The sequence below is a fragment of the Electrona antarctica genome, assembly GCF_951216825.1.
Source record: "Electrona antarctica genome assembly, chromosome: 4".
NCBI lineage: Eukaryota > Metazoa > Chordata > Actinopteri > Myctophiformes > Myctophidae > Electrona > Electrona antarctica.
The window spans coordinates 30082428-30154516 of record NC_136809.1 but is presented as its reverse complement, the minus strand read 5'-3'; the positions used below and the strand labels follow the sequence as shown (position 1 = coordinate 30154516).

General features: G+C 41.7%; 4 protein-coding genes across 4 annotated transcripts in view; 3 read left to right on the top strand and 1 right to left on the bottom strand.

Moving 5' to 3' along the window:
* hap1 (huntingtin associated protein 1) overlaps positions 1–7944 on the top strand; it is a 19731-nt gene extending 11787 nt beyond the window's left edge. The window contains exons 8-14 of the mRNA XM_079499946.1: positions 530–604; positions 1121–1332; positions 2131–2343; positions 2858–3252; positions 4179–4373; positions 4701–4803; positions 5661–7944. Coding sequence (XP_079356072.1) covers positions 530–604; positions 1121–1332; positions 2131–2343; positions 2858–3252; positions 4179–4373; positions 4701–4803; positions 5661–6102 — 1635 coding nt within the window. The 3' untranslated portion in view covers positions 6103–7944. The remainder of the gene's footprint in view (positions 1–529; positions 605–1120; positions 1333–2130; positions 2344–2857; positions 3253–4178; positions 4374–4700; positions 4804–5660) is intronic.
* Positions 7945–12333: 4389 nt separating this feature from the next.
* LOC306921241 (keratin, type I cytoskeletal 42-like) lies at positions 12334–20488 on the top strand (the record flags this gene model as incomplete). The annotated part of the gene is made up of 9 exons (XM_079498352.1): positions 12334–12597; positions 13160–13288; positions 15725–15807; positions 16849–17005; positions 18169–18327; positions 18980–19105; positions 19600–19823; positions 19942–19979; positions 20276–20488. The coding sequence occupies 9 exons, from the start codon at positions 12334–12336 to the stop codon at positions 20380–20382; spliced, it is 1287 nt and encodes a 428-aa protein (XP_079354478.1). The 3' UTR covers positions 20383–20488.
* A 20207-nt stretch (positions 20489–40695) lies between these two features.
* Positions 40696–44363, top strand: LOC306921746 (keratin, type I cytoskeletal 13-like). Its single transcript, XM_079499025.1, has 7 exons — positions 40696–41291; positions 41875–41957; positions 42209–42365; positions 42565–42726; positions 42899–43024; positions 43315–43532; positions 44087–44363. The coding sequence occupies exons 1-7, from the start codon at positions 40785–40787 to the stop codon at positions 44202–44204; spliced, it is 1371 nt and encodes a 456-aa protein (XP_079355151.1). The 5' UTR covers positions 40696–40784; the 3' UTR covers positions 44205–44363.
* A 3272-nt stretch (positions 44364–47635) lies between these two features.
* LOC306921749 (keratin, type I cytoskeletal 50 kDa-like) lies at positions 47636–52130 on the bottom strand. Its single transcript, XM_079499030.1, has 8 exons — positions 51683–52130; positions 50780–50862; positions 50300–50456; positions 49047–49208; positions 48742–48867; positions 48134–48354; positions 47912–47922; positions 47636–47787 (listed from the first exon to the last, which is right to left on the bottom strand). Exons 1-8 carry the CDS (start codon positions 52043–52045, stop codon positions 47687–47689), a joined length of 1224 nt encoding a protein of 407 aa, XP_079355156.1. The 5' UTR covers positions 52046–52130; the 3' UTR covers positions 47636–47686.
* Between the last annotated feature and the right edge of the window lie 19959 nt (positions 52131–72089).

Below are 72089 nucleotides of genomic sequence, written 5' to 3'. Positions count from 1 at the left end.
GCTTATATTGATAGCTGATGCAAGATATCGATAGATGATGCTAGAGATGTGATGCTCTCCAACTACCTCTAGGGTGCATCACCGCTTTACACACAGGTCAAATGCTGTCAGCTTAAATATAAAAAATGTTTCTCACAGGTAAACACCACAATATATAGTACAGTATATTGTACTATACATATTACTATACAGTACATACAACATACACATATATACTATACCATACATATATATTCAGGTTTTCTTTGACTAAATACGCTAAATTATACTTCACTTTCTGTAAAAATGTGCTTTATCTTATCCATGCATGCCCGGAGCTTCCATTAATTTACAGACATAACGTGCTCTTGAGCACACGCCTAGGTGCCCTCAAGGACGTTACTGTACATAAATCAAACACGCCCTTCCTGAACTCTTGCATAACAGAACCCATTCAATATTTATCCATGTTTCTAAGCTGTTGCTTAGTTCCTTCCTCTCTACAAACGACAACGATAACACCAATCTGTCTTCCATTCTGTGCGTCTAGCTGGCCAATGAGAACGAGGAGGTGAACCAACACCTGACTGCTTCCAGGGAGTGTCAACTACAGCTCAAATCAGAGGTGAAGTCAGTTCAGAGATTACCATCTAAAAGTACACAAGTGTGATTTGCAGTCGTCTGTGATGGTTATTCGGGTTCAGAGTTTTCCCTATGGTTTTAAGTACCAGCCATGGTGTCGTTTCATCGCTGTCGGGTGGAAGCCTTGTAATGCATGTCCAGAAAAAGAAAAATCTAATGTAGTCACAAGTTCTTGTTAACACGTTTCATTGGTGTAATATGTATAAAACGCACATACACACTTAATTTTACTCTCCAACAATATCAGATCTCCAAGCTCACAATGCACTGTGATGTGGTGCATTGTGAGCTTGTAGATGTGCTATTTTTTCTACTTTTGTCTGACTCTGTAGTATGGCAAAGTGCATTAATAACAAATAAAAAAACATGAAAACTTGAAATATGGAGATTCAAGGTATCCACCCGACAGCAACATGTACTTCTATGATTCCTGTAATCTTTGCCGAATGTCTTTGTTCATAATACAGTTTGACTGATCTCTGTCTCCCTCTACCTGCAGCTAAAAGACTTGCAGGACAAGTACTCTCAGTGTGGGGACATGCTACGTGAGGCCAGAGAGGACATAAAGAACCTGAGGAATAAAAGCCTGCCTAACAGTACAGTGCAGCGCTACAGTGCTCTAGCTGCAGTGTTCCCCATGGACTCCCTGGCAGCAGAGATTGAAGGCACCTTCCGCAAGGGATTGGACAGCCCCGCCCCCATCGAGTACAAGTCAGTTTGTTAACTTGAACACGATTGTATATAAAAAGGATACATACTATGTAAGGGATAATATCTTCAGGGAGTTTAACCTAAGGTTAAACTCCCTGTGGGTGAATTATTTCCCGACTATGACCACCTAGCCAGATATTATCCCCCTTATTACATAACATAAATTAATAAATTGCCCAAAACATAACAAAAACAAGTATTCCATAATTTCACACTGGCTGCAGGTTGACTGATTGACCAATCAGAATCAAGCATTCAACCAATTAATAATATAGAATAATAGATATTCTATATATATTATATCTACTGTAGCTATCATATTTATCGGAAAACATATTACATATATTAAAATATATGTAAATATATAATATCACCATAAGGCCTTTTGTTGTTTTTAACTGTATAACTAATAACAATGGGCAGCCCTCGTCCATCGGTCTACAACTCACTTTGTTATATTTAACACCAAACATATAGATAAATAAAAACTTTACATAACTGTACAATAACATAATAACACGTCTTGCTTTAACACTTTGGATAATATGATACGAGAGCTTATTTATATATATATATATATATATATATATATATATATATATATATATATATATATATATATTAGAGGAATATTGTGGATTTTCTTTTTTCCAACTTCAACATAAAACATTAAACTCATTAGACATTATACACTGTTCTTTGAGGTGTGAAAATGTCGTTGGGTTGCATCTCATAAAATCTGACCATCAAAGGTTGATGTCATCATGGACTCATTTGCGGTCCCGTCCCTCCTGACAGGAACCACCCGTGGCGCGTGTTCGAGACAGTCAAGGTGGCGAACAGGCTGCGCTCTCAGTGTCACTCTCCAGCGCTGCCGGGGTCCAGTCCAGTGTCAACTCGTTCCAGTCGAAACAGCACCCCCCGCACCAGCTTCTACGGTTCGGATAACGCCAGCCTTAACCTGGAGGACCGACTCTACTCCAAACACAGCCACAGAGAAGACACCATTGAGTAAGTCTGCACATGCACATGCACATGCACATGCACATGCACAGACCCAGTCTCAACATTCTAGGTTCAAATCCTGTTCCATATCTTTCTTGTAAGACGCCTCTCCCTCTATCCGGGATTTCCTATGCGTTTTAACGGCACATGCCAATATAATTGTCCATTCAATTTTATATGAATGTAATAAAAGATTAGTGACTGTAGAGAGACAAATTGTGTCTTATTTGTATTTTGGGTATGGCTTCTTCTCTCTCCCTCTTTCCTGTCAGTATTATCAATAAAGGCAGAAAAGCCTAAAACAAATCTTTAAAAAAATAAAATAATGAAGAGATCACGAGGCAAGAGGTAAACATACTGTACTTTTTTTGAAAAACAATCAAAAAAAGTACAGTATGTTTACCTCTTGCCTCGTGATCTCCATTATTTTATTTTTTATTTTTATTTTTTTACGCGCTGTCAGGCCAAACGCCTGGACCACTTGGCTTGACTTCATCTCTTTCTCACTTCTCTCTCTCAGTGTGAGCGGTCCGAAGCGTCTGGGTCAGCCCGGTACGCCGGGAGGTCGCGACCTGGAGGCCGCTCTGCAGTGCCTGTCGGCGCGGCAGGAGAAGCACTCCTCCGAGAGGCCCTTCTTCGACGTGGAGCGCGAGCGGAAACTCTGGGCCCTGGCCAAGCACTGCGAGGACGAGGAGGGAGGGCAGAGAGATGGCAGCGGGGGCAGGGATGGGGAGGGAGAAGGCTCCAGCGGTTTCCTGACGCCTGGTAACGACAGCGTGGGCTCGGCGACCTCCTCGTCCACGGGAACCAACTACTCTGGAACCAACTACTCAAACGGCAGCAGCTCGTACGGCGGCTCCTCGAACTCTCGCTCCTACCTGCCTGACCGCCTACAGATCGTCAAACCCTTGGAAGGTGAGCTGCTGTACTTGTACGTTCAGGGATGTCACTGCTGGCAATACAGCTACTAGCAACAATGCATGAACAGTGTGGATATCAAAATAAGGTAAAAAATAAGAAAATAATAGTTATAGGGATAAAAAATAGAAATACAATTGGAATCAGTTGTTTTATGTTATGTGACTGATTAATTTTGTGGATAGCATAAAGATAAAGACCATACTGTATTCTATGGTTACAAAATGTAATTACAAATCATTTGCGTACAAAACATAAGCAAAAATGATGACACAGTTGAGGTTGTATAGGGACAAGGTCAGTGAAGCAGCTCAGACCCTCACTGGCAGATTTAAGAGACCATTTGTGGCATTTTGGAGTGAGATCTTACAAATACTTTATAGAATGCTAGATGTAAGGATACCATTGGATCCAAAACTCTGCATTTTGGGATTGTACCAGTTAACCCTGGTTATACCAAGGAATAAACAAATTCTTATAGATATGTCACTACTCCAAGCAAAGCGCACAATTGCTCTAACATGGAAAAACACTCGGAGACCACGAGCGAGCCAATGGCTCAGGGAAATGAGCAGCTGTTGTGCTATGGAAAGGATAACTTATATTTTGAAGAAAAAAAGTGAAATATATGATGGAAGTCTGGGGACCTTTCACCCAACTCTTAACGAATGTTGATGTGTTTGCTTCGTAATGATAATGGAAATGCCTCATAAACTGTAGTGATCTTATGGACTCTCTCGGACACTGATACATCTCACCTGTGAGGACCTATATACTAATTTATCTGCTTATATATTGTCTGCTAAATGTCAGCATTACCATGTTATGTATGAAAAAAACCAATAAACATATTGTTTAAAAAAAAGAGAGGAAAAAAAAGAGACCACATCTCTTCCCATCACTCATCATCTGTCTCTCTGTAGGCTCAGTAACTCTGCACCAGTGGCAGAAGCTTGCTAAGCCCGACCTGGGGGGCATCCTGCACCCCCGGCCAGGGGTCCTCACCAAAGACTTCAGGGAGTTGGAGACAGACGTGCAGCATGTCTACAGCCTCAATGACCTGGAGGAGGACGAACCTGACCTTGTGCAGTTCCCTGCAGCGCACAAACGCAGCATGGGTAAGACCACCAGGAAATTGACTTTTGAATTGGGACACGCATAATGTATTCATGCACGCACACATCCAACACCACACATGCACACGCGCGCATGCACGCGCAGTACATACAGTACATGCATATACACAATGTCTCACAATCTAACAGCTGTAACTGGTACACACCACTGGAAAACCTCACCACCTGTGTCAATTTCCCCAGCATTACCATTTTACATTATAATCCTCATTATCTCATCCGTCTTGTTTTTACCATACAGTAGGTAGCTAAGTGTGTGCGTGTGTGTTTGTGTGTGTGTTTTCTCCCCTCCATGACCCTGTCCATCAGTCAGTCCATCTGGTCCCAACCTCCCCCAGACCTCTCACACACACACTGTCACCACCTGCCAAGTCCTCCAACCATCCATCCTCATCCCCTCTCTCTCCTCCAGGTAAGGACAAATAAACACACACACACACACACACACACACACACACACACACACACACTGAGGATTTTATTTTGCTGAGACGATATTCTTCGTCATCTCGTTTTTATTGCATGTAGTTTGATGTACACAAGTGTGTGTGTCGATGTTACATACACTGTATGTGATTATAACCCTGAGCATTTGTTTTGCGATGTTATTTTCATATAGCACACTGCAGTACTGGCTGGGTAGTCCAGACTTCCTCTTCTCTAGGTCTCTCTTTCGCTCTTCTTACCAGCCTCTCTTATCTCTTTGGTAGGAAGCGATGGTCGAAGCTCTTCCACCAGCTCTGACAGAAGCCTTCTAGGCAAAGTAAGAGCTGTGGATACAAGTCTTCTAAAGGGTAGAGGCATGCAAGTAGATTTATTGAATTACAGAAGCACCAATGTTGCAATGCTGAAAATCTGATTGGAGTGTTTGCATAAGGTCAGAGCCTTATGTTAAAAAGACTAAATCCCTCCGTGTGGATCCACCCTTACCTTCCTTTACTTAAACCACATCCCACCTAACGCTATCGTCCACGCCACTCCAGTCTCTGCGATAGTACTAAACTTTTCTTTTGCCGACCATTGTTGAGCTCATACACCTCCCTGCTTGGATTAGAAACATTAACACATCTTGTTCTAACATCTTTGCCTTTTCTAGGTATGCAGCATGACCAACGCCCCACTAACATTGTTTATCCTCGCATGCAGCCACCATACTGACACGATCAGTGAACTGAACTAACCACAATGACTTAGTGGTTGCATGTCCTCATTTTTGTGGTCATTTTCAACTCCCTTTAAGCAGATCTTTCATTGCCTTTCCTCATTCAGCAGCCTTCCCGCTGTCAGCCTATCAGCTTGTGGGAACACTGAGCATGTGACCACCTCCTCTGGCTCCCAGCAGCACTTTGGTCTGCACTTTGACCCCCATCCAGGACGGCCCACCTCCACCTCCACCACATCCTCACTGGGACTCCTGGAGCTTCTGCGGGAACAGGGCATCTCCGCTTCTACCTGCCACCACCAGCAGCAGCAGCCACTACACCCTTCCACCTTCCACCACACAAAGCTAGCCCACCCTATGGTGACGGAAAAAGGCATATGGTCGATGCCCTCAAAGGACGAGGAAGACCAAAAGAGGACAACAAGCGTTTTCAGCTTCAATCTGGTGGAGAAGCTACAGCGCCTGGGCCTCCACCAAGTGGTGGCCTGGGGGACAGTGGGCACCAGTGGGGGGGAGAGAGAGGTGGTCAGCAACCACCCACCCCCATGACACATACCCCTCCCTCCCCAGTTTCCATGACTCACCGCAGTGACTTTGCGTCAAACCGTTAACCTAGCTAAGCTAGCAGCCATGTGTAATCCCCATTTTGAGCATTTACATTGAGAGGGTCCAAACCCTCCGTGGCATCATCAAGGGAACGGAAGAGATCATACCTAGAGCCATACTTTTCATTTTGTGTGTGTGGTGCTATGTGGTGTACAGTTCTTTTCTATGGAGTTGTTGTACACTAGATGGATTGCCATGGTGTGTGTGTGCGTGTGTGTGTGACTGTGAGTGTGTGTGTGTGTGTGTGTGTGTGTGTGTGTGAACCCCTCCATCTCAGGACTGTCACCTCACCATAAGTACCAGAAAGTCAGCAACACGTTATTATCTACTTTTTATAAGCGCAAAAGAAACATTGTGAGGAGTAAAAATGTTTTTTACACTGTATAAATTGGAAAAGTGTTCCTCTGTAAGTTTGTAAAAAAAAAAAGAGAACTCAACTCTAATCCCAGTATCATTGCTTTGTGTGTAACAAAGTTGTAATTTGAAGCAAAATCTATTAGACTACTGTAGTTGTGCTAAATTATTGTCATTTTACACACCAAAACAACTGCTGATGCTGTCACACTGAAAACATGCTTTGAAATGCACTGAAATTCAACCTGTTTTCCGCTTATGAGCTGCTACAGTGCGCTGCTACATTGTACATACTACATAGTACATACTGTAAATCTGTGTCCAGTCACATTTTGAATTTAGCCAAGGCTCTTATTATAATGAGTGAGCCAGTAGCAAGTCTGTGTTTTTGCTTAAGGACACTTTTTATGTACACATATACTGTATTGCACATAAGGTCCCACCAAGCACTTACACCTTGCCCAATGTGGCAGAGATCACACGACACTGAATACAGCAATACTGCCCTGCAAAGCCAAAAAACAGAAACCATGTGAATAGTTAACCTGAGTAGAATGTCTAGCAACATCAATACTCTGTCCCACTAATAGTACACAGTAGAATCCAGTGTTATTTCAACTCTTTAGTGTACAAATTTAACCAAATGGACCTGGAAGGGTCCGTAAATAAGGATTTTACTGTGTACAGTAATTTTGTCTCGAAAATGGGCACTAGATGCCATTTAGCAGCTTTTCTTTCTCAGACATTTAAACCCTTGTCATGGTGTTTGATATTTAAAACAAACGAGCATGTATGCTGCTGCTGTTTGACTTTGTAGGGCTGCATGAATTGACTGAGTAACCTTGAGGACACTGACCCTGGAAGCACTACTACAGTACATGTATACCCAGTACAGTACATCTACTGTATACTGTATTTTTCAGTCCTCGCAAACACGAACCTCACCAGAACAATTCAGGTAGTTATCTGGTACTTGCTGTATCAACAATATAGACTTGGATTTGCGATAGCAAACAATTATATACACAATTTTCCTCACTGAAATTAAATCACAATTGGGACGGGCATTCAAGGTCGATTCTCCCAGTTTATGAGTGGGATCGTCATGTAAATATGAGCAAATTGTTATTAAGAAATGAGAGGTCCTAATTATTTAAAACTGCATGCTTTGACACTATAGGTGCTTTGCTTTCTGGACAATCAACAGTAGGGCAAAAAAGGCATAGGATACTACGGAATAAAAAGGGAAAAGAGGTCATGAATGCGGATTTTTATGATTTGTATTGAGATGATGATCAACCAAACTGCTGTTTCTCAGATGTCAAAATGGACTCCTGTGTGCTGAATAGTAGATTCACAGTTGTATATTTGTGTGTGAATGTGTATATAAATTGTACCACCTGTGAATTAAAACTGTACCATGCATCTCCATCCAGTACACATTTTTATATTTAAGAATTAACATAGTGAACTATTACGTGTGTTGGGGGGGGGGGGGGGGGGGGGGGCGTTCATGTGTGCGTCTGTGGAGCGCACACCGTATCTATCGAAATGAGACTAGACTTTGTTGTTAAAATGTGCAATATTTATTTGGCAGCAAAACATGCAAGAGTTTGACAGCAGACAGAATGCATTCCATCTGAGATGTTGATCTCTTATCAGCTGTCACTCAGCGCTTCGCCGTCCAAAGTCCACCCAGCCCCTGTAGTCCTGATTAGCCATGCAGTCGGAGTTCATTATCTCTGCGAACACAACATGCCTACATAAACCAAACGGAAGAATTCAAAACACATTGAAAAGTGGCTCAAATGTCATTTTTATCACGATGCACTGTTGACTTCATGTGGAACCTATGTGAAGTTGCATGTGAACTTGACCGTCGGTCAACACACCATCTAATAAAATGAATAAATAAAAAGTCTAAAATGTTCACACCCGCATTCACAAAGAATGACTGCATACCTGAAATGCCGCTCATAATTTGTTTGGTCATGACCTCACGCTCGTCCTCCGATAGCTGTACCAGCCGGTGTGCGACAGGTGCCCGGACCTGGCGCGTCTCGGCGGCCCCGGGCCCCTCCCGTCTGAACGGATGCTGTCTGGAGAGGTGTTGTGGTAAAGGCCTGCTTTCTTCAACGCCTCCATTTAAAGAGGACGATGCTGGAAGTGCCTCTCCAGATTGAAGCAGTGCAGCCACAAGCGCAAGAAGAAGAATTACTTTCATTGCCATTATCTGTTTAAGAGGGAAAGTAAAATTATACTGTATCAATATGCCTTCAGTGTTAAAATTGTTGGCTGCTAATTATAATATTTTACAATTGAAAAAATGTGTAACCAAGCAAACAACTGAATTTTACAACCAAAACATGAATGTTCCACCAAAATGTTCTTAAATAACAAAAATAACAGACTTACTGTAGTGCCCTTTTGAAGGAAGTGTTCAATCTCTACAAGGTTGAGTCGGAGAAGTGAGATGGTTCTGGTGCATTTTGAGAGCATCGTCTCTTTTATACTTCCAACCTTGGTGTGAGTAATGCTTCCACAACTGATAACACTTTTCACTATACAGGCTTTGATTGATTGGGAAGTGTTTAGATGGAGAGGATGTGCGTAAAAGGAATGACGCAATACTCAATCTTTCCTCTGGATACATCAATATAGTACTCACTCACCTGTACATTTGTCATTTCTTCTGCACTGCATGACAATAAAAAAGAGTCGATGCGTTTACTGTAGAAATACAATAATGTTTTAGTGCTGTTTAGACATTGACATTAGATTTTCTTGTCAGTGTTCCAAACCCTTCTCTGTTTTAGGGCTGAGACAGATGCTTCTCTATGGCTCATTGTGTCAGTAAGATTATAGGTTTGTAGGAACCATTCTCCCCTAATTTTCTGGAAAGTAGCACTATACCTAAGCTGGGTAAAGGGTTAGAGAGCAAACTGCACCATAAGCTAATTGTTGCGTGAATATATTGTCGTTGTAGCCGTTATTTTCAGATTTGACTATACAGTGGCACATGGTTAAAATACCAGAGGGCCCAAACAAGCAACTTCTTCATACCTTGAAGAAGGCAGTTGTCTGCAGAAACATTGGTTTCCTTTATTCTCTGCTTCCTATAATAAAAAAAATCAGCACTTTAAGCTATTAGAGTGTGCGGCCACTTCTTTGTCTTTTTAAGACTAGACCTTTTAGATTATTCTGCCGTGGACTGGCACCACTACAAGGACTGGTGTGTGTAGTAGCATCCTTCTGCACAGAGTGTGTGAAGAACACACATTCACAGTTCCATTAATCTGTACTCAGTTTAATGTGAATACGTTTCATTAGATATAGACATGTGGGGATTATAGATTAGTCTGGTGTACGCACGCGCACACACACACACACACACACACACACAAACCCTCACAGACAGACATGCTCGAAGTAGGGAAGAAAAAAAAAACATTAGCGTGCTCATTAATCCTGTTTGTTCCTGAGAAAACGTTTCTTAAGCTTCTCCAAAGAAAACACAAAGTGACTGAAAGGGCAGGAACATACGTGCTATACCAGCGTGAAACTATGAGAACACAAAAGTGAGACGTGACAATCAGTAGTCTCTTAATGTCACACACACATCCCATAGAAATCCTAGTTTATGTTTTCACAGCCTGCTGGATGAGATCAATGTTTCTTTAAGTTCTTTTCTTTTGCATGTTACAACATGTTTGGCTGAATTTAGCTGCTAAGTAGCTGTGGGAGTTAACCATCACTTTGAAAATAACTTAAGCAAAGTCATGATGTTTGAGTACAGTAGCCTAGCATGCAAAGCTTAGAACATCTCACGTGTGAACAGATTAGGCTCCAGGTAAAACAGGCTGCATACTTTATATAATCTGTGTCGGACATCTGTCAATGATGTATCCAGTATCCACTGTATTTTGTGTGTGTGTGTGTGTGTGTGTGTGTGTGTGTGTGTGTGTGTGTGTGTGTGTGTGTGTGTGTGTGTGTGTGTGTGTGTGTGTGTGTGTGTGTGTGTGTGTGTGTGTGTGTGTGTGCGCCTGCGTTTGTGTGTGCATGTGTGCAATGTGCATGCCTCTGAGTGTTTGTGTTGGGTAAGAGAGACTAGTTTTACTTTGTGCATCTAGTGTGTGTGCGTGCGTGCGTGCGTGCGTGAAACCACATACATATTTTATAGGGATTTCATACACAGTATATGGTCACTAGTGCTTGCACCAAGTGTTAATTGCATTCAAGTCTATTTTTGATAACAGCCACAGGTAAATATGCTTATAGTTAATAAATAAATACAATAAAAACTGAAGAAAATGGCACACTCAACAACAGTAACCACCTAAGTATAGCCTACTTAATAGGCTAGTTGTGATAATAACAGTAGGCTATAGGCAAATGAATACATTTAAAACATTTTAAAAGCAACACTGAAGCATAAAACAAAAACCAAGGACAAAAGACAACATAATCGAAATGGTAGGCTACATGGTGTAACTAGAAAAAGTGCCCTTCTGGGCACTGGTCTCCACCAGGAGGATAGGACTGTGTGAGATGTTTGGCAAAATGTTTAGGATTAATATAAACATGTTTTTGAGGCATTTTGTTCCAAAAATGTGTTTTGCAAAAATCAACCTGTTGGTGGCGCTATAACAGGCCAATGTGAAAAGGGTGGGATATATTCCTCAGCCTAGTAAGAAAATGTGTGAAAGATTTCACGTAAATTGCATGCTGCGTTCATGATTTGAGGCTTTTGTTCAAAACGGGGCAATCTTGCAAACTGTGAAAGCTAATTATAGCCAATTAGGATGGAATATGAAATATCGGACAGATCCGACTTGAGCACATGACCATAGAGATAGTGTGTAACGATTTGTGAGATTTTTGGCCAGAATCTGGAGGAGTAATATCAAAAAATGTGTTGTACAAAAGTTGGCCTCCTGGTGGCGCTATAAAAGGCAGATGCGGAAAATGCAGGTCAACGGTTTGTCCTTGGCCTCTAGGGAGTGTGCATGCAACGTTTCACGCAGATCGGTGCAGTTTTAGGTAAAACATGTGAAAAGCTGCCTCATGGTGGCGCTATAACAGGCCGTTCTGGAAAATGTGGGGCAGAGGTTCATCGTTGGCATCCAGGGAGTGTGTGTGCAAAGTTTGGCATCGACCGGGTTAACGGTGCCGGAGATTAGCTGGTAACGGACGGACGGAAGGACACACGGACACACACACGGACGGAGTGCAAAACATACTCTCTCCCCATGCCTTCGGCCTGGTGGAGACAATAAGTGAAGTACATAGAATCTATGTACTTCACTTATTACACCATATTATTAGATAAGTTGATGACATTGAAATCTACATGAAATTGAATTAACTGAGTGGACAGTGAAAAAGGGAATTATAATTTCCAATGGAAAGTATACCGGATTGACTGGTTGAGTCACCATTATTAGGAAATGTGCCCATAGAATCAATCGGGGCACGGTGGCACGTCAATGTTGTAATTTACTGGGAAGTTGGTTGTCAAGAACTTCCACAGAAAAAGGGAGTTATAATTTACATATTTTATAGGGATTAACCTGTCAGATAGTTCTGAAGTCTTTTTAGTCACCGACGATAACTGACAAACCAAAAATATGTTTGGTATGAAAATAATGGTTTCTCCGGAGTTTCTCCGGAATCATACCAAACATATTTTTGGTGCGTGACGCGCCTACCCAACCGCTTTGTACTCTCTATAAAACGTCCGTTGACACACAGCTCGAGTAACCTGTCAACTCTCATCATCGTCTCCAGTCCAAGTGTTTACACTCTCGCACAGACACAGCCATGGCCGTCTCCATCACTCGTAGCTACAGTGCTCGCACCATCACTCGTAGCTACAGTGCTCGCAGCTGGAGCACCAGCAGCTTACCCGGTGGAGGTGGAGGAGGTGCCATGATGTCCCGTGCGCCCGGCAGCGTCTACGGGGGCGCGGTGGGACACATGTCCATGTTCTCCAGGGATCCATCCAACGATGTCGCCCTGCTGTGTGGTGATGAGAAATCACACATGCAGAATCTCAACGACCGCCTGGCCTCGTACCTGGAGAAGGTAGGCTAACAACAATTCGTTTAAAAACTTTGTTTTGATTTAAGGCAATACAATCAATCAATCAATCAATCAATCAATCAATCAACCAATCAATCAAAGCTTCACACTGTGTGATAGTAACTACATTTTGTTTTGTTTAGCCCACTGTTGGAGTGCATAAAATGTTATAATCTCTATGTTGGTCAATTCAACTTTTGAATCAGAATAACAAAAAGGCCGAAGTGATTTGTTTCAAATAGGCCAACAGAATTGATCATTTTAATGGCTTAATCTTAACGATTATGAGATAGTGATATATGTAAATATATTTTGATGAATTGAGTATACGATGACACCAATGAAAACAAGCCAAAAGATTTTTCTGGTTTCATCCTTTTATATCTTCCCGTCCTTACAAACTGTTAATAAAGTATTAAATCAATCAATCAACAAAGGTAACCTGTTGTTACACACCCAACCACCCCATGAGCCACTGTCTGTGGTTAATCGCTTGCCTTTCAAATAATTTAGAGGGATCATATTTGAAGGGATTTAACTTGTCACTCTGTCTTTGTGCATGCAGGTGCGCAATTTGGAGGCAGCCAATAGGAAACTGGAGCAGCAGATCAAAGAGCACTATGAGAAGAAAGCACCCATCCAAGGCAAGGACCTGACTGTCTTCTTCAGCACCATCTCAGATCTGCGTGCACAGGTAGCCTATAGTCAGTCAGTCAGTCAGTCAGTCAGTCTGTCTGTCTGATCAATTAGATATAGATTGATTTGTTATACAGTATTTTGAATAAAGGATAGGCCTACCAAAACATTTGTCATGTCACGTGACATTATGGAGAAAACAAATCACACCCGTGTGAAGTGAGGGGCGCTCTTATCATCGTACATCATCATAAAGTAACATGTCAATTTGCTCAGACACATATGACGTAAATCTTCCATTCATTGTCAATGGGAATTTAACAAAAATACTGATTTACTCATCTACATACGACGTAATCTCCATTCTTTGTCAATGGTATTTTATGTTTGTGTTAGGATAAAAATCGACACTATAGCTGAATATAGGAGGGGCTCAATAAAATAAAAAAATTATCTTGTCATTCTGAGCTTGCGAGCTTGGCAAACATTCTGCAAAAGATACAACTCACAATGTGGCACAGCACGTTGCGAGCTTGTAAATCACCTTTTTTAGACAAAGAGATGGTTGTATTTTTGTATTTTATAAAATTAAATTGTATTATAAAATTGCACAGTTTGTAGAATGGGTACATTTCAAAGAAAGTACAGGTCAATACAAAATCTGCTGAGGATAAAAGCAGAAAAAGCATTAAGTCTTCATTATCAGTACATCAGGGTCCTCCATTTTCAATTCATCAAGACATTTAAAGACATCCAAGTACACATCTATGCAAAATTGAAATAAAATCAGACCCGTCTGAACTGAGTGGACAGTGAAAAAGGGAGTTATAATTTCCAATGGAAAGTATACCGGATTGACAGGTTGAGTCACCATTATTAGGAAATGTGCCCATAGAATCAATCGGGGCACGCCGCACGGTGGCACAATAGTCAGTATAGTGCTGTCGCCTCACAGCTAGAAGGTCCTGGGTTCGATTCCCGCTCGGGACGCTGTGGGCACTGGCGGCATGTCTTCTACTCCCCCCTGTCAGGTGTAAAGGAGCAACTTGGACACTCATGCATGAAGGAAGCATGAGTTCAAGTCCGTTGCTCTCCCCAGGTTGGCGGAGGGTGCATGTGTAGAGCCCAGGATCACATTAGATAATTGACACAGGGGTGCAAACGCGAAAGGAATAGATCAGTGGTTCTCAATCAGTGGTTCTCAAAAATCTCTAGCATGATTATTTCAGTTAAATAGCATAACGGTTGTTAAGGGCTTGATTTAATTCACCTCAAATTAACAAATTAAATGAAGCTGTCAATATGTAGTCGTCCCCTTTCATGATGACAACAGGCCCAGGAAATAAATTAGAAAATTAGCAAATAATTAGAAAGAAGGAAAAAGGGTAGGGTAAAACACCTTTTTGTTGTTTTTCTTCTTTGCTAATGATTTGTTCGGCCCAAAATATTGTGTTCGTTGTCCGAGGCTTTAAAGGTCTTTAAATAAGTACTTTTTGAAATGTCTATGGGAAAAATGCATGGGGAATTATTTCCTGGGCCTGTCATCGTCATGAAAGGGGGCGGGACTGTGGCGCTATATCACCCCACCCAACACAACAGTGGTCCCCATAGGTTGATTCTTAGTCAGAGTGGTGGTCCTTCCCCCTGCTGTAGGAGGGACTAATAGACACCCCTGGGGGACTCAGTCAACAAATCATAGCCTGCTCCTCCAACATCCCATTACGTTGGGGAATGTGACAGGCTACATACAGTATAATGGGGAATGTGACAGGTTACATACAGTATAATGACATGACAGTAATCCACTGATGGATGCTCATATAATTACTGTGGCTTCAGACCCTACAGGCGTAACACCCAGAGACCATGGGCATCTATAGATAATTATATGAATTCATCTCATTCCACGTATACGGTATATTGCCTATGTACCTCCCCACTGAGCTTTGTTCTGGCTATTTGTCTAAAATACGGCTAGTCTAAAATGAGGTTATAACCTGGTCTTAAAGGCTTAGCCTAGACGTTGAAACAACGTAATTTCAACGTAGACCCTTAAAAACGGAAAGAAAAATCACTTTTAGACAAGTTAGAGCCTAAGTTAACCCAGTTTTAGACAGACGTCTATATCCGACTTTGGCTCACTGGGTCACTATAGTCGTCAGAGTCAGGCTGCGCTACTTAGAACTGGGTTACAGATGGGTTTCCTTGCCTAGTAATATTTGACTTGAGTTGAAACATATTAATACATGAAGGCAGATGGAGAGATGGACAGAGGGACCAACAGAATCAGATAGATATAATAATAATAATAATAATAATAATAATAATAATAATAATAATAATAATAATAATAATAATAATAATAATAATAACAATAATAATAATAATAATAATAATAAAACAACATTTGTGAATACAGTCTGCAATTCATTTATTTTTTAATTTTGAAAAGCTGTTCATGTATCATGTGGAGTATTTTTCTTCCCTTGCCCAGATCCTGAGGAGGGTTTTGGAGCAGCACTCCATCATCCTGCAGGTGGACAGTGCCAGTCTGGCTGCTGGTGACTTCAAGAATAAGTAGGGGGATCTTTTTTGCTCTATACCACAGTAATTATAGTATACCGGTATGTTTTAATGGTTTCTTTCACATTTTTCCATATGAGATAAATCATACACATACAGAGGAAGCAGTCAGGAAGTCAGCACAGTAGGAAAAGACAGGTGAAAACTGAAAGGGTGTCAAAAAGAACAATTGTGGATGTACGCTCATAATCTTTATTGGGAAAATTGAGTGGAAAATTGCAAAATAAGATCACGATTGTTTTTGTCTGTATAATTTGTATTACTTTGTTGATGTCAAGAATACCATAATTACTTTTTTATTCATTTTAAATGCATGTTGATCAAACATGAATCTAAACAGGTTTAAATGTTTAATTTGTTCCAATCGGTCAATCCATTCAGTAAAAGGGGCGCATTTGTTTGCTTTTGTACGTCACAGTGGGCATGCTTAACGCAAACATAAAAGGTCCATAGACTTGGCTGCCACATGACGTCACATACAAAAGCCAGATGTTGGAGGGGATAGCGCCCCTCAAAAAGAGGCAGAATCTGGGGAGCTATAGCGCCCCTCAAAAGGGGGCAGAATCTGTCTTGAAAGATTACATATGTTCTAAAACAAAGTACAATTGATTGATTTTTTTCTTTTCTTTTTACATTTATTATTATGGTATAGTGTTTTGGATTGTACATTTATATATATATATTTTTTCAACTTAAAATGTATACATTTTTCATGAACAAAAATAAATAAAGAAGACATACAGAAAACAATAAGACAAACAATTGAACATCACAGTATATGTTGCCAAACATCAACTCAGGAAATAAAATGGAAGATAAATGCTATAATTGCTGGGGATCACACACAGACAGGATAATAATAGAAAAGAAACAATAATACATACATACATATGCACGCACGCACCCACGCACGCACGCACCCACGCACACACCCACCCACGCACGCACGCACGCACGCACCCACGCACGCACGCATGGGGTGATTTTACTATAGTGCTAACTTTACCTACAGCAGTCCCTCTCTCTCTAATGTAGGTGTGAGATGGAGCTGAACATGCGTATGGCAGTGGAGGCAGACATTACCCGCCTGCGGAGTGCCCGGGACAGTCTGACTCTGACCAGCAGTGACCTGGAGACCCAGATCGAGGGTCTCAAAGTGGAGCTGATTGATATCAAGAGAAACCATGAACAGGTGAATCAATCTGCCTGTCTGCCTGCCTGCCTGCCTGCCTGCCTGCCTGCCTGTCTGTCTGTCTGTCTGTCTGTCTGTCTGTCTGTCTGTCTGTCTGTCTGTCTGTCTGTCTGTCTGTCTGTCTGTCTGTCTGTCTGTCTGTCTGTCTGTCTGTCTGTACGTACGTACGTAATTGCTTTATGTTTTTATATAATAATAACAATGCAGATTTTGTATTGTCCGTCCGTCTGTCCGTCTGTCTGTGAACAGCTAATCTCCGGCACCGTTAACCCAGACGATGCCAAATTTTGCATAAACACTTCCTGGATGCCAACGATGAACCAATGCAAAAGGTCCAGAACGGCCTGTTATAGCGCCACCAGGAGGCCGACTTTTGAAAAACATTACATTACTTCTCCAGATTCTGTCCAAAAATTCCGCAAATCGTTACACACTATATCTCTATAGTCATGTGTTCAAGATGGCTCTGTCCGATATTTTATAATCCATCCGAATTGGCATAACAAGTTTGCATGATTGGCCCATTTGAAACAAAAAGCCTCAAATCATGAACGCAGCATGCAATTTATGTGACATCTTTTACAGACTTTCCTACTAGGCTGAGGAATATATCCCACCCTTTTCACATTGGCCTGTTATAGCGCCACCAACAGTTGGATTTTTGCAAAACACATTTTTGGAACAAAATGCCTCAAATCATTCAATTGCCATCAATGGTGTAAGAACAAATGGTACCCTTTTCACATTGGCCTATTATAGCGCCACAGGAGGCAACCTGACCTGGCCTGGTGGAGACCTGTGCCCCGAGGGGCACTTTTTCTAGTTATAATTATAATAATAATTTGCTTCAACAGTATCAGACTGGTCCATCTACGCAAGAACCCTTAAGTCCCAGTTCAACTCCTGCTTTGTCAAACAGTGTGGCGCCATCTCTTGGTGTGGGTCGTTTATTTCACCTATAAGACATTATTATCAGTATTGAATAAGCGTTCTAATCATTTAAATTCAGCATGTACAGCAGTTTTCACAGAAAAAACTCACATAATGAAGCAATGCTATTTATTTTCCCCTGACCGAATTTCAAGGACCCAAAGTGACAAAAATATGTGACCCCTAATAGAACTCTATGACATCAAAAGTACCCCTCTCTTCCCTTGTTGCAGGAGATGCTTTCTCTGCGGTCAGAACACGGTTCTGTGAATGTGGACGTGGAGTGTGCTGTGGCTGTTGACCTGGCCCAGGTACTCTCTGAGATGAGACAGAAGTATGATACCATAGTCCAGAAGAACCATAGGGAACTCGAGCAATGGTTTCAGACCCAGGTGAGATGATGCTGGGCATCAATAATGGACCAATAATTCTATTGTTATGGTATCCATGTTTGTGTGTTTGCACTGTGTTTATGTGGAGGCATACTTGTGTCACTGTCTACTATGAGGAGCTGATGGCTGTACAAGACTAAATTAATTATGGCGCTCTCACATGCATACATCCTCCTTTCACATTCATTCAGCTATTTTCGGTGTGTGACATCCGCATGCAACTAAGTATAAATCCAGCTTTAGGATCATTCATGTTAAATATTAATATATATTTATGAGGAGGTGGGTGGTCCTTGAGGATTGTTCAGAATGGAGAACCACTGCTTCAACACATTGGTCCACAGATGCATCTCTACATGTCCTCTGACTGCTTTTCACAGCAAGGCACAGTGAGCAGTGGTAATGTCTCTCTATGAAGAACATGCATTAGGTGAATGATCTGAACAGTAACACAACAGAGTGGGTGTGGATGAAAGAAGGCAGCTATGCCATTTTTTTCCTTCTGTATTGTTCTCCAGTCCTTATAAATTGTGCATTGAGAGCTACGAGAGTGTGCAGCGACTCTTGTTTGGTTTGAGTTTCTCGGCCATCTGCCACTGGTGTGCATTTGCTCCTTGTGAACTTCTAACCTACACTAATGTGTGCGGGAAAGGTGGTGGTGACACAGAGCAGCATCTCCACCTGCAGCACAGAGGTGAAGACATCTCAGATGGAGCTCTCTGACATGAAGAAAAGCCACCAGAGTCTGCTGATAGAACTACAGGCCATGTTGTCCAAGGTACAGTACTTTACCCTGTGGAACCATTGTGGATGCTACCTGAAATACATACCGTAGCTCCTGCATCTATCTTGTATTATATTGTAGACTGGTTTCTATGTACTGTATGTCCCCTTTCAATCACGTTGCATCTACGGTGTATTATGCTTTTCCTCCACTTACACGGTCTCATCCACATTAAGGAAGGGAAAAACACAAAGGCAATCAGGGTATACCAACTGTCTTTGTAATTATACATTGTCTAATATATCTCTGCTGTCTGGAAGACGACCTTTCTATCGGCTAAATTATTATTGTAATCATCGGTATCTGTATTGGCCAAGAATTTCCATATTGGTGCATTCGTTTCGATTCGATTCGATTCGATTCGATTCGATTCGATTCGATTCGATTCGATTCGATTCGATTCTATACACCTTATTTGCTAATCACCTATTACTACACCTTCTGCTACTCCACAACTATTTTCCCTTCTTGCACTACCCACCCTGCAGAAATCGTACTTGGAGCAGAGCTTGGAGGATGTGTGTGGTTCTTACAGCTCTCAGCTCAGCCAGCTGCAGCTCTCCATCCACACCCTGGAGGCTGAGCTGCGTGAGCTGACTGTCAGCATCAAGCAGCAGGCCACAGACTACACGATCCTCCTGGACATCAAGATGAGACTGGAGCAGGAGATCGCAGAGTACCGCAGACTGCTGGATGGAGAGGGGCATACCAAGTGAGAACAGGGGGGAGGGAAGGCACCTGCGGGTCCCTGCATGCGGTTTGAAGTGATGTATTCATTTTTTTTGTTTCGTATTGATGACACACTGCTGTTGCTTTGTGTGTTTCTACAGAGCTGTGGAGATACAAGTGCAGGTGGTGGTGGTAGAAGGTAAGCATTTGACAATGGGAGAAATTATTCAGTTATGTTATAGAATGATGAATAGATGAATTGAGTGTTTATGTAACTGGCCTGCATGCACCCATCCATCCATCTGTACGTCTGTCTGACCAGTGTCCATCCATCTCCATCCATAGTATACTGCACATACACTGATTCGTGACCTGTGTCGGTTGTCTGATTCTAACCATCTTTCTATTCATTCAGTTTGCACTATACTTTCCCGTAAGACAGAAATTCCTAACCCTATAACCCTCTAAACAATGTTTGTCTTACTGTGTCTCCAGAGCATAAGCCCCACATTGAGCGGAGAGTGGTGACCATAGTGGAGAACATAGTGGATGGACAGGTTGTGTCCTCCACAGAGGACACAAAGGTGACACAGATTCAGTGAGCATGTATTCCAGTGATGACAGGAGTCATGGACTGCACCTTCTATCTAACCACCTGCAATACAACTTGGATCTATAAATCATGTAACTGTAAAATGCACCTTTGTAACTTAACCCAATAAAACTGGTAAAGCATCTGTGTAATTCTAGATTTCAACCACTTAAACCATATTTTATACTTTGGCTATTCTCGAATTCTCGATTTCAACCACTTAAACCATATTTTATACTTTGGCTATTCTCGAATTCTCGATTTTCAACTACTTAAACCATATTTTATACTTTGGCTATTCAAAAATAGCAGACATGGGGGCACGGTGGCACAGTTGGTAGTGCTGTCGCCTCAAGGTCCTGGGTTCGATTCCAGCTGGGGACGCTGTGGGTGCTGGCGGCGTGTTTCCTCCTCTGCGTCATCAGTGCCCATACCCGAGGCGGGGTTGGCGAAAGGGCCTTTATGTGTGGAGTTTGCATGTTCTCCCCGTGTCCCCTAGGGTAGGTACCCTCACAAAAGACATGCAGTAATCCTGGTCTCTAAACTGCCTCCCCCTTGCCGGCTGGCCGGTTATTCCAACCAGTTCCTTTCGCCTCCATCAGGCTCCATCAGGCCCCGCCTGATGGAGGTGAAAGGAACTGGTTGGAATAACGTGTTCCTTCCATGCGTCCAACTCCCCCCTGACAGGTGTAAAGGAGCAACTTGGACACTCAGGCATGAAGGAAGCATGAGTTCAAGTCCGTTGCTCTCCCCATGTCCCCCATATATGGGGACTAGGTTGGCGGAGGGTGTGTAGAGCCCAGGATCACGTTAGATAATTGACACAGGGGGGAAAAATGGGTTACAAAATCGTGGGATAAAAAAAAAAAAAAAAAAATTGCAGACATACAAGCTCATAACAAATCTTTGAATATTATTTTAAAGCAAACCTTTTTAGCTCAAATATTTGCTTCTGGGTGTCCCTGGAACAAAATATTTTGATATGTGGGTCGGTGGCCAAATACATATCATTTTGGGTGGTCCTTGACATGAAACGGTTTGAGCACCACTGACATAAAAAGTTCTTGAGCTTAGCCCAGATACCCTGGGTAAATATAGTAATCATTTCATTTCATTTCATTTCACATGACTTTTCAGAAAACTGTTTTAGAAGATATTTGTAGAATCAGCCTCAGGTCTTAATGGGTTAAAGGCAAGGCATCCGCCTTGACATTTGTGTTAGTTAGTTCTGGCTTCTCTTGCTAGCTTGTAACTAGCGAGAGAAGCAGGTTGAATAAATGATAACTATAGTGCTACTGTAACTGTGGGGCTAAAATCAATCTTGCAAACATATGACAATTCTATGTCACTATATGGAGTTTTGTAGCCTACCTAAAAATCAATCAATTTGACTTAGATTGGCCTATTATCAACATTATTAACTGAGTATATAGACTGAGTAATAGGAATACAAAACACATTGTGCAACTTATGGATATTTGTGCAATAATATCATACAGTTTTGTAATTCAGTCCCTGTACTAATTACGGTACTATCTTGTTTCAGATAACAGGTTTTAGGTTAACACATTGTTGGATTTCAATGTTCAAACTAACATCCATTGTTATGGCATTACAGGTACTGTATATACTTGTATTTGCACCAATGTTTTGCTGATGGGGTCTTACTGTACGTAGACTGGTGTTACATGTCTACATGATGTAGACTATATTTCCTACTGAACACGATATTCATCTTTTGCCATAGGTCATACTGGAATATGGTAATTAAATAGGCTATGATTCATAGTGCTGTGTGTGTGTGTGTGTGTGTGTGTGTGTGTGTGTGTGTGTGTGTGTGTGTGTGTGTGTGTGTGTGTGTGTGTGTGTGTGAGCGTGTAGTGAATGATTCTTCTTCTTTTTATGTACTGTATCTATTTTGAGGGGCCGCTAGCCCCTCCAACGTCTGTCTTTTGAGTATGTCATATGGCAGCCAAGTCTATGGATTTTAATGTTTGTTTAGAGCACTTTCAACAAACAAATTACCAGGCACCCCTCACACAAGTGTGATTTATTTTGTAAATATCTCATTAGGACTTGGTGTTCTGAAAACATTCCATCTTGTGTTGTGGTGAACCGTATGTGTGTATTACTATATTAAGACCAGCAGGGGTCACCTGTGTCTTACCATCACCCTCCCAACAGAGGTGCCTGGCTCCACTTTGAAAACAAGATGATCTAATATTTCCTGAGTGAAAACAGATTGCTGTTGCATAAGTGACATTAGGAAACTTGGCTTACTGACCACCACTGCGTTATGTAACCCAATACAGGACCACAAGCAAAGCACAGTAAGCACTGGCATTTACCATAAAGTTCAGGCTCACTATAGGCCTATTACCCAGCATCATTTGAATGCTCCGGTGTGACAATCTGTGCCATTCTTGCCTACTCTTCACAAATGCATCACTGCAGGGTGGAGTGAGTGTATCAAGTGACACACAGTGCAACTGCAAGCCAAGACATGGTGCTTTAAAAGAAGAAAAAATGTTTTACTTTCATAAAGCCACTCCTTTGGGGTTTTGCTGAATGAAACGGCTTATCGTTAGAGGGCGAGTTAAAAGTAATCAGTCACACCCAAGTAGTATGATTCTGCAGCTGTAGGCAGTTCTGCTCTGTTTATTTAACTCTCATGTCAAGTGTTACTTGGCTAGCCAAGTGGATTTATTAGGCTCTCCTCCCTGTTTTTTCCTCTCCACAATGTAGTCATTATTTTGCTGATATCAACCATATCTACTACAGTCCTCCTTGCTGCCAACCTGTTGGATGGGGAGAGTGCAGAGTCGCCAGCCACTTCTTGATTGCGTAAACGCACATGGAGGTTCACAATATCTCCCACAGATCCCCTCCCCATTGAACAGGTGTCCCACCCTACCAGTTGCTATAGTTCAACCCCACCAATTGTGTTAATTGAAGCGCCAGGTCAAGAAAAAGTGATCAACAGCATTGGCAGGAATCAGGAATCGAACAGGTATATATTTCAGCTCTATGGCTACCCCCACCTAACCTGATTCCGCCAGATGGGGCAGCAGAGAGTACACTGGTTAACCCCCACCTCCCACAGCTTTTGCACATTTTATGAAGATTAGGTGATAAATTATCTTTGGCTCATATTTGAGTTTTTTTTATTATTAAACAAAAACAACATGCTGTGACAGCGACGTTAGAGTAACTCTAACGTTGTTGCAGTAGGACTCATAAAATGTCCCTGGGACCCTGCATCTAAAAGACCATCCCTGGGTCCCGGCCATTACATTGAAAACTTACATCACTGGTTGTCAAATAATGCCATAGCTTCCCTGTGGATTTCTGAGGCCTTGTCGATTTGGAATTCCTTATAGATCAGTGCATTATTGGGATGGAGGATCTGGAGGATCTGCGATGACACACAAAAAATAATATAACAATATGTGAAAACTATTCATGGATTTACTTATTTTGAAACATTTGTTTCTGATCGTCCCAGGTGTAGTTTGCCAGCCCAGATTAGCCTTGGACAGACAGAGATGGACATGGACACACAAATGATCAGCTCGCCCTCAAGAAACCACATTGTGCAAATAGAGAAAGAGTGCAACTGGGTGGGGCACATGCCATGCACATGTACTGTTCATATTGATCCTCCACTGTTTCTGCTGTAGTGAATGAGTACAGGTATTTACAGTAGGAGCTCAATGTTTTTCTCAAGTACATTTTGATAATGTGCATGCTTAAACATAATGCAGGAACCCTATAGCAATGAACATTAAAATAACTTAGATGAACTCAAATGTCCTAAAAAACAGAGGACGTGTGATCAGTGTAAAATAGCATGTACAGTATGCCTCTGTAATATTCACAGACTTTCCGTCCGTCCGTCCGTCCGCCCGTCCGTCTGTGATCAGCTAATCTCCGGCACCGTTAACCCGGTCGATGCCAAATTTTGCACACACACTCCCCGGATGCCAACGATGAACCTCTGCCCCACATTTTCCAGAACGGCCTGTTATAGCGCCACCAGGAGGCCACTTTGTGCAAAACAAGTTTTTGGACAGTACACCTACAGATTTTGTCCAAACATCACGCAAATTGGTACACAGTCTCTCTAGAGCCATTCAACGAAACGGGTCTTTCAGATTTCTCAGACTCCATCCTGATTGGCTAAGATTGGCTTCCAAAGCAAGCAGGAGTGCTCAGTTTCAAACAAAATGCTGCAAATCATGAACACATCGTGTGATTTCCGTGAAATTGTGCACGCACATTCCCACTAGGCCGAGGAAGAAATGCCACATGAACATTTTCAACTCAAGTGTTTTTACCTCTAACTGCATGGATCTGTGGATAACTTTGTATGCCAACTCCCTAGAGGCCAAGGAAAAACCTTTGCCTGGAATTTTTCACATCTGCTCTTTATAGCGCCACCAGGAGGCCGACATATGTAAAACACATTTTCTAATATTACTCCTTCAGATTTTATCAAAATTTCACGCAAATCGGTACACATGCTCTCCATGGTCATGTGATCAAGACGGGTGTGTTTGATTTCTCATAATCCTTAATCATAATTGGCTACGATTGGCTTCTAAACTTTTCAGGAGTAGCCCGCTTTGTAGCCTACCCGTTTTGTACAAATCGCCACAACTACTCAACGCAGCGTCCGATTGTGGTGAAACTGTGCATGCATATTCACACTAGGCTTTGGAAGAAATGCCACTTGACAGTTTTCAAATCAGCCTCATGGTGGCGCTACAACAGGCCAAGCCACGTCACACACACACACACGCATGTACGCACGTGCACACGCACACGCACACACACGTTTATATTGCTCTTAAACATTTTGCCAAACATCACACTCACACTCCTATCCTCCTGGTGGAGACCTGTGCCCAGAAGGGCACTTTTTCTAGTTTTACATTAATATAGCCTGAAATGTAACATTTCATTTAAAGTAATACTCTTCTCAACTGGCATAATGATAGTGTATTTGCAAAAGTATAGTATAAGGAGAGACAAGAAATCAAGAAGAGGGAAGGATGAGGACATGCAATAAGGTCCCCAGGGTAGAATATGAACTGGGGATGTTGCGCATATGGCAACACCCTAACCGATTTGTCATCAGTTACCTCAGTGAATAGTAATTCCACTTGCATGGGGAAGGGTCAATATACTGTATGGAACGTCAGAACAGGTCAGCTCCATATATGGAGATCTAAGGGTTTGAGGTCAGATGATAGTTGCTGGCCAATATTGATGACATCAGGGATCTCCATATATGGGCTTAATAATGATGACAACCAGGGATCTCCATTCCTGATGATGTCACGTGATGTCACGTGCTCCATTCCTGTTGATGTCACGTGCTCCATCCCTGTTGATGTCACGTGCTCCATCCCTGTTGATGTCACGTGCTCCATCCCTGATGATGTCATGTGCTCCATCCCTGATGATGTCATGTGCTCCATACGTGCTCCATGCCTGATGATGTCACGTGCTCCATCCCTGATGATGTCACGTGCTCCATCCCTGATGATGTCACGTGCTCCATGCCTGATGATGTCACGTGCTCCATCCCTGATGATGTCACGTGCTCCATCCCTGATGATGTCACGTGCTCCATCCCTGATGATGTCACGTGCTCCATCCCTGATGATGTCGCATATATCTAAATGACGGAGCGGTTGCACAAAGACCCGCCCGGCAGCACTGTTTAATGCAATTTATTTGTGCGTGTTATAAGTATTTTTTTGTTTAATTATTTCCTGACAAGGTTGTACAGTATGTATATCCATAACATAAACAAGCAGCACGCTAGCAAACAATTCACTAGTTCTTTATTTCAATCATTTTATTAAGGGACCAAGAAGTCACAAAGTGACTTTGGTCACTTATTGTTTTTGTGTTTATTAAGGGACCAAGAAGTCACGCAGTGACTTTGGTCACTTATTGTTTTTGTGTTTTTTTTCTTCTCCTTCTTCTTCTTCTCCTCCTTCCGCCAAAAATAGTAATAGTAAAATAATAATAGTAATATGATAGAGGGCCATGCCAAACGGTGACTATGCGAAGCCCATCATGATTGGCCAAATGGTGGTGCTATAGCACTCAATTGAAAATGCAAACTTTGAACGTACATATCTCATGAACCGTTTGACCGTTGGCAATAACACTTTGATACACATATGTGTCTCCTCGTGCCGAACAGCTTTCGTGTTCTGACTTTTGACCTCTGACCTTTAGATCACCCATCATTTTGAATTATATGAAAAACAGTTAAAATGTATCTCCTCCCAGGATCTTTGATCAAAATCCATGAAAACTGCTACACTTGAACTTTGGACCTATACGGACAAAAAAATCGTAAAAAAGTTTTTATGAGCCAATGAAAATTGCTGTTTTGTGAAAATTCTTCTTCTGCCCCTCATACATACATGCAGCGTAATATGCTTATGCGACTTTACAGTATGGTAGAGGGTCATGCCAAATAGGCCTGTAACCAGTCTTACTCCAATTGGTCAAAGGGGGGCACTATGGCAATTATTTGAAAATGAAACCTCATGCCTCATTTGGCCAATATTCATGGCACTTGTTTCCACATGTTCCTTGACTCATGGGGAACACATCTGTCGCTTTGAAAAGTAAGCTCCGCCCTCAGATTTTCCGCCATTTTGAGCAGTTTGAAGAATACTAATACCTGATTTTCTGCCTGGTTTTTTGAGCAATTTGCGTGAAACGTTCTACACACAATGTATGGACCATTATCTGAAATTCCAGTTGAAGAGAAACGTGAAAACATGAACAGCGAACACACTGTAGTAATGGATAATGACATGCCCAAAACGAGGACACACGATTGTTATCAAACACACTGAATGATTTTCCTGTTTACATTGTAGTCACTGATCTGTGTAGCTCAGTCAGTAGAGCTCTCACCTTTTAACCACAAGGTTGTGTGTTCAAATCCCGGTGCTGACAACTCAGCTCTTCAGTCTTATTTGTGCATATTGGGCCTCATGAGCCAATAAGTTCCTAACTTTTTCTCTTACATTTCTTCCTAAGTGAATTCCTAAGAGAAGTCCAGTCAGATTCATGAAACGTTCTTAAGTAGGCAGAATTGTTCGTAAGCATGTTCTTATGATGATGAATCCAAATCATCGTAACTTGAATGGGTGTGCCAGTTCATTCAAATTATCATAGGTAGACGCCCCACATATCCCAATTAGCATCCTAATTACCATAGTGAACCGCCCCACCAATCCCATATAAGGCATTGGGAATTAACTTTCCTACCTGTGTTCACCCAGGTGGGTGTGGTTTTGCATGACTCCATGGCCTTGCCTGCAGTCACACCTGTGTGTGATTGCAGCACACAAAAATCACAGGACCTCACACACAGAAATAAAGTTGAGTGAAGTCAAGAATACCTAAACTAAAGTCTAAATATGGTGGAACACCAGACTCCAAACATTAAAAATCAATAGTACTGTAGAGGTACTGAAGTGAACAGAAATGTTCATATTTTCAATATTTCAATATTTTCAATATTTTCAATATTCATGAATGTATTGTATTATTTATCTCACAATAGTCAACTTTCTTATGTGGTGGGTATGTTGCGTTTGTTTGGGTTGGATTGTAAACTCTAAACCAGTGGTTCTCAAACATTTTCATGTCAAGGACGCCAAAATTGACATGCATTCTGCAGACCCCCATATGAAAATATTTTCTGCTATTTATCAAAATGTTTCGAAAATCTACAAGCTCAAAATGGGCAGTAATGGGACGCGTTTGTGAGCTTGTAGATTGGCTATTTTCAAAGTATAAAATGGGATTAAAGTGGTAAAATGTTCCATATTTTGCTGTGGACTGCCTGGAACTTCCTCAAGGACCCCATTGAGGTCCTCAGACCAAACTTTGAGCATCATGCAGAGGGCGCTTGTGGTGTATTTTGTTTTTCCTTTATGTTTTCAGATTGCACTTAAGAACAAAAAAGGCACCCTAAGGCCCTCATTTATCAACCGTGCGTACGCCAAAATATGGGTGTACGCCGAAATTACCGCAATTTTCGGCATTTACGATTTGCGCCAAAGATTGAAAATGATCTTGTGCCAAGACAAAACTCACGTCTGGTCGGGAGCTGTCGTACGCTTTGTCCTCACCTGTTTTTCTGTCGTAGAACAGCGGAGCAGCATTGTTTGACCAGCTGAGAGGCTGTCACAGGCATCGAAACATATGTATTCACTCCTAAAATGTTTATATAAAACTGTATAGGTATGTATATGGGCTAAATGTAAAAAAGAAAAAAAAAGTAAAGGAATACATCAACGATGTGTCTTTGTGTCATATGAAATTAGTAGGAGATTTCCAACTTTACAAGCAAGCAATTAAAATCGCGCATTTAAAAACAATGTTGCAAGTTAGATGCGTAAGCCATTTAAACAGTGTTTTGCATGATGAGCACATACATGCGAGGATTTGGGCTGTCTGTGCTGAAATATTTCCATGACGGGACGTTTAGAGTATAGTGCACTGTGCAGTGCTGCAGCGCGGAGAGTCCCAACATGTGTAGCCTACTGTAGCCTAATCTACAGCAGGCCGATGTCTTTCTGGAGTTACAGTATGTGCAATCTCCTCCTCGTTTAATAAACCCGACGCGTCGCTCGAATGCCAAATGTGCCGTGCCAGCGCAAGTGGGAACGCATCGGAGATAGTATAGGCTAAGCCAGCCTGCAGCCCACCACCACCACCACTGTCCAGTGCCACATGAGGCTACGGTTTTGGCTGCAATATTCATATAATTGACAGTTGACAGCGAGGCAATTTAAATAGACTCTCGAACGTGCATGGTCAATTGGTCACGGTGTCACGGACGGACCACTGTGATAGAGAGAGACAGACAGGACAGGAGATGCACCTTGCAAAACAGCAGCGTGTGTGCGCGCCTATTTGTTATATAATTCATGGTTCACAGGTTCAGGTTTTCGTTCACTAATATATCTTGTTGTATATTAAATGAATAAAGACTTTAATAATTGAATATAGGCCTACAACTAACAACACAGTGACAGTTGCTTGCAAATTGCGATATGTGCGTGCGTGCGTGCGTGCGTGCGGGGGGTGAGGCGGGCATGCAGCAAGGGAAGCGAAGCGAGAGGAGAAACAGACAGGGTAGTCCTACAGCTTTATTTAATTCATGCAGGTTTATTTATTTAAGATACAACAAGTTGCGTGTGCGTGCGTGCATCTGTGTGTGTGTATGGGAGGGGGGCAGGGGCAGCAAGGCAAACTTAGGCAAGCGAGTTAAACTTTTTTTCTTCCTGTAACCATGGTTTCCAGGTCGTATTGCAGTTGTTCATGTCGCAAAAACGAGGGCGAGGCTTGATTTCATAGGGCGTGCCAGATTGATTTCAGCCGTCACATTTATCACTGCTAGGAATGAAATTCCTAGCAGTGAAGTGAGTAGGAAGGAACAGCTGTCTGCGATCACTTTGTAAATGCCGACCCGACGTGGGTGTACTACGAATCCTACACTCGAATTTGGGGCAGATTTTACACTCAATTGATAAATGAGGGCCTAAGAGTGCTCCACAGTGTGCGTAGATTCTGTTCTTACCTACGAACAAATCACAGCTAAGAAAAGATTGAGGGATCCCAAAACCTTCTTAAAAACTTCCTAAGTGGGTCTAAGAACAAATTTCCTCTTAAGAACTTCTTAAGAACGGTTGGCGCATGAGGCCCATTGGGCCTCATGCGCCAATAAGTTCCTAACTTTTCCTCTTACATTTCTTCCTAAGTGAATTCCTAAGAGAAGTCCAGTCAGATTCATGAAACGTTCTTAAGTAGGCAGAATTGTTCGTAAGCATGTTCTTATGATGATGAATCCAAATCCTCGTAACTTGAAGGGGTGTGCCAGTTCATTCAAATGATCATAGGTAGACGCCCCACATATCCTAATTAACATCCTAATTACCATAGGGAACCGCCCCACCAATCCCATATAAGGCATTGGGAATTCACTTTCCTACCTGTGTTCACCCAGGTGGGTGTGGTTTTGCATGACTCCATGGCCTTGCCTGCAGTCACACCTGTGTGTGTGATTGCAGCACACAGAAATCACAGGACCTCACACATAGAAATAAAGTTGAGTGAAGTCAAGAATACCTAAACTAAAGTCTAAATATGGTGGAACACCAGACTCCAATAATACTGTGGAGGTACTGTTCACTAAGTGAACAGAACATTTCAAAATTTCAATATTTCAATATTTCAATATTTTCAATAATCATGAATGTATTTCATTATTTATCTCACAATAGTCAACTTGGGGGGGGGGGTGATGGTGGGTGCATGGGGTGGGGGTTATGTGGTGGGTATGGTGCTTTGGGTTGGGTTGTGAACTCTAAACCAGTGGTTCTCAAACATTTTCATGTCAAGGACCCCCAAATTGACATGCATTCTGCAGACCCCCATATGAAAATATTTTCTGCTAGGGAAACGTTTTGAAGATTTATCAAAATGTTTCGAAAATAGCCGATCTACAAGCTCAAAATGGGCAGTAATGGGACGCGTTTGTGAGCTTGTAGATTGGCTATTTTCAAAGTATAAAATGGGATTAAAGTGGTAAATGTTCCATATTTTGCTGTGGACTGCCTGGAACTTCCTCAAGGACCCCTTGAGGTCCTCAGACCAAACTTTGAGCATCATGCAGATGGCGCTGTTTTTCCTTTATGTTTTCAGATTGCACTTAAGAACGAAAAAGGCACCCTAAGAGTGCTCCACAGTGTGCGTAGATTCTGTTCTTACCTACGAACAAATCACAGCTAAGAAAAGATTGGGGGATCCCAAAACCTTCTTAAAAACTTCCTAAGTGGGTCTAAGAACAAATTTCCTCTTAAGAACTTCTTAAGAACTTCTTAAGAACGGTTGGCGCATGAGGCCCATTGTTCTTATTGCGGATTGTCTTCTTTCTTGGTCCCGCCTTATCGCTGCTTGCAGCTATATTTTTTCTTCTCCTCCTCCTTCTTCTTCTTCTTCTTCTTCTCCTCCTTCCGCCAAAAATTGCAGTTCTGACTGAACGGTGCAGTCGGTTTTCGTAATTTCGGTAATCTGGTAGAGGGCCATGCCAAACGGTGACTAAGCGAAGCCCATGACGATTGGCCAAGTGGTGACGCTATAGCACTCAATTGAAAATGCTAACTTTGAACATGCATAGCTCATGAACCGTTTGACCGTTGGCAATGACACTTTGATACACATATGTGTCTCCTCATGCCGAACAACTTTCGTGGTCTGACTTTTGACCTCTGACCTTTAGATCACCCGCCATTTTGAATTATATGAAATACAGTTAAAATGTATCTCCTCCCAGGATCTTTGATCAAAATGCACAAAAACGTCTACACGTGAACTTTGGACCTATACGGACCACAAATCGTAGTACATTTTGTTTAAGTGAAAAAATTTAGTTTTTATGAGCCAATGAAAATTGCTGGTTTGTGAAAATTCTTCTTCTGCCTCTAATACATACATGCAGTGTCATATGCTTATGTCACTTTACAGTGTAGTAGAGGGTCATGCCAAATAGCACTGGAAGCAGTCTTACTCCAATTGGCCAAAGGGGGGCGCTATAGCATTTTTTTTAAAATGAAACCTTTGAACAGTCATAACTCATGCCTCGTTTGGCCAAAATTCATGGCACTTGTTTCCACATGTTCCTTGACTCATGGGGAACACATCTGTCACTTTGACAAGTAAGCTCCGCCCTCAGATTGTCCGCCATTTTGAGCAGTTTGAAGAATGCTTATACCTGATTTTCTGCCTGTTTTTTTGAGCAATTTGTGTGAAACATTCTACACACAATGTATGGACCATTATCTGAAATTCCAGTTGTACGTGAAAACATGAACAGCGAACACACTGTAATAATGGATAATGACATGCCCAAAACGAGGATACACATGATTGTTATCAAACTTGTAGTCACTGATTGTCTCTGTGTAGCTCAGTCAGTAGAGCTCTCGCCTTCAGACCACAAGGTTGTGTGTTCAAATTCGGGTAACGACAACTCAGCCTGTGATTCTTATTTGTGCATATTGTTCTTATTGCGTATTGTCTTCTTTCTTGGTCCCGCCTTATCGCTGCTTGCAGCTATATTTATTATTATTATTTTCACAATAATATTACCTGATCATCTTTTTCTTAAATACACTAGTTTGAAGCTCTATAAAGTCATATGCATACATCTGTCGCGTGAATTATCAAAACATTAGAAAGTAGCCGGCGTATCTGTATCAGATTGTGAAAATATAATAATAAATAATAATACTAATAATACGATTAAATAAACGATAAACGATAAACGATTGAAAGAAAGAACTAGTGTATTGTCTGCGCGTGCTGCTTGCTTATTTTATGGATACTGTTGACTTTTACAACTTTGTCAATTCCTGAACTATTCTTGAACTTTGCGTTCAGGAATATAAAAAATCTTGACAGATCCGTCTTGATAACTTGACTATATAGATAATGTGTACCGAATTGCGTGATGTTTGGACAACATTTGTGGTTAAATCAAGCGTTGAAATATTAAAATTTTGGGGAAAAACATGAAAACGTCATAGTAGGCTATGTACATTTATGTCGTTTTTCGACGACATACTATAGTATGTTATTTTTCTTGATTTTCGACAATTCATAAATATGATGACAATCATGAAAAAAACCTATATTACCTATATTAAAAAGACACGTGAAAGAGCTTCAACACTGTATGCACACAAAGTTTTCAACTCAAGCTGCACATTTACTGTAGATTTCCCTTGCAGCATGAGCACTGTGTGGGTGTTTGTATTGCACACAGGAAATTACATCATTACACAAAAAAGAATAAAAAAGGATGAAAGGGTAGGTATGCCATTTTTCATTATTTTCGACGATTTTAAAAATGTCGTTTTTCGACATACTACATTCGACATACAACATTGAATTCAGAGATTGTATTGGTCCGTTTTGAACAAAATGCCTCAAATCATGAACACACTGAGCGATTTATGTGACATTTCGCACACACATTCCCACTAGGCCAGGGAAGAAATCCCACTTTCCACATTGGCCTGTTACCGCCAACAGCAGGTCGATCTTTGCTAAACACATGTTTGGAACATCATGCCTCAAGTCATGAATGCAACGTCCAATTGCTGTGAAAGGCGTAACACAAAATGCCACACTTTTCACATTGGCCTATTATAGCACCACCAGGAGGCCACAATAATCTACTGTAGGCCTACCTGCCCTGGCGGAGACCTGTACGAGCTCCGAAGAGAACTTTTTCTAATTGCCACTTGTGATGGACCAGCTCAGTGGCCTTGTGGTTAGAGTGTGTAAAACTTTACCCAATTTTGTCAAGGGCTGGACAGGGGGTATAAGTCCCTGCAACATAGCGTCATGTCCAGATTGTGTACTTGTACATCATGGCTGGGGATGTACTGATACCTCACGCATGCTACAGATCAACAGGAAATAGGCCACATGAGCCATATGGCTTGGGAACCGTTGTTTCCCAAGGCTACTTTCTTACTGTACATATTTACTTTTGATGGTTTTGCTGAGAGGTTGACGCAATTTGTATGATAAATTGTTAATACAAATACGTTTGTTCTTATTGGAGTCAGTTAATCAATAAATCAGTCAGGAATCGCTGTGCCTACAGTACATAATGTCTGAAGAACCGTTTATCCAATCAACTTCAAACTTGGTGGGTGTACTGCTGAGGAACCAAGGCAGTGAAGTAAGTCGATCAGATGAGCGGTTCTGCAGAACTTCCACGTCCAATCCTAATGGCATTGCGTTGCTGCATATGGGTATTGTATTAGTGATGAATAAGTGAAGCAGTAATGAAAGAGCAGTAGAGTGGGTTGAATTATACTTTTGTACAGTTGCAGCAGAAGACAGGGGAGCAACAGAAATAGCTGGCAGTGTTTATGAACTATAGAAGGTTGTAAAAGGGTGTGGCTGATAGCTGCAGGACATAACCAGTCACTGCACAAACCAGTCTGAGCCTGAATCACAGAGAAAATACAGAGAATAGAAGGGTGTGGCAGAGAGCCTTAAGTGCTTAGTATCAGAGTAGAGAGAAATACAGGAAGAAGGGAGAGAGGGGTGTGGAGAGAGAAGATGGATGGAGCGAGTTAAACAAGAGATATGTATTGGCTATGCTATTATTGTGATTTTTACACCCATGTTAAAGAACTGTGTTGGGTTCTTGATAACTGTGGACTCACTCAGCAATGTGATGGTCGTGGTGAGACTGACTGATGTTACGCTGTCTAATCATTCCTGTTTTCTTTGAAAGTATACCTCCATGCACAAAATGTTTCAAATGAGGTCACACAATATCACTGAAAACACCAATGAAATATACATTCAAGCTTTCTGTTCCACTCTTTTTTAGGTCTCAGTCAATGAGTCGTTTCACTTTCAAAATAGAATGTTGATTTTGCAATCTATGAAGAAAGACTTTGCACAACACAAACACAACAACATACATTTGTTCAATCAATCATTACAACTTAATGATTAAGACATTATACATAATCTGAAATCCTCCTACTGCCTCTGTCTCCTTTCTGTAGATTGCTCTTTTCCCTCAGGTGCTGAAAACCAGGTAAACCAATTCAGTCAGACAACTCTTAGAGTGAATTTAGAATATATATTTATTGAGCATAATTGAGCATAGATATATGAAGCATAGATTGGCGTCAGGGCTCTGTCCCTATTCATTCCCTGTAACATTAACATTTGAATTAAGTTATAAGCCAAATAGAATTACAGGGAATGAATAAGACCCCCATGCAGGGGGATCTAGAAACAGAGCCTACAGGTGGATGCTGGGGAGGTGGTGGTATTTGCAAAAACTTCATGATCAGCAGGTTAGCAACAAGCGAGGCAGGGAGGCAGCACGTCCGCACAGCAGGAGAGAAGCCAGGAATGATCAGGTAGGCAGATTTAAATAGCCACTCTGATCAGGTAAAGAGTGCATGCATGGGACTAGTCACCTGATCAGGTAGGCGCGCACGAGTTGTCTGCCTGAACTAGCTACGCAGGCTTCCCATCATTCATTGAAAAAGCTGTTTTTCAGCAACTAAAATATCTTCCAGCTTTGATATCTTCCAGTCAGAATTCCAACCACACCACACACTGAAACTGCATGCTCTTGTTAAGGTCTTCAATGACATTTATAAATGACACCAATAAATATGACATATCTATCAATCAATCAATCAATCAATCAATCAATCAATCAATCAATCAATCAATCAATCAACCTATTTATCTAACTACACAGTACATACATGATGACAGACAGAGAGATAGAGATAGAGAGAGAACGAGAGAGAGAGAGAGAGAGAGAGAGAGAGAGAGAGAGAGAGAACGAGAGAGAGAGAGAGAACGAGAGAGAGAGAGAGAGAGAGAGAGAGAGAGAGAGAGAGAGAGAGAGAGAGAGAACGAGAGAGGGGAGGAGGGTGAGTGTGAGAAAGGGAGAAAGAGAGATGATGGTGAGTCAGAGAGGAAGAAAGAGATACAATAGAGAGGGAAAGAGAGGAACAGAGTGTGTCATCAGCATTATCAGCAATTCTCATACCCACAGTCATACAAACCCAGGTACAACCACATCAGGTTCATTCTTATGATCGACTCCTACTCTGGCCAAATGATCACTGGTATAAAAGTACAACTAAAAAAAAAGTACAACTAATTAGTAAAATATATGCAGTAATAGGTGATTAGGTTTAGGGTAAATTTTGTTTTTCAAATATGATTGATGAAGCAATTTCAGTGTGCATTTTTTTTCTCGACACATAATGGATGCAAATGATGTTTGAATAAGGCGTGTGAAAGTGTGTGTATTGTTACAAACTGTAACTGCATGATATGGTTTTTGTATATTGAGTAATGCATGATGTGGTCTTGCATATGCACATTCAGTATGTTTACGTATGTGTTATTAACATGGATTAAAAGAGTGAATATGTACAAGGTGTTCACAACAGTATGTATTATGTCATATTGTAGGGAAACGGGTGACCTGGGAACAGTGACACACCTTACTGTATCTGCCTTTTCATTTCTCCATGGGACACTCAGCACTTTGCACATTGTTGTTGTCAAGGACAAATCACGTAATGCTCAGCTACCACTGTCAATCACATAAGTCAGTCGAAACCTAAACTCTCTCAAATTGCATTCCAAAACAGTATTGCATGTACTGTTGCAGAAAAGGACAAACAGCTACTGTATCCTGTAACACGTTATTTAGCCTCGAGCAATACCCTGAAAATGTAGCTTGATGAGAGTGTTCCATGTATAGATTGACCCATTTAACTTGATTTAAGATTAAATATTAAAACTAAAGCTGGCAAACTACACCATTACTGTAGAGTTGGTGTGGTTTCCCAGATCTACATACTGTAGTAAATCATACCATTTTAACTGACTGCCTCAAGCATAGGATGGTTAATACACCACTGACTAATATCCAACCTTTCCATGCATATATATTATCAGTGTAACAGAAAATCTATCATCAGTGGTATTATTATGAAACAGTCAACACATTTTTTTTAAATTAAGCCATTTATATGTTCCTACAGTACGTGGATGTTTAGGACATGTTCGTGTTCAGGCATCGACCTTGCTACAACTGAACTACTGTACCTACAAGTGTTTTTTCAGCAGGCAGGATTTTAATGCAGGTTGATAAATGAGTCAATAATTAAATGTTGAAAATGGGCAGGCTAATCCACTTGTTTATACGAGATTGTATCAATCACTGTCAACTGTGTTGGAATGTTGCAACATTGGCACATTGAAAGTGTCTCATCCTGTTGCTGGATGTTTACAATACATTATTATTTTACTGCATAATCTTGCTCTTGTCACGTAAGTGACTTTTGGAATTGGTACAACTACACGGAACAGATACTAAACTCAAGGTGGTGGTCAATAGCATTAAGGACTTCTCAGAGTAATACTAAACTGTACATCACTTCACTCATTTACCATTTAGTATTTAGTGCTGCAGAGTTACTGTGCAAATGTTTCAGCTCTAGGAAATGGAAAGTAGCTTAGGATTCTTTTGCCCCCTCTGGCTAGCTTGCAATTCAGGAGTGCAGTCAGTTCAAATCATGCACTCATAAAGTACATTCATGCATACTATAGCCACCCTAGGCTATACAGAAAAGGGCCAAAGAGGTTTGTGCCATTCAGCCTTCATCAGGCAGACCACTTTTAATACAAAATGTTCAACTAGCCCAAATGTAAGCTAACTGAATGCCCTTAGTAAACACGTCTGACAAAAAGATGTGTCAACATTTTGACCAACAGTCTAAGTGATTGAAATCTTTGCCAATAAGCTATTGAAAACAGATGAGCTCCCTGCCTGTGGCCTTGTGCAATCATCTCTCATGCTCAGAATGGGAGGCATATTTCTCATGTGTCACATGGGTGTCAGAAACCTCTCACACAGTGACATGACTGTCAAAGGCTGCACCTTTTTGAAAAAATATTGAAACCAATTGACCTTGTATAAATAAACTAAACCAACATGTGTCACCCTAAAAAGCATTGTGGTTCACTTCCAGGCTATACAGGGCCAACGCCCAGATACAATTGATCTGAAATGAACATCTGAACCCTGCTTTCTACCTGGTTCTGTAATACCAACAAGGGAATGTAGTGCAGGACTACTATGGTAAAGCTATTATGTTTTGTTATACTCACACACACGCACATGTGCACACACACACACACGACACGCGTGCACACGCACAGTCGCACACGCACGCACGCACACACAAACACGCACGCACGCACGCACGCACGCACGCACGCGCGCACGCACGCACGCACACACACACACACACACACACACACACACACTAGAGTGCCATACGTCTGAAAAAATGCAACTCTAGAGGGTAAATGTTCTGCTTTTTATCTTGGGACACAGCAGGAGAAAGTCTGAGGTGGGTTTTTGCAGTATTTTCAAGCATCATCCATTGCACTTATTCCATCTCATGATAAACAACCAATCATATGTTTTAAGCATTTCTATAAACTTGCATGGGCATGTCATGCATAAAATAGGTGGGAAATACAACTGCAAGACTGCATGTGCAAGTGTGAAAATATACATTCCCAGAAAGGCAAAAATAACTCAAACTGTTTAGTGTCCTGGTGAGAGGCCATGGTGCTGCAAACCAATCAACATCCTGGACATAATTTATGGCTAGTTAGCACAGGAGTGATGAAAGCATGCAAACTCACCATGAAAGGGAACATACACATGACTTTTGAGGAATGAGTGCATAATCTGGTTTGTATGATTCAATGCTGTGTGTGTGTGTGTGTGTGTGTGTGTGTGTGTGTGTGTGTGTAAATGGTGCATTTATATAGCACCTTTATCCAAGGCGCTTTACATTCACCCATTCACACACCGATTGCGGCGGAAGCCATGCAAAGTACCAACCAGCACATCGGGAGCCATTTGGGGTTCAGTGTCTTGCCTAAGGACACTTCGACATGTAGACAGGAGGAGCCGGGATTCGAACCACCGACCCATGGATCATTGGACGACCTGCTCTACCTCCTGAGCCACAGGCGTGTGTGTGTGTGTGTGTGTGTGTGTGTGTGTGTGTGTGTGTGTGTGTGTGTGTGTGTGTGTGTGTGTGTGTGTGTGTGTGTGTGTGTGTGTGTGTGTGTGTGTGTGTGTGTGTGTGTGTGTGTGTGTGTGTGCGTGCGTGCGTGTGTTTTGGTGCGTGTGTTTTGGTGCAGGATCAAATTTATTTTAAGTCAAACTATACAGTATACAGTAGTAATAGTTATCTCTGCAAAACATCACAATACTGTTATTGTTCCTTTCATTAACATATGGAGAACATGGGACATTGTCTAAATGCCTTGACATTTAAATGTAAGCAAGTCAGCTTTTCCACATACAAAACTTAGAAACAATAATGTTTGCAAATCCTCAGGGACATCGTAAAAGGTCTCACAGAAGTACTCTGGTAAAATGGAAAAGAGGCAAACAAGAGAGAGCTTGTTCTTGTTCATGCATGTGCCAACACCAAAGTAGGATGATGCCAGGAGAAAAATAGGCGGCACAGCAATCACATCTGTAGTGAGCTATCCAAGCTCCACAATGCCCAGGCTTGAACACTGCCAGTCAGGTCAATGAGGTCATAAACCCATCGTGCGGTTACATCTGATTGAACATCATGCAGAAACAATGCAGGAATCATGAAAGATCCCGTGTCGTCTTTGCATCTTTGTTACTTTGTCTTTTCTATTTGAGGCAAATTTCCACATTTATTTTGTTCTGTTCTTCACCCTAGAGTAGGTTACTATTCTATGGCAAACAAAAGGAGCAATATACAAACATTCTACAAGATGTGCAATCCATCACAAGTGAAATGATACCTACTGTATTACAGGAGAATGGGAGATGCACTGAAAGATAACCGAGAGTGAAATAAAAGACAGAGAGGTTCGTGTGGGGAGGAATGTGGGTTGGCAGGGTGAGTTGGCAGTACAATACGTACTGTTTAAATTTCATAGTATCTCCTTAAAGGTTGTTGTCAGGGCAGCACAACACACACACGAACACACTGCATGTCAGCCTTGCACATTCATTATGGCTGCAATTGAAATCAAATAACTCAGCTGTCAGGACATTGTCTGACTTGACTGCTTGACTTATAGTACTGGAGGCTATAAACAGTAACAGGCGTGTCTCTTTCAAAGAGATGCCCGGGGTGTGAGAGTAAAGAAAGCGTGTTGATAATTTGATGCATCTTTAGTTTAGTTTAGTGTTAAGTCAATTTTAGGCATACTCCTGAAGTTATATATTTATTATTTTCCCAATGTGCACACTTTCTCAATTCCTTTTCCCCCACTCCACCACACAACGGGAGGCAGTGCAGTGGGTGGAGGAGCCCTGCCCCAATTACAAACAGATATCCATACTCCTGCCCCACCCCTCTCACCACTTCTCCTTGAAGCGCCCTACCCAGTCCTTCTATACTCCACCTCTCTCTCATCCACCCCTCCACCCCTCCACCTCTTGTACAGCTCTGCAACACTCAGCCGCTGCAACCTTGTGGGCCTCTCTCTACCTCTATACCCATCATACCAGCCTATCTCTCCTCCCTTGATTGCCTCTCCTCCATCCTCCCCTCCCCTCCTGTCTCCTCCCCTAGCCTCTCTCCACCACCACCTACCTTGTTGCATGTATAAAAGGGCAACAGAGGCAGGACTGTGCACGTCTCCAGGGCAGAAAGGCCAGAACCGAAGCTCCTTCCTCCATCTCTCTCTCTGTCTCTCACAGCAAAAGCCTCAATAATGTCCTATATACACAGCTCCAGTGGCTCCATGCGGCTCGGCAGCAGCATGGGTGGCGGCATGGGTGGCGGCATGGGTGGCGGCATGGGTGGCGGCTCTCGCATGTCCATGATGGGGGGCGGCGGAGGTGGTGGTCGCATCACAGCCGGCCGTGCAAGCAGTGTGTATGGTGGTTCTGGAGGCTACGGAACACGCATCTCCACCTCCTCATCCAGCAGCTCTGCAGGTGGACGTTTTGGCTTGGGTGGGGGTATGGGTGGAGGTGGAGGTGGAGGTGGCTACGGTATGGCTGATGGTGGTGTGGACATCCACGTTGGGGCCAATGAGAAAGCCACCATGCAGAACTTGAACGACCGCCTGGCCACCTACCTGGACAAGGTGCGCACCCTGGAGAAGGCCAACGCAGAGCTGGAGTTGAAGATCCGGGAGTTCCTGGAGAGTAAGACCTCCCCCAATGCCCGTGACAACACAGCCTTCCAACTAACCATCGCAGAGTTGCAGGAACAGGTATGACATCACATGATCTACAATTCTACATCATAACACCTGAACTGATAAGCTATCATTTGCTTTGCAATGTATTGGCGAGTATTCTATGGTAGAAGGTTGGGTAGAATCAACTAGAAGCAATTTGACCGTTTTATTATGTGCCAATGATTACTTCAAAGCATGCATTGCTTTCTATCCTGCATTCATTAATGCTAAATGTAAATAATGCATTGTGCACTGCATACTTTCTATATTATACATGTGACCTTTTCATGTGATGACTGCAAAAGCACGCTGTAGCTCTTTTAAATGGTATGCATAAAACAACTCACTTTACCGGTTTGGTCCTAAGAGCGTGCGTTATTATGCATAATGCAATGTAAATCATGTTGCATTGCACTCTAGGGCCTAGAGTGCAATGCAACATGATTGTCTAGGCAACCCGTGAGTGATTGTGAAAGATGCTATAGGAGTGTGAAGTACAGCTGACACTGTGGTCAGTAACTTTGCAGTGTGAAGCAATTATATATAATTTATTGTGTGTCATTAGGGTTCTGCCTGCTTTCTTAACTGAATCCTTCATTTTCCATTTCTTCACCAGATTCAGTATGCCACCACCGGCAACGCAGGCATCTATCTGGCCATCGACAATGCAAAACTGGCTGCAGACGACTTCAGAACCAAGTAAGTAAGCATCCCTCCTCAGGAGAGTGGTAGAAAAGGGTGAAATAGGAAAACGTGGAGTTCTGTCCATCCTATTAGTCCTATACAAGTAGTACAGTGTCTCATACAATTACAGTGTCACACACAATTCATTTTTATTTTATAAATGTGTAAATTGCAACAGACACACAAATGTCTTTAAATCTTCCTGGAGGGCCTTGGTGGTTGCACTGATTGCTTAGCTCCTGTCTTTGACGTCTTTCTCTTGCCAGGTATGAGAATGAGCTGGGCATGCGTCAGTCAGTGGAGTCAGACATTGCTGGGCTGAAGAGACTGCTGGATGAGCTGACCCTTGCCAGGTCAGACCTGGAGATGCAGATCGAGGGCCTGAGGGAGGAGCTCATCTTCCTCAAGAAGAATCACGAGGAGGTGGGTGCGGATAACAGAACCGTAACCAAATTAGTGTTACTGTTGGGTCTTTGGTTGTTTCATTGCAGTGTCAAAAAATGTCATAGGAATAGAAGTCTTTCATTATTATTCTTTTAGTGAGCTTGAAATGTCCCAACTGTATGTTATACAACATCAATGCATCCCATCACTAACCAAATGTTGTCCTGTTTTCCAATAGGAGTTGGCTGCTCTGAGGACTCAGATGAGTGGTCAGATCAATGTTGAGGTGGATGCCTCTCCACAACAAGATCTGTCCCTGGTCATGGCTGAGATCAGGGAACAGTACGAGGCTGCGTCCGCCAAGAACATGAAACAACTGGAGCAATGGCACCAGTCCAAAGTAAGAACTGGAGTATCACAAGGATGGTCGAGGGTAGCCATAGATTTGCATAGTGTATAATCCAGAGGATACACATGCAGTTATGCTGTTATATGCTTTGTAACCATAAGAAAGTCATCTTTTCTCCAAATTGTTGCCATGGTCTGGTTATTCACTCAAGTTTTCTCCACAGGTAGAAGGTATCAACAAGGAGGTGGCTGTCAGCACAGAGGTCCTCCATACCTCCAAGTCTGAAGTGACTGAAATCCGTCGCACACTACAAGGCCTGGAGATTGAACTGCAGTCACAGCTCAGCATGGTTAGACTCAGACAATTTATGTTTTGGGCACGGTTTTTACAACAAGAGCACTTGTAATGCTGAGGTCCACTTAGATTGACCTTGAGTATAAGATAGACCTTAGAAAATAGAATTAATTTGCAAATCAAAGCTCTTTACTTTAATCTGGTACAGTTACAGTAGTGCTTTATTTGTTGAGACTGACAGTGGGATAGCTATAGGCACTGGCACTAATACAAGGAAGTGAAACGATGTTAAAAAGTGATTTGTCTCTCTCTTATCTCTCCTCTTGTTTTACTCTACACCAACAGAAAGCGTCCATGGAGGGCACACTAGCAGAAACTGAAGGTCGCTACTCCATGCAGCTCTCGGGGCTCCAGAATCAGGTGACCAGCATGGAGGGACAGCTAGTGCAGCTCCGCAACGACATGGAACGCCAGGGACAAGAGTACAGAATGCTGCTGGACATCAAGACCAGGCTGGAGATGGAGATCGCAGAGTACAGGAGACTGCTGGATGGAGAGTCCAGGTAAGGAAGGGCAAAGGGAGAAAGGGAAGAGGAAAGGAAGAAAAAAAACAAGAGGGTTGGGGGATGAATGGAAGGTGGGATAGGAAGGGATGGAGGGAAAGGAGTGTTAAAACGACAGGAAAGAGTAAAGCCTGGGCCGTGGCTCAGCGGTCCAGGCTTGCAGTGTGCCGCGGGTTCGACTCCCGATCCCGACGGCCTTCACTGCATGTCATCCCCCCATCTCTCTCCCCATTTCCTGTCAGCCTACTGTCTGTCCCTCCATAAAAAATATAAAATAAAGGCGAAAGCCACAAAAAAAAACATTTAAAAAGAGTAAAAGCTAATTAATGCTTCGTCACATGACGGCCGAGTGATTTTAGATGAAGAATAAACTAGGCTTAACTGTAAAGACCTGAAACTCTAAACACAAACCTTTTCAGAATGTCCCGACATCTCTGTTCAGACTGAGATGAAAAAGCAATGTTTTGACAACTTTATGACGTTCTTTGAGTTGAATCACCCTGTCATGTAGGTACAAATTTGACAGTAACCCCCCCCCCCACATTTCACTACAGTGTCTCCAGTTCCAGCTCCACCACCACCAGAACTCAAAAGGTGGTCATCGTCACACAGGAAGTGGAGGACGGCAAGGTGTTGTCCTCTTCCACCAGCACCACCTCCAGCAGAGACTGAGCTGTGGCACGGCGGCACAGGGAGCACCATGTACAGGGTCACCCTCCCAGAGAGACGAGGAAAAGAAGCTTGCAATGACATCTGCATCCCACACTGTGAACTCACATGCCATGCACCCATATGAAAGCAATAAAGAGGCTCTCGGTTTTGATGACATCACCCATCTTGTCCCCATCTTTGTCTTCTTTGTCGATGACTCCCATTGCATACCACAGTGACACACACACACACACACACACACACACACACACACACACACACACACACACACACACACACACAGTCTGAAGGTTTCTGATGTCAAGCGTGAAGTATGATCTATCAAGTTACTGTAATCAGAAAATTATGCAGTAAATAATGGTGGGCGGGGATGGGGGGGGGGGGGGTCGATGTAAGTCACATGAGCTAGCTACATCGAACCTCGATCTGGGTTAGGCTGTGGTTGATCTGATGGTATAGCTCAGGTTCTGTCCTGCCTGGACTATAGCTAATACTCACAATAGGCCTACAGTACCTACTGTTAGAAACCAGTGCAGTGGAAGGTGGAGGAGGAGAATTAATTACATATCAGAGTTTGGAAAAGTGTTTAATTTGCCATTAGTTCTGAATTGATTTCAGAAAACCCTCCACAGGACTGTATACCTGTGTGGTAAGGTTTGTGTGAATGGAGCTGCATTGATTTGCCCTGCTTGAGTAGGCTCAATCTCACATAACAAGATGAAGGTTAAAGTTGCAACATACTGGCATCAGTCCAGGGGTTTTATGGAGCCTAAGGTGTCATGGTGATTTGTTTCACTGAATTATGCTCTCACCCTCATTTTCAATTACAGGAATGTGTGTCATAAGAGCCCTGGGTTAACATAAATCAAATGTGCGAGCCATATTATTATTATTTTACTTTGACTCTGCCAACAACAATCACACTCATGTGAAATGATGAGCACTCTTATCATCATACATCATCATTCATCACGTTCTGTGCTCATCCAATCAAATCATCACAAATGTCATTCAGCCAATCACTTTTGGCGTCTTCACTTTTCTGCCCTCACTTTGTATCCTCAATATGTACTTTGCTCAGCCAATCAAATCATCGCTATGGGGTGATCAGCCAATCCAATCATCGTGTTTGTGTTCACACAAAAAGACAAAGCTGGGAATAGGAGCGCCACTCAAAAATGGCCATGCCATGATGAACACCTCAGATATTTCTTGATCAGCTAGTAAGATCTAAACAGGTAAAGTACTTACGTGTACACTAAACTCAATATTAATGCTATCTGCAAAACAGAAGAAGACAGTGAAAATATATGTGTGAAACTAGAAAAGTGTGCTTCTCGGAGCACATGTCTCACTCTCCACCAGGGTTGCCTACCCAAGGCATACAAACTTTGGAAGGCAGTCCTAAGCCAAACAGCTACATTACAGATCAAAAACATTAAGTGGGCTGTTGTAGCGCCACCATGATGCTGATGTTAAAAAAGTTGCCTACTGTGGCCTACTGTGAGTGTGCATGCAAAGTTTCACAGCAATTTCTGTGTTCATGATTTGTGCCATTTTATGCAAAATGAGGCGCTCCTGAGTATAGTGACAGATACGTCTTGATCACATAACTACAGAGATTGGCTCTATTTCTGTCCATGCTAAACCCCTTATCCCTAAACTACTTTGTCTTTTGTCTTTTTTTTACTATTTTGAAAAACATTTTTGAATAGTAAAAGTAAAAGCCAATCTACAAGCTCACAGCGTGTTGATGCAGATTGGCTATTTTAACTATTCAAAAATGTTTTTCAAAATAAAAAAGTAGTTTATAAGGGGTTTAGCATGGACGAAAATAGAGCCCAAGGTGTACCGAATTGCATGAGGTTTGGACAAAATGTGTTTTTCTAAATTTGGCTTCATGGTGGCACTATAACAGGACAATTTGAAGAATTTGGGGTGGAGGTTATTTCTCTGCCTACCATGTGCGTGCAAAGTTTCACAGCACAGGAGTACATGGAGGGCCAGTGCTGCCATATTTCAAAATAAATGCAATAAAGAAATAAATGTAGAAATAAAAGTGCAGGTTGATTTGAAAATAAATTAATATATGCACCAATATAGACAAATAAATACATGCTGTATATTTCTTACTTCTATATACTTCTTATTTCTTTCTATAGGCCTATTTATATTTCTCAATATTTGTATTTGTTTATTTATTTAGCTATTAATTAGTTTATCTATTTATTTCCTCACCTATCCATGAAATTGTGCACACACATTCCCACTAGGCCGAGAAAGAAATCAGCCTCCCAGCTGTCCAGTGGGTCTCACTCTCAATTTAAGCAGGTGTGCCAAAGCTCACATACCCCAGGTCGAATCACCCGGAGGGTACTACCAAGCCATGCCCTGGAAACCCCCAAGTCAAACACCAAATGCCTTGATAGGAGCTTTCTCCACTCTGCTATAACAATATGAAACAGCTTTCCCCCTGTGGTTGTTGGGGAAATGACATCAAGTAGTGTTCATGCCTTCAAGAAGAGGCACCTCCTCAGTATGTGACTGTAATCCCACAAAAGTCAAGGACTTTTAATCAGTCAACATTCAGTTTATACATCTGACTGAGTATCTGCAGATCAGTGATATGCTCTTTGAATATACTTTTCTCAAAGCCTGTATCTGCCAAAGCTTAAAAAAGGCCTCATGGTGGCGCTATTCGTGATTTTACCTATAACTGCACAGTAATGCATGAAGGGCTCGTGCTCACCAGGGACAACTTGCATCAGAAAAGATAATACCTGTGCACTTCAGGAGACTACCCAAAAATAAATAGCCAACCACGTCAGAATATTAAAAAATCGCACAGATCCATATTGATCACGCCTGGTGGCACTATAAAAGGCAGATTTGAAAAATAGAGATGTTTTTCCTTGGCCTCTGCCCTCCAGGGAATGTGTGTGCAAACTATCACACACACACACACGCACACGCACGCATGCACACAATGCACACACACAATGCACACACACACACACACACACACACACACACACACACACACACTTGAGCTAAAAATATTGGGAACCACTGCTATGGAGCATACTATAAAAACTCCTGCACCCCATGACTGACATAGCCCTGGGTAGGCAACCAGGCCTGGCAGGCAGAGCACTTTTCTAGTTGTTAATTTGAACACTGTTATTCAACACTTTCATCTGTGATCATGGTGCAATTGATTTTGCCACACTTTTTAACAGCTGCTATTACTTTAGATTTTTACTGGTATTCTAATGTGTGATCTACTGTCACTCAAGTATGGCTTTCAGGTATAGGTTTTCCACCACTGCCTGTCAGTGGATTATAGAACAGGCTCATAAAGGAGTTAACACCACACGGTATAGTCTGATTATAGAACAGGCTCATAAAGGAGTTAACACCACACGGTATAGTCTGATTTCATTGCATGATCTTTATTGATTATTGATGATGTCGACTTCAATTTAGTCTGAGATCTCATCCACATCCACGTCCACTGACTGGATGCTCTCCACCACCCTTCCATCCACAACTGTCTGTACCACGGTGATGGTCTTCGTAATCACTACAAAACAAAACGTAAAAACAACAAACAACAATAATTGAGCATCTCAAAAATATAAATGTAACTAATGTAGCCATATGTTAGAACGTTCTTGGGGAAATTTCAGAGGGGAAATGTTTCTTACCTTGCTTTGTGCTGTTGATGAGGGAGAAGAAGCAAAAAAAAGTTAGTATTTATTTGTTTTTCATTACACTTTCAAATTCTAATAAGATAATCGGCACTCAATGACTGACTGCTATCTCTTGCACAGGGATCTACTCCCTCACTCTCTCTCTCTCTCTCTCTCTCTCTCTCTCTCTTTCTATATCTCTCCTCTAACCTCTAAGCTCCACTCCGCCCTCCTCACCTCTCATCTTCTCCATCCAGCAGCCTCCTGTACTCTGCAATCTCCCTCTCCAGCCGTGTCTTGAGGTCCAGCAGCATATCGTAGTCCTGTTTGTTGCTGGCGATGTTGGCGAGGAGCTGTGACATTTGCTCCTCCAGGCTGGTCACCATGGCCTGATGCCCTGCCAGTTGGTTGGCATAGCGCATCTGTGTCTCCATCAGCGTCTCTTCCAGTGATCCTTTCTGTTGGTAGAGGGTGAAGGGTGAGTGTCCAGTGTGTTGTGATGGTTCACCACACTTTTGTTAAGCACTGTGCAACCTAATGAAAGTCAACTAAAACTATCTGTCAATCAATCAATTGATCAATCGACCAATCAATCAATCATTATTGCCAAATCACAATGTGACTATTAGTTCACACATGGAACTAAACCACAACAAATTAGTCTTTACTAGTATTATCTAATGGCATATGCCTACTATTATAATTATTTAGTAAATACATTTTTAAATGAATGATGACATTGTAATGGATAAATATGAATGAGTACTGATAGTAATGCTTAAATGTAGAGCAAGCAGTAGTAGTAGTACTGTAGGCAGAGTAGTGTTTTTCTCTTTATGACATACCATGCTTATGTGTGACTGCAGTTCAATCTGGAGCCTCTGGAGGGTGCTCTTCAACTCCTTCATCTCTGTGCGAGTCTCCACCAGAGTGGTAGAGCACACGGTCACATCCTGCTCCACAGCTGTAATCTGAAAACGCAAGAAAACAACACCCACAATATTACAAATTGAATCCGTCTCAAGAGTTGCATCACAAAGTTCAGTAAACAAATAATATATTTCAACATTTACAAAAATGACCCAAAGAAATATGTTTTTGGGACAAAATATATTTGTGCTATTTTAGATACATCTAAACAAAATAATACCTTGGTCTGATACCAGGTCTCCAGCTCCCTGCGGTTCTTGGCGATGGCTCCTTCGTAGTGCTCTCTAATCTCAGACATGGTCGCGTTCAGGTCCGCAGAGGGTCGGGCGTCCACCTCCACATTCACCTGGCCTTGCATCTGACTCCTCATCATGGCCAGCTCCTGCACGGGGCAAAAGGCAAGAACCCAAGCTTAAATTGTAGTTTATTGAAATTACCACTGCAAAAACAGATTCTGGTACAGGTGGAGTGTGCGTGGAGTGTGCGTGCGTGCGTGTGTGTGCATGCGTGTGCGGCTGTGCATGCGCATGCGTGTGCCACCCAAGGGCAGCTATGACCTAATGGGGAAAAAGAATAATATGTGGAAGTGTGGAGTGAAGGAAGAGGGAAGAGAGACAATGTTGTTTTTATCAAAACATTCTCCATAAATGAATCCCCAGAGTGACATGAGCAGAGGTCAACCAGAGGTTTCTCACATTAAGAGGCTGTAATATTACACCATGCATCCTGATCTGAAGGTCATTGTTGCTCTGCCCATTGTGCTCCATACAAAGTAAAACCTGGAGTGTTCATTTAAGACTAATCTAATTTATTGTGCTACGCACTTGTTTCTTTTAATTTGGTGATCTAAGTTAGGCTACTCTGGACAAAAGTGTCAGGCCAAATGCCTAAAATGTAAATGTAAAAATTACAACATCAATATGATTATTGTTATTTCATCTCCATGTCTTTAGGTAACAAAGGGCAAACATTTCGGCTATCCAGCCTTTGTCAGCGTCCATACTGTATACTGTTTTCCTATAAAATGTTAGCCATTCTCGTGTGAACAGGCCAGTGAGGCCACACCTCTAAACTCTAAACAAATTGCGACATCCTTTATCAATGAAAACGATCTATCAATATGTCTATGAGTAGAAAGGTAAGCTTGCACCCACACAAAGAGAGCACATCGGTAAAGCCTGAAAAATGGGGGCCTTAGCTGTCATCCGATGAATACCTGCTCTGCTTAGGTTTTAGGAAGATGGATGGTGTTTACCATGGTGCTATGAATAAAAGACACCATTCTGTTGTAGACACATACTTTCAACATGCCACATAAAGCATGGGTGTGGCTCTGGGAGTCTGTATGTAGGAGACGTTGTCAGCAGAGGTGAGGGGGCTTTATAAATCTCGTACATACAGTACTGCACACTTGCAACAAGGTACATGTATGTATGTTGAATGAAGAGACTTGAATAATAGACGTCTGCTTACCTCTTGATGGTTCCTCTTGAGCATAATAAGCTCGTCCTTCAGGCCTTCATATTGGTTCTCCAGGTCCATACGGGCCAGGTTCATGTCATCCAGAACCTTCCTCAGCCCATTGATGTCTGCATCCACAGCCATCCTCATGGCCATCTCATTCTCATACCTGGAGAACACATTTACATGACATTTTTCATACATTCTCCTGCAGAAAATGGGACACCTCTCATCAGAGACGTGACACTGGCTTTTCATGACACTTTCAGAAGGGTTGAGAGGGCAAAAGTGAAAGGTTGTGGTTTGTTGTTAAGATTAGAACGTAGAAGCTGACAGATACGTATGATTTCACACCGATGCAGATGTGAAGTTCCACACAACTGGCACATTGGGTTAAAGAGGCACTCGCTTATAGACATGAATGGGCCTCGATATCTTTACTCGAGTCGCACAAAATGACAACTCCCTTTGACATACACCCACGTCACTCACTTCATCTTGAAGTCATCAGCAGCCAGTTTGGCGTTGTCAATGTCCAGAATGGTTTTGGCATTGATCCTAGAGGCCACACGGATCTGAGGTCAGAAGAAAGGCAAAGGATGAAGAATGTTTCAGCCATTGGTTAAGAAGATAATACCTCTGACTGTATGTACAACAAGCATCCTATCCTTTCTGTGTCTTCTCTGCTAGTGTTAGAATAGGACCGGCTAAAAGCAGGGGGTAGACAAAATGCAATTGATTTTTTCCATCTACTCCAGTCAGTGGTACAAGGTGTCCCAGCCACTGATGGGGGTATACAGTAGCTACATCTACAGTACATGATGATTTTTCAGATAGTTGATACATGCACAGATGGAATGCAGCCTAGCCTTGCATGACAACTATGAGACAGGAACACATGAGCTCAGGGCGATAGATTTATTAAGTACTGACTGAATACTTGAAGCAGCGGAAGCAGAATTAGAGTTGCAATGACGAAATGTTCCAGGATTAAAACGCTTGAAACTATTCTTCTTAACAAATAAGAAAGTGTTCAAAGTGGCCCTTTGGGCATTTGGTTTTGGGGTGAAACCTTTTGTAAACATAACATTTGAATTATGGCTGGTAGTGTGTACCGAACGTGCAGGGAACAGGATAAAGAAGAATAACTGGTCTCTTCTCCTTCCACACTTCCTCTAGAAACAAACTGGTCAAACTACTGAGACTACAAACTTCTCCAGTATCAGAGTAGGATGTCTGAGCACTACATGGTCTCCATGTAGTGCTCAGACACACACACACACACACACACACACACACACACACACACACACACACACACACACACACACACACACACACACACACACACACACACACACACACACACACACACACACACACACACACACACACCTTGTCCTTCAGGTCATCGATGGTGACGAAGTAGGCTGAGTAGTCGTGGCTGATGACGGTCTTATTCTGGTACCACTCTCTGATCTGCTTGTCCAGCTTCTCGTTCTCCTTCTCCAGGGAGCGCACCTTCTCCAGGTAGGAGGCCAGGCGGTCGTTCAGGTTGATCAGGGTGGCCTTCTCGTTGGCGCCAACGTGAAGGTCCAGGCCGTCGGCCAGGTTGAAGCCTCCTCCTGTGGAGTAGGACGAGGTCTGAGAGCCGAAAGCAAGGGGCGCCTGGGCAGAGGAGATGCGGGTCCCGCGTCCTCCCGCTCCCCCGTACACACTGAGGGTGCGCTGGCCATAGGATCTGCTGCTGAAAGACATGGTGAGAGGATCTTGGTGGGATCTAGAAGGATGGCAGGAGAGAGCAAGTAGCCTGTTAGATGAGCAGTGGACAGCATCACACTCAGGGACCCATGTTATATACCTTGCACGCACAAAAGTGGGTTGGGCTGGGGCGGAGGGTGGTGATGGCAGATAGCGGAAGAATGTGGCTTCTCTCTGTCACACACACACACACACACCTTCAGAATGTAGACGCGGTGAGGTGTGGTAGATGGACAGGGGGCGGGGGGGGGGTACCTTACAGGTACAACCTGTGCTTCAACATTTCAGTGATTCTGGTGGAATGCAGGAACGGACATTTCCAGAATACCCCCTCCTCCCTCTTCATTGTGTTAATTGGATGCCTTGTTGTTCTGTGGCATCACTGGCATGGCAGAGTGTCTGGCTGGACATGTGTACACAACATAAAGTACATATAGACACACACACACACACACACACACGTATACGTGAACCCCTTGCTCTCCAGCCGTCACACCTTGAACAGCTATTAAGAGCAGCGGGTCTGCAAAACACTCACTGAACTAATTGCTCACTCCAGTGACAGAAATTTCACTTCAGTGAAAGTGTGAAATGTATAGGTTTATGGGCAAGGCATTTCTAAAGATAGCCCAGGTTATTGGTATAAACATCACATCCACATTGCCTTACTTCAACTGTGGGCTTAAATTACATATATTGTATGTCGTTTGCCTCATATCTTTTTTGAGCGTTTGCCTCAAAGGTTTTCAGGAAAGAAGAAATTAAAAATGTACTTACTGTAGGAAAATAAATACTTTTTTGAAGTCAAAAATACAATTAGCCTAAGTCATGTTTATATGAATTGATTCATATCTGCCTAATTCTACTCTCCTAACAATGCTAATTCATCCTGCCTTATTTATGTTCTCAGCCTATGGAATGCTTGTACATTCAAAACCATTTATGCCTTCTGCCCTTAAGTCAAACAGTTGACTTTAAATCATTTTCTGCCAGCATTCTGATGGGCTGAGGAGGACATAGGCAATAAGGTACAATGAAGCAGTAGTTTTAGGGTTAGGCAGAATTGTTAATTTGGTCATTATGCTATGTGGCTAAAAATGTTTTATAAGTTTGTTTATGAAAAGTTTTTGTTTCAAGCAGGAGGCTTATTTGTGCAGTGACAAACAGACAAAGGGCCCCTGCTGGAGGTATGACCAGTTTTTCCTCAACCGCAACCTGTCCAATAACGTTAAAGGTGTAGCTCGTAATGTTCGATTCCAGTCTCCAGTTTAATCAGCAAGTGACTAAGTTCACAGCACTCCTAACAAAAGACCATTGATATTAAATATTGATGATGATAGTTACATAAAATCATTTAAATGAGATGCATATGTATGTGACTTAACTTTGTTATGTAACTTTGTTAATTGTTATATAACTATAACTTTGTTAAAGTCCGAAGGCACATTATGTCAGTGGAGGAGATGTAGTTGGCCCTTGGGTGTTTTAATATTTTCTAATATGAAAAAGGTTTGGATACACCTGTTTTAAGCAGTCACTACATATATATAGACATATAAAGGTAGACGCCTCTTCCGGCTCTGGGGCGCCTGTATCTCAACGGAAGGCAACATGGAGGCAATGGGAGGCAATGGCGATGCGTGATTGGATTGCATTGGCAAGCTTTCCCGAGATTCCTTGCGAAGTATAGCAGAAGCAAAACGAAAGATCGATCGATCGATCGAAAGATATAATGTGATTTATGTACTATGATCATGTGATGTATCTATATGGCATGCATTGAAAGTTATGTTGTGCAATAATGTTGATATCTGATTCTGTGTCTCGGCACAGGTAGGTGATATCACAGAGCCACACCGCCAAACTAAATGCAATAGCTTTGCAATTAATGGTAATGGTCAATCCTGAGCTGAAGAGTCTTAATGAAATAAAAATATTTTATTGCAAAAGTGGTGAAATTGATAGATATTGTTATACACCCCCAACCTAAAAAGCTTGGCCGCATTTAACTTGGCATACTTGAAGCCAGGATATATCACACTAAATTCTAGAAAGAACTGAATGTCCTGATGAAATCTACACTAGTACTATCGACAGTTCGACTGATGAATTTAATTTTGCCTTCACTTCCCACACGGAAAGAAAATATATGTACATATATATTTTTTATATATGCCACATATATGTACCAGCATATATGCACATATCTGAAATTGGACCCCTACATATATGTCTCTCAACATATATGTACATATATTTCAATATATGTATATATATGACACATCGTATATGCACATATATGACACATCATATGGCCTGTCCAGTTTCCTACATTGACAATAGCAGCATCCTGACTCTGTTTAAGCAGAATGGAACAGAGCCTTATTTGGTATCACTGCATGGTAACATTATGGTTACTCAGTGTAGCCTAACAGTAGTGTCCTTACAACCTGGTTACGGACCACGGTACAAAGTCACTGAAGTTTTTATTTTCTTTCACATTTTACCAGAATGCAGTATGATATGAAAACATTGGATCCAAATCTTTATATCCTCTGTGATAAACATTTACCAAAAGGAAAGAAACAAGCTCCAACCGGAGGACTGGCTGGCCAGCCGGCAGTCAGGTGGACCTGTGATGTCACATACCGGTATGTCACAATGACTCAGCCATAGCCAAAAATAAACTTTGTCATATAAGGAGTTCCTTATATGCTTACTAGAAAGGCAGGGGGCTCTATTTTCGTCCATGCTAAACCCCTTATCCCTAAACTATACTTTGCCTTTTTTACTATTTGAAAAACATTTTTGAATAGTTAAAATAGCCAATCTAATAGCTCACAACGTGTCGATGTAGATCGGCAGTTGAACTATTCAAAACTTATTTTCAAAATAGTAAAAACAGGAAAAGTAGTTTAGGGATAAGGGGTTTAGCATGGACGGAAATAGAGCCCCAGAGCTACAGTAGGTCACTCTCCAGCTAATTAGTTACTTGGTTTGACAAGACAGCAAGGTCCTTCTCATCTTGTCACATTCCACACCTCTCCAACAAGCCTCATACGTATTTCTGTGACGATCCAGTCACTACAAAGTAAAGACAATATTCTACATAGATTTACATTTCTGCCTGTGTTCAAATGACTAGGGCTCCATTTTCGTTCGATCTTTCTAAATACACTGTTTGGGGATTTTGGTATTTTGGTTACCTGTTACCTGTCTAAATCCCTAAAACACCTCCGTTACTTGTTACATTATGCATAGGTGTAGTTTGGGCGTTACAATAATTAAACCAATCACCTTGCCACATGCCATTGGCTGGGTTTCCCGAACGCATTTAGTGTAAGACTTGTAGTGCTGCACATGCTCAGATGCCCTCTAGGCTGCACACAGAAGCCTGTGAACATAGACATTCCGTGCATAGATGTGCCACGCAATGGTAGGCCTCCTGGTATGGTAGGCCTCAGGCCTCAGGTCTACCATTCTGAAATTTAATTTAATAATATTTGGACTGCTGGACAGCTGACAGTAGGCTCGATTTACTCTTTAAAACAGAGATATATATATATATACTGTTGATTACATCTGCAGTGCGTATGTCTTGCCTATACATGTAGAGGTTTTCCTTTTTCTCTTTTTGCTCGTCCAATGGGTCACGTATTGGTGGCGTGCATTCACTCACGTTTCGGAAGCGTGCAGAATCCACGTTACGAGGTCTGGCAAAACGCCAGGCTAACATATTGGTGTAAAAAAAAATGTCTTCCATCGAGCTTGTGAGAATCGATAATATCGATTCTCACAAGCTCGATGGAAGACATTTTATGACATATTATGTCAAAGAAGCTCCTTGTTATGAAGTCGCTGTTCATACAGCCGCTATATCTTCTTTCCTTCTTACATTTCACGAGCTTAATAATAATGTCCTTGTTCCCCTCGAGAGACCCGGAAAAGAATTCTCTGTTCATTTCCCTCAGACTTTTCAAAAAGTATTTATTTCAAGCCAACTCGAGTTGGGACAAATCATGACAATAAGCACAATGTTTTGGGCTGATTGAAAAATTAGAAAGAAGAAAAAAAAGGCAGGATACAACACTTTTTGTTTTGTTGTTCTTCTTACAAATTTTTGATCGGCCCAAAACATTGTGTTTATTGTCATGATTTGTCACAACTCGAGTTGGCTTTGTCTGCGGCTTAAACGTCTTTAAATAAGTGCTTTTTGAAAAGTCTATGAGGAAAATTAACGGGGAATTCTTTTCCGGGTCTCGCGTCGTCATGAAAGGGGCCGGTTCTGCGATGTTTTATTGTCATGCCGGTACGCGGGGGGGGGGGAGGGGGGATGGGGTGGGGGACGGCTGGGGGCTTTGGGGCTTGGGCACCTGACCTTTTGCCTCAAAGTGTAGTGTAGTAGATCGGCTATCTTTGGTCAATGTTCCCCCCAGAATAGAACGTCGCAGTCCCGCCCCCTACCAGGGCCCAGGAAATGATTCCCTGTTCATTTTCCTCATATACATTTCAAAAAGTATTTATTTAAAGACCTTTTAAGCGTCGTACAAAGCTAACTCGAGTTGGGAGAAATCATGACTGTAAACACAATTCTTTGGGCCAAACAAAGAATTAGAAAGAAGAAAAAAACAGTTTTTTGTTTTTATTCTTTGTAATTATTTGTTTGGTCCAAAATATTGTGTTTGTTGTCATGATTTGTTACAACTCGAGTTGGCTTTGTACGACGCTTATAAGGTCTTTAAATAAATACTTTTTGAAATGTCTATGGGAAAAATGCACTGGGAATTATTTCCTGGGCCTGGCGTCGTCATGAAAGGGGGCGGGACTGCGACACTCTATAGGGGTGATGGGGTTTAAGTGGTTAAACGCCCAAGTCTAACACTTATTTTAAATATGCCATATTTGGAAACGGGTCCCCACATACCACATTCCACGCACCCCATTCCACGCGCCCCATCCCCCAAATCTACGGCAATACGCTTAAATCGATGTGTGACCGATAATGGCCTGCCTATGACCCTTGGATGAACCAATAGCAACAGGAATCTGTAGCTGCAACAATACAGTCCATAACCCTCTAAAGACAGTATGAGGAAAGAAACGTAATAATTAGCCTCCAACAAGGAAAGCTAGACAGGTAAGCTAGACAGATACACGATAGTGGCCCCACCGTGGGACCCATTGGATGAGCCAAAAACACCTATAGGAATCTCTACACGTAGCACAGATGAAGGGAGGGTGATAGTGGCCATGACGTCATATGCTGGCACGGTCAGACCGTGCAGGTATGTTTTCCGTCATGCTACGAAGCGTATGTCCCATGACGTGATGAAGATATGTACCAATGTCCCTTAGCAGCATATGATATGACGTCATATGCTGGCACAGGACATACGTAAGCAGACCGTGCAGGTATGTTTTCCGTCATGCTACGAAGCGTATATGTCCCATGACGTGATGAAGATATGTACCAATGAAATGAAATGAAATGAAATGATTACTATATTTACCCAGGGTATCTGGGCTAAGCTCAAGAACTTGTTTCCAGCCAGGCCCTGCTCATAGAACATTTCATCGTAGTGGTTCAATGCCTTGTTCAAGGGCACTTCAGCGGTGGTAATTTTAACGTGTCGGACCGCTGATTCGAACTGGCGACCTTCCGGTATCAAGACCGCTCCACAATCCGTTCGGCCACCGCTGCCTCTAATGCCAGGTTTAATTGGTTTACGATGGTGACGTAATGATGATATGTTTCAGTGTCGGGTGGATTAAAGGGACATACGCATCAAACCACCCGAGTAACCACATTATACCACTAACCAACTCAGAAATTACATATAGCCTACATACATATACATATACATATATATAGACATATGAGCATATGAGCATATGAGCATATGAACGTGATGAATATATGTACCAATGCCAGGGTATAATTGGTTATCGATGGTGACGTAACGATGACATGTTTCAGTGTCGGGTGGACTAAAGGTAATGCCCCTATGTATACATGTATGTAATCTGACACCACTGCCATAACAGGCATAAGTAATCATTACTATACTTCAAAATACTACTTTTTTTCCTCCAAAAGCAAGGTACGTAGCAAATAGCTAAACCTAATAATTCAATATTGCAAACGTTCTTTCACAGAGAGGCTGAGATTTGAAAGTTTGTAGCGGTCTACAGTACTTGCACGCTCTGCTTGCGTACTAGTAGGCCATGCCTACTTGTGTGCAACAAGCAAGTAGGCACTCGACAGAGTGCAGTTCTAGTATATATATATATACATATATATATATATATATGTACTGTATATAGAGTAAAGAGTGCCTACTGTCAGCTGTCCAGCAGTCCAAATATTATTAAATCCAATTTCAGAATGGTAGACCTGAGGCCTACCATACCAGTATGGTGAGCAATGGTAGGCCATTGCGTGGCGGTGGCACATCTATGCACGGAATGTCTATGTTCACAGGCTTCTGTGTGCGGCCTAGAGGGCATCTGAGCATGTGCGGCACTACAAGTCTTACACTAAATGCGTTCGGGAAACCCAGCCATTGCCTTTAAGAGATCCCTTATTCATTGCCCGTTATGCCCAGTTCTATATTGCTTCATATAGCCTTACGGCTTACGGTCTATATAGCCCATGGAACAGTGACGTGTTGCTGCCTTGAAGTCTCACTTGTGCTGCAGCCTATAGAGCCTATAGCCTATAGAGCCTATAGAGTCCCGCCCCCTTTCATGGCAACGCTAGAACCAGAAGTGAATTCCTCATTCATTGACCTCATAGACCTTTCAAAAAGTATTTATTTAAAGACGATTACGCCAAGGACAAAGCCAACTCGAGTTGTGACACATCATGACAATAAAACGTCTTTATATAAATACTTTTTGAAAAGTCTATGAGGAAAATGAACAGGGAATTCACTTCTGGTTCTCGGGACTGCGACGCTCTATTAACCAGCATTATATATGCACAAATGCACAAATGTAACATTCTGCTGTTAGTAAAACCAATCTGAATTGTGCAGGTTAAGTGACATGTATGTGTTGATATGAATATGATAATAATAACTAGAAAAGTTTCTCCTCTCCTCCGCCAGGCCGGGTTGCCTAAAAATGAAGTTTTGGACCAAATTTGTAGGACTAGTAGCAAAAATCACACCTGTGTGAACTGAGCGGTGCAACTATATGGATGCTACTGTACTGTACTGTACTGTACTGTACTGTACTGTACTGTACTGTACTGTACTGTCAATAAAAATAAAACACATTATTAAATAAACCCCATCTAAAATAACCTACAATATAAATTGGTTATGATATGAGGGGGAAATAACTCATATTGGTTAAAAACTAATATATTAAATAATCAAGCAGAATATATGTTATATTATTAGGCTACACAGAGTAGTGTACCATAGTGTAAAATTTATTAAATTGATTTACTTTATTTGTTTATTTGAACAGGACAATGCATATTAATGGACGTCACATGGACGTCACCCTGCTTATCAGTATAACAGATGACAGCGTTGAGGAGATGATGAATGAATAATACATTTATTTGTTTATTTGTTTATTTGGATCCCCATTAGCTACTACCTTAGTAGCAGCTACTCTTCCTGGGGTCCACACATAAAATACATTACAATCAATACAGTCATATGAAATACATTTTACAAGACTGTAAGAAAAACAGTTAAAAAAAATAAAATACAACTAAATATAAAACAAGTGATTAATAACATTGCATATATATACAATTTCAGTTTGAGTAGCCTACCGTTACAGTATGAAATATTTTAAACAGTGCTCAATGACTCAAAAAGCAAGTGACATGACATTATGTTAAGTTTAAAATAATTAGTGAGAATCCTAAAACATCAAGTTGGCAGCAGGTGCTGGTTCTCTTTATACTTAATCTACCATGTCGGGTAAAATAAGCGACAGGTTGAAGTGTTGTTTTATCACACAGCCATCTCAATCCTTTCAAGTTTAAGCTTTAAACTATGTTGTCTGACAGGGTCCTGGAATCTACTCCTTTCACCATTATCTCCTCAAAGCTGTCATCTGTTATACTGATAAGCAGGGTGAGGTCTTACCTAACTGAATGATGGAAGGATTATGCTTTAGAAAATGTTGTATTGTGAGATTGTTAGTTTTTTGTTGGCATTTTTCTATGCATCATAGTTTAGTGTCAGCTACAGCATGGTTAGGAATACGTTCACATTCCAAAGTGATTGATATCTGGAAAGAAAACTATTTTTGATAGATGTGAGAGATGCTCTTGTCTTTACGAAGCCATTCCAATTGCTGAAGAACAATCACTACCTTGAGCACCGACACTGAAATTGTTTTACAGGTTAATTCCAATGAGTGTAGATGCGGTTGCAATATGTAATTTAGAAGATTTGAAGGGTGTCTCTCTTTTTTTTTTCCATGTGACTGTTACACCATTACAAGTACACAGAAAGTAGTTATTGCTGTTTGCTTTAAATACCTAACCTTTTCTTATCTCAACCCCTTTTCTTCCTACACTGGCCTTTCCTCCTCGCATTGGTATGTTACAATACCTGCATGGCTACTTTGACTTTGACCCTTGATGTGTGATGTTTAATATAATACGTTTAAGCCAGTAAATCTTACCCCAAAAAGTAATGCCATATTTTTGCACAGGCAGATTTGCCTCTGGAGTCTGGCCACTGTGAGGCTAAAAAAATAAATCATTTCCTTCATTTTATCAGGGACATGCAGTCACATCCTGCTTAATGTGGACTGTGGCTTGTTAATGCTTGATAGGGAAAAATAGTTTCTAACTTAACATTGAAACATTTTCAGGGGATAATGATATGTAGCATAGGTGAAAAGAACAAAGTATGCAACTATTTCATGAATTAAAACAAAATTGCTGGTGAGGTGCTCAAGACCCAGCAGAGACATTAGGACCCAAACTAGTGAAAACAGCAGATCTACAAGCGGACATGTTTTTTATCCCACGATTTTGTTATCCATTTTTTTCACCCAGTGTCAATTATCTAATTATCTAGTAATCCTGGGCGCTACTCCCTCTGTCAACCTGGGGAGAGCAACGGACTGACCTCATGCTTCCTCCAATGGATGAGGAGTCCAAGCTGCTTCTTTTCACAGACAGGGGGGAGTTTCCCTGGTTGGACGTAGTGTGTGGAAGGAACACGTTATTCTAACTAGTTCCTTTCCCCTCCATCAGGCGCCCCGGCTAGCCAGGGGGAGGTAGTTTAGAGACCAGGATTACTGCATGTTCTTTGTGAGGGTACCTACCCTAGGGGACACGGGGAGAACATGCCAACTCCACACAGAAAGGCCCTAAAAACATTTTTTTAAATTACTGTGGATAAAACAAATTTGATTTTCTTTGATTAAACTTATTAATGTATTGAAATAATAAAAAATGTAATGTAAGAAATGGAAACAGTGGGTATTTACTGTACTCGCGACCCACACATGGTGGACTGCAGGTCAGAAAGATTGATTGATTGAAATATTTATTAACAGTTTGCAGAATTACAGTACATTTCAAGCACAACTCAATACAAAGACTGTTAACTGTGAGTGGACGACCCAATAAAGCATTACACAGCTCCCTCTGACAGGTACAGTAGAACCTGTGATTCAACATTTCAGTGGTTGAGGAGGAAAGGCCATTCCTACCCCCTCCTCCATCTCATATCAGTACGAATGGAAGATTTATTTTTCAGTACTATGGCAGTGTGTCTGGAGAAATGAGTGTGGGTGACATGGTAAATGGAAGCACAATGGAAGTACACATTCAAAATCGAGGTTCTCGGGATGCGCATGGGAACAGTGATCTTGAACTTCATGTGGCAATTTGGGAACCCATCGTCAAAAAAGGGGGGACTTTATTTTTTCCTTTGAATTTGCCTCTGGGGGCACCGCCCACTTCCCCGTGTAGAGACCGGATGTCGGCCTGTTACACTCTCCTTCAGCCCTCCTCTTCCGGTTGTGCTCATTTGTTTACATTGCTAATAACAACAAACCTACATGTTGTATAATGAGATTCAGCTGCAGAGCTCTGAATCTGCCTTGAGGTTGACTCTTATCCCCCTCTTTCAACAGGAACTATAAAGGAAGGTTCTGTACGCAGTGGGTTGACTTTGACAAAAATGTCACTGTGTGCGTAATGCATTTCAATGGCTTTTCATCCATTCCTGACCACACCTATAGGACCCTCCCTTGCCATGCCACACAGTCACTCCCTCAGTACTAAGGCTAGTTCTAACATAACCTATGTTGTGAGCTTACAGATCAACTATTTTTGCCATTCGATGCGTAATGTATTATGTGGCTTAAGTGTACTGAACTAAGTTTGTCAGTCTTTAACAAAAAGAAAGAGCAAAGAAAACAAAGACGGAGGAATTACAGATGTAATACAATACACGTTTCCAACAATGAAGTAACCATACCCACTGTAAAACAGGTGGTTAAACTTATGAAGATGGTGTACAGTACTACAGTATAGTTCTATTTTATAGGTACAGTACAAAACAACATATTTACGTAAGTGTTTATTGTGCACATATGGATCAATGTGTCCTATGGGATTGGAATTCATATATGGGCAGGGAAAGTAAAGTGTTTGCCGTGGCACATAGGTGTAAATTTACACATTGCAATTTGGCATGCCAAAGACCGCTCACAGATCTTGTCTCCCTTTTATAGAGTTTTTTCAAAATTGCCACCATGTCTAGAATCTTAAGGCATGCAGAAACACTCCTGATTTGCCTTTAGAAAATGCATGACTACTGGACCTTTCTTTTACATAATTTCTACTTCTATGTCCAGAAAAATATTTTAGAGCTCTTTTAGTTTAATCTACAATTCCTATCATGATTCATGTGGCCTCATTTGGCATGCTTGACAAAGAACTCCACATAATGGGCATATATAGTCACACTTTGCCCTATAGTGTGGGTAGTGTTTGCCGAAAATATAAAGCACATGTAGGAAGAACAGCCAAAAGTTGGAGAAAACTGTCAGACAGAGACCTTGGATGCAGAGAAGTCGGTTCTTTATTCACCTTTTCACAGACCATCAAAACTGAAAGAAGGTATTTACATAGCAACTGGACAGGTTGGCCCTAGGTCCTCACACCTCTGCAGTCCTGCATTGACTGACTGGCAGTGGGAAGTCTCCCTACTTATATAGGCTAAGCCCCTCCCACAGACCATACCAACCCTAAATTGATTCCACAATTTCCCCAGTTACTCAATGTCCAGAGACATCACATTTCACACACACATTTAAAGTGTTATATAATATTCCACACATTATATACACAATGATAAACTCTAAACAAACCCTCATACTGTTGGTATGTTCCCCACACCCCACAGCTGATAGTTGCTCCCTGCAATGGAGTCAACCAATTATCAATCAACTTGAATCAAGCATCAAATAATATATAAAGTTCAATTCAGTGTCAGTGGCACAGTGAACTGCCACATATATATACAATTTACAATTTACAATTTAGGCATTTAGCAGACGCTCTTAATCCAGAGCGACTTACATTAGGCAGGAACAAAAGTATGGGAATACATCACATATATAAAATGCATTTATCAAGAAACATGCGTAAGCTAAGAACGTAACTAGAACATATCTATATAATGACACTATACATATTAACTATACATATATACTATACTATGCTATACATATGTAGGCTACTATGATGTGCTATGACTATATACAATGCAATTATTGTGCTGTCTACATGACATGCTATAAGTCTGTTTCAAATGCTATCTAAGTCTAAAAAGTGCTATCTAAGGGGGTAGGATAAGTGCTATGGGCCATGATGGAGTCTGAAATATATACATATTTATGGACATGAATGGGACACGGGACACATACATAATAACTGGGCCATGCATTTCCGGTTGTCCAGAGCCAGCACAAAAGCCTCTGCCTGGTATCCGGACCTCACCCCTTTATCTTCATGGATCTGGCCTGTTCAGATATCACAACAGGGGCACCGCTTTAGTTCACTTAATTTGAAGGTGTACCTGTATAGGCACAAATAAACTCTACATGATCACTGGTGCTCCTGGTATAAACTGTTATTATGTCACTTGACATAGATAGAGGATATCTCTGCTGTTAATTTCTTAGGAAATTAAAAATATATGTTTTTTTTGGGTCCAATGGACCAAAGCACTTTTTAATACGTTTTATTAGTTCAATATTGTTTTAACCAACACACAGACATAAAGGGTGTTCAATAGCACTGATTTATGAGAAAAAAAAATCAAAAACCTCATAAATGGGTTGCCTCCCGACAGCGACGATATGTCAAATGGACATATATCCTCTATAGTAATCTATGTCGAGTGCCATGCCAGTGGCTACTCAGAGTGTCAGTGGTATATTGTCATACTGACGTTATGACCTTGACATAACATATAAGTCTTGCGAAATGTTAAAAAAACACACCCTATGCTGCACGCAGAGTGATATTTTAGTAAGTTTCAACATGCAAAGAAATCACATGTCAAGTTTGTTTCTGTGTTTTTGGTGAGATTTGGTTCTATCTTTGCACAAGGTTACATAAATAACTTTAAAATGTAGGCTACTTGCAGTATAAGAGTTTTATAAACAAACAAGACCTTGGTTGGACACCCTCTTGTATGAGATTTGTATGGGTGACCTTTTTAGGAGAGGTGATTTATTTAAAGACTTTAAAATGCTACATTTAATGAAGCAGTGATTTGACCCTGTCAAACGGTCGAGAAAATGACAGAGTTACTGTGTGGGGGTCCCCGGAAACTCCAGACCCCCAGGAACGCACCCATGGGGGCCGGCGCCTCCGAAACGATCGAGAAGTGACAGAGTTACCGTGTTGCAGCTTTCCATGCTTGGACACAGGGACACGCATACATAGAGGGACACACATACTGTAGCTGCGTAATGGAGTGGAGGCACCGCTCAAAGACACACACACACACACACACACACACACACACACACACACACACACACACACACACACACACACACACACACACACACACACACACACAAAGCTAACATGTTGGCAAGAAAAGTATTTGTATGTTCAGAAGACCATGGTATAAGATAGGTCTCTCTTACAGTAAGCCTGGGTAATAGTGGGTATACCGAGGCTACTCTGTCTCTCTCTAGTCTAGAAGAGCACTCCTCTCTATACTGCCGCCTTGTGTACCAAGTTTAACAATTTGAGAATGAAAGTATCAGGTTGCCTCGACTTGTTTTGTAATGCAGAAGTCTGCAGGTATTGAGAAATCTGTGCTAAAGGTTAATTTGTCGACTGAATGATTCTCAGAATGCCATTGTCATGCTGCTTCAATTCTAGTTTTAGTGTTGTGCGATACCAGTCAGCCCTGTGGAGACAACTTTACTGTATGTTTTTATAATGGACCAAGAGTATGTAATAAAGTTCCCACTGCTATATCCCTTTAACTAAAATCACAAATCTCTAAAGTATAGACATGCATTATTCATTTGAGCACATTTCATACAAGGTTGCGACATACAGTACATACACATACCTTATGGACAATGAATGATAAATGGTGAAATTGAATACCACCTTCTCAAAAGCTCTTTACATTGTGTATTATTACCATGCAAGACAACAACCTAATCTGGAGCAGCATCATGGGTTCAGTGTCTTGCTCATGGACACTTCAACACTTAGTCAGGAGGAGACAGGTGCCGAACCAGGAACATTCCGTTTTGACCTCCTGTCCTGACACTTAATTCCGTCCCAATGGCCCATGATGATAATACGTTTTAGGGTAAACTAAGAGGGCCTTTTCTGAGGATCTAGGCCTTGCAAGTACTCTTAAAATGATGTCTGAAACTTACCAGCAGCCAATGGAGAAAAAGTAGGCCTATGTATTGTACATAAATATAAAAATATAAGTATAAATATGTTTATAATATATCATAGACATGGGCTTCAAAGAAAGTGTTAAAATGTTTTCTCTTTTTGGCTCTGCCAGGCCGAAGGCGTGGCCGAGACTGTGTTTTTCCCCCTGTCCGTCAATCAGCCTTTTATAGCGACCCCAGGAGGTCAACCTTTGCAAAACACATTTTTTGATATTACTATACCAGTTTTCTCGCCCCCCCCTAGTGGCTAAAAATAAAACTTCTGGGAACTCAGATTACTATCTATCAAAAGATTTCTGTCAGTCAGTCTGTCTTTCTGTCTGTAGCCTACACTTCCTACTGCCCCCAGAAGGGGCAGTAGAGAGTACTCTCTACTGCCCCATCTGGCGAACATCATAATTTGCTGTTCATATATTCAGAACGGGTAAGGACTAGTACCAGTAATTTATAAAAAGCCCTGAGGGCAAGAAGCGGGCGAGGTCGTGACTGATTTCCGAACATTGCTGGCCCACAATAACCTACCGGAGACCTGTGCTCCGAGGAGCACTTTTTTTGTTATTCTATCTTTTTAACGGCCTCCTGTTGGGAAGAGTTATAATTAAAATTAACGTTAATGAATCTTGTGCTGAGCATTGTATATTGCTCCATATTGTCTTAAAATCCATGTATACTAAATAAACTGCATGTACTAAAAGGCAAAATGTGCTTAGGGAGAAGAAAAGGCAGCTTCTAATCTACGACATAGTGCCATTGTCATCACAGTGTAGCCACACACTGACTACACTATCCATCTTTGATTTAGGATAATCTCTCCATGTTGGCACTAGAGGGTGCACAGGTGCCATTAGAACTAATCTTTAGAAGTCTGTAGTACAGAGGGGTGTGGCACAATGGTGGCAGAGTGAAAAGACAACGCCCAACACACAGTAGCTGAAAGACTACTGCCATGCATTTATGGCATAATGATAATGTGACACGTGGATAAATGTGTACTAAAACCATACACTTCAACCAACACATGACATGAGTCACTGGGACAGTGTAATTGATGCTTTGGCCAGTCTGAGAAGACCCATGCGGTTTAAAAAAAGTGTGTGTGTGTGTGTGTGTGTGTGTGTGTGTGTGTGTGTGTGTGTGGGGGGGGGTTGGTTGAACAAAGTGAGTTTTTCCCTTACCTACAATAGCTAATTTGACCTTCAATCGTCATGCATTGAAGCGTCCTTGCCTTTAAAACACTTCTGAGGTTGTGTTAATGACTGGGTTTGTGCATGTGCACCAGTGCAGACAGTGGCTTGATTCAATATTTACATATTTGATATTCTTTTTTTATCAGGCTCCTCCTCCTATATAAACCCATTAAACTTCAAACTACATTTGAACTATTTTAGACTCATTGAAAACACAATGGTTCAGGTTCAGTTGGTGAGTACCAAAGTCCTGACGTCCCTCTCGCTAGCCATACAGGTAAATCTATATTTGCCTGTGGGATTTTATTCCAAAATAAATAAACATATCAACCCGGCAATTTTGTCAGGTATGCGACTCTGTGTCATTTTGATACTGAGTTACATTTGAAGGTCTGATCTGATGACTTTTTCACTGTAGCCAGGGAGCCACAGGCCCAAAAGCTCAAGGAATAGAGATGTCATGTGATATGTCATGACATATTTTTATTTGTGTTTTTCTTGTCATTAAGGTCCACAGTATGAGAGGTCTGCTCTGCCGGAAACATTGCAAAAAAAAGGTTATGGCCATTTTTGTATACCACACCATAGACAACCAATATAAGGCAATTTTTTCCAAATTTCATCATACTTTAAGTAGCATGTGACATGCCACTTGCCCAAATGTGCCCAAATGTGCTGACCTCATCACATTTGTGATGACGGCTATGGCCATTTTTAGGCCATGGAGTGTTTTTCGTGCAAAACTAATGCTTGGAATGGATTCAGAATCATGAAAGACTCATTCTGTGGACCTTAATGACCAAGTTAATAGAAAAAACACAAATAAAAAGTATGTCATGACATCACAGGTCCTCTCAAATGTTGGGTGACTGGCTCCCCAGGTACTGTCAGAACAGAAGTAAATGTTGGGTGACTGGCTCCCCAGGTACTGTCAGAACAGAAGTAAATGTTGGGTGACTGGCTCCCCGGCTACTGTCAGAACAGAAGTAAATGTTGGGTGACTGGCTCCCCGGCTACTGTCAGAACAGAAGTAACTTAAAAACTGTCTGGGCTGATCAAAGAACCCGAGTAGACATTAAAATGTCCCCAGAAGTGTTTTAAACCTAGGCTACTCATTTACTCTGGATAAGAGTCTCAGCTAAATGACTCCAGTATACAGAAGGGAAGGGCATTCAGTACATGCAGAGAGATTCAGCCCATTACACTGAAAACTAGGGTCTCACAAAACTCGGTTATGTAATCATGTTATATGAAGTCACATAATGTAGGCTTACATAAGCCTCAATAAATGGCAACAATTTAGCCTGGATACCGAATCTGCTGGCCATGCCAGGCTAGCAACAATTTCGATTTTCAGAAAATTTTAAATATCTCTGTGCATAACTGATCTTTTAAAATAATCAATATATATTAATATATGATTTCTCCTGAATACCAAAAAATAATCAGAAACAGAGGCACTGTAAGGGAGAAAAAGTTAAATCTCTATCATGAACCTGTTATTATCAACATGCATTCCCTTAAAATTAGGTGAAAGAAGTCTATTGACACAGCACACTTACAGTATGTACTCAAGCAGAATAGAGGACACTCAGTCAGTATCAGTTGACAATGTAGTGCATAATGACATGCAAACAGTAGCTGTGTAAAATGTCAAATAGTGAATGTTTAACAATGTTTAACTTTCCCCACAGACACTGAAACAATACACTGTTCACAGGAACTCATGCAACACTGCATGTGTGCGTGCATGTTTTTGTGCTGTACAGAACAATTTCAGCTAAAATTCAAACCATAGCCTCCCAAAAGTCACATGATATTAATTCATAATATGTTATGAATATTAGTGTCTGGGTAGATGGTAGGTGTGGCGCTCAACCTCAGCAATCCATTTCCCAGGGGTCTAGCGCATTGTAACGGGAACAGACTCCCGACATACTTAATTACTACATCATTCAGGGCATTGTGTTTTTAACATCATAGACCCAAAGTCATTACGAATCTAAAATTTTGCCCTGCTAGACGTGGGCCTCTGAGGATGGCAATGAATATCTCCGTCCTTCTGTCTCTCCAAAAGTTTATTGCCAGTATTAAAGAAGACAGATTCCTTTTTTCTTTGAGCCATGTGAATGGAAAACTTCTCTCTATTGCATGCACACTTAAGGCATGCTCATAGGATATGGACACGCACGCACGCACGCACGCATGCACGCATGCACGCACGCACGCACACACACACGCACACACACACACACTCCCCTCAATGCTATTTAAATTGTTGATGTTTGGGATGTTTACATCTCTGCAAAGTCAATACATGCTGTGATTTCCAGTTCTACAAACTGGAAAGATTCAACAGACTGTGCAAGTATTGCAAAACATTGATAGAGGGGTGTCGGGTGTGGTACATTAAAAGGAGTCTGTACTGTATGTACCTACCCCATGTCGGTTTACAGATGTAGATGGTGTGTGAGATTATACAATTTAAGTCAATATTTGAACACACACCTTTCTTCCAGTGTCCTGACATGACCATTGAAGGAGTAACTTGTGTCAGTCTCAAATGCTTCAGTTAATGAGAAAACGGCACAGTTGTGTGGACATTTGGTTCACCTTTACAAAGTCCCATAATGCTGATAAATGAAGTACAATTTACGAGTGGCAGTTATGGCACAGGGATCCGGTTAGATCTGCTTCATGTCGAACTAACCAAGTTGAGCAAGACACTTATCTGCTCCTAATGGCATTAATTGGTGCCTTGCATGGTTGCCTCTACAGTTAGTGTGGATGTGTGTGGGTGTGAGTGTAACTCACATTGCAAAACACTGAATAAAGGCGCTATAGAAATGCAGACCATTTACCATGAGGTATTACAAGCACTGCAGGCAACAGTGTTATAAAGTAGCCTAGTGACAAACCTGCACACACCTGGAGAATAGAAGCAGTGTTTAGCCTGTGGTATATACAGAAACCTGGTTGCTCAACACTTCAATCTTTCCTAACAGGAAGTGACCAATGTGTTCACACTTGACAGGTATGGGAAAGTCACCCAACTCTCACGCCCACTGACTGCTGGAAGCTGATGTCAGGGACGCAGCATCTGTATCTGTCTGCGGGCAAGTGTAGGAATCTAGCACTTCCAGATTTCAAACAATAGACTACACACTCACACCCAGTACCCATCATTTATTTGTCATGGTTGCTATGGTTCAAACAAAAGGTGGTATATGTTGATTCTGTGCGGGTCTCTGGTGACTTATAAATGACAGGTCTAAACGGAAACATAGTGAGTGGACCACTCTGGCCTCTCCTCTCCTACTCGATGCCCACCCCTTCTTGCTTTGTGTTGCTTTGTGTGTTAGAGAGAACAATGTCTCTTCATGCTGTAAAACAACAACAAGAAGAGCCAGATGATAACCTCATGAATAAAGTATTTGGCCATGATCACATTGTCTTTCATTGTATGGGTACGCAACCCTCTGTCGTGTTTGTTTTAATGTTGAATGTTGAGTCACTCAAACGGTCATGTAAGGTAATCTTTGGTTTCACTGGCATGGACTCTATGTCATTCACTGTATTCAGGGCTTTATGGCAACAATGTGTCACAATAGCACCATTTACAGAAATTAATGTGTTCAATCATTATTCATCCACTGAGCTGAAAAGATTAAACTCAATTTAAAATAGATTTGGTCTATGTAAAATGGTTATGTGCTAGAAACAGAAAAAAAACCCTGACTGTGACCAAGATGATTTTACGCACGAAAATGTTACATTGAACAGATGTTGTGTTCAATATGTTCACAAGCGACATTTTGATCGGGATGTTCAGGTTTCGGTACCAGCATAGGATGAAGTCACTCAGCTGTGATGTCATAGTCATTATGACATCAGGCAAGTCCATATTTGGTCATAATCCAGGCACTTATACAGTGATGTACTGTAAACGTTGCCTAAACAACGTTGACTTGCGCTGATGTCAGCATCTCCATATATGAGTATAAAACCGTTGCCTAACATTGTTGACATGCACTGATGACAGGCATCTCCATATATGCACTTAATCTTGGCACACACACTCATGTGTTATTATATACATTATGGACACGTGATGTGCTTATTTGCGCTGACATCAGACAAGTTCATATTTGGGCCGATAATGACAGCGTTGCCAGGGTTATGTGTTGACATACTGCAGGCACTCTATCCCCCTCTCGCCGTCCATCTCTCATCCTTTCCCTTTCCTTTCCTCTCCATCTCCTCTCACTCCTGCGGTCTCCGTTGTTCTCTGCACTCAATTTCCCATCTTTCTAGTACTCTCTCCTGTCTAAATATACCATAAAATGCCTGGAAATAACCATAACATATAAAAGATAACACTGAAAACATACACAAAACAGATAGTTTGGCTAGACAGACAGGCTCCACACTAGGGCTGGCCCAGGTGTGGAGGACCCTGCCAATACTATAATAATATTTGGCATATTATACATAAACATAGTTAATGGCTCTATTTTTAGATTTGGTTCCCATCTCCACTTCTTGCTGCTCAACATGAAGATTGAGAGATCAAAAGGTTGAACAGCAATAAAACAGTGTATAGCTGAGAACCACCAGAGATATTGTTGATCTGCTGTTTGTCCAGCACTTGGACTGTGATGAAGATGCGCATGCATGCTCCCTTTGTCTGTTTTTATATTTCACATTTGTTTATATTTTCCAATTTGTCATTAAAACTTTATCAAACTTATCAGAATATTTGGGTCAATGTTTGCTAAACATGATTGCATAGTTGTGAAGTCACTGACATTTGAACTTTATAAATCAGTCGTTTCGGGGGCACGGTGGCACAGTTGGTAGTGCTGTCGCCTCACAGCTAGTCCTGGGTTCAATTCCCGCTCGGGACGCTGTGGGTG

Coding starts and splice junctions, on each gene's coding strand:
- LOC306921746 (XM_079499025.1), top strand. CDS start 40,785: ATGTCCTATATACACAGCTCCAGTGGCTCCATGCGGCTCGGCAGCAGC. Junction 41,292..41,874: donor TCGCAGAGTTGCAGGAACAG/GTATGACATCAC, acceptor TTTCTTCACCAG/ATTCAGTATGCCACCACCGG. Junction 41,958..42,208: donor GCAGACGACTTCAGAACCAA/GTAAGTAAGCAT, acceptor TTCTCTTGCCAG/GTATGAGAATGAGCTGGGCA.
- LOC306921749 (XM_079499030.1), bottom strand. CDS start 52,045: ATGTCTTTCAGCAGCAGATCCTATGGCCAGCGCACCCTCAGTGTGTAC. Junction 50,863..51,682: donor TCGATGACCTGAAGGACAAG/GTGTGTGTGTGT, acceptor TTCTGACCTCAG/ATCCGTGTGGCCTCTAGGAT. Junction 49,209..50,299: donor TCAAGAGGAACCATCAAGAG/GTAAGCAGACGT, acceptor TGCCCCGTGCAG/GAGCTGGCCATGATGAGGAG.